The sequence below is a fragment of the Leptinotarsa decemlineata genome, unplaced genomic scaffold (assembly GCF_025532065.1).
Source record: "Leptinotarsa decemlineata unplaced genomic scaffold, Ldec_3_MD MMD2_P_RNA_scaffold_14, whole genome shotgun sequence".
NCBI classification, from domain to species: domain Eukaryota; kingdom Metazoa; phylum Arthropoda; class Insecta; order Coleoptera; family Chrysomelidae; genus Leptinotarsa; species Leptinotarsa decemlineata.
Window position 1 is genome coordinate 5,382,711 of NW_027412528.1, and position 72,089 is coordinate 5,454,799.

At 33.9% G+C, this 72,089-nt stretch overlaps 6 protein-coding genes across 7 annotated transcripts in view; all 6 read left to right on the forward strand.

Moving 5' to 3' along the window:
- Positions 1 to 22,501: 22,501 nt before the first annotated feature.
- On the forward strand, positions 22,502 to 24,994 carry LOC111508004 (piggyBac transposable element-derived protein 4). Of its 2 annotated transcripts, none has more exons than XM_023163417.2 (2): positions 22,502 to 22,968; positions 23,091 to 24,994. In XM_023163417.2, the coding sequence occupies exon 2, from the start codon at positions 23,597 to 23,599 to the stop codon at positions 24,881 to 24,883; it is 1,287 nt and encodes a 428-aa protein (XP_023019185.2). In that variant the 5' UTR covers positions 22,502 to 22,968; positions 23,091 to 23,596; the 3' UTR covers positions 24,884 to 24,994. The 2 variants fall into 2 exon arrangements, with proteins under 2 accessions (XP_023019185.2, XP_023019193.2); XM_023163425.2 differs by having other exon boundaries at positions 22,502 to 22,931.
- Positions 24,995 to 54,616: 29,622 nt separating this feature from the next.
- On the forward strand, positions 54,617 to 56,815 carry LOC141483035 (uncharacterized). The gene is made up of 2 exons (XM_074177207.1): positions 54,617 to 54,761; positions 55,938 to 56,815. Exons 1-2 carry the CDS (start codon positions 54,617 to 54,619, stop codon positions 56,387 to 56,389), a joined length of 597 nt encoding a protein of 198 aa, XP_074033308.1. The 3' UTR covers positions 56,390 to 56,815.
- Positions 56,816 to 59,152: 2,337 nt separating this feature from the next.
- On the forward strand, positions 59,153 to 60,862 carry LOC141483028 (uncharacterized). The gene is made up of 5 exons (XM_074177190.1): positions 59,153 to 59,276; positions 59,484 to 59,602; positions 59,691 to 59,819; positions 59,955 to 60,071; positions 60,156 to 60,862. The coding sequence occupies exons 2-5, from the start codon at positions 59,518 to 59,520 to the stop codon at positions 60,860 to 60,862; spliced, it is 1,038 nt and encodes a 345-aa protein (XP_074033291.1). The 5' UTR covers positions 59,153 to 59,276; positions 59,484 to 59,517.
- Positions 60,863 to 61,723: 861 nt separating this feature from the next.
- LOC141483032 (uncharacterized) lies at positions 61,724 to 63,811 on the forward strand. The gene is made up of 4 exons (XM_074177196.1): positions 61,724 to 62,002; positions 62,237 to 62,299; positions 62,497 to 62,619; positions 63,360 to 63,811. Exons 1-4 carry the CDS (start codon positions 61,726 to 61,728, stop codon positions 63,806 to 63,808), a joined length of 912 nt encoding a protein of 303 aa, XP_074033297.1. The 5' UTR covers positions 61,724 to 61,725; the 3' UTR covers positions 63,809 to 63,811.
- On the forward strand, positions 63,811 to 66,567 carry LOC141483009 (transposable element P transposase). Its single transcript, XM_074177119.1, has 2 exons — positions 63,811 to 64,531; positions 64,839 to 66,567. Exons 1-2 carry the CDS (start codon positions 63,826 to 63,828, stop codon positions 65,987 to 65,989), a joined length of 1,857 nt encoding a protein of 618 aa, XP_074033220.1. The 5' UTR covers positions 63,811 to 63,825; the 3' UTR covers positions 65,990 to 66,567.
- Positions 66,568 to 67,483: 916 nt separating this feature from the next.
- Positions 67,484 to 72,089, forward strand: part of LOC141482302 (uncharacterized) — a 4,878-nt gene continuing 272 nt past the window's right edge. The window contains exons 1-2 of the mRNA XM_074175345.1: positions 67,484 to 68,697; positions 69,008 to 69,219. Of these exons, the coding sequence (XP_074031446.1) occupies positions 68,385 to 68,697; positions 69,008 to 69,219 (525 nt within the window). The 5' untranslated portion in view covers positions 67,484 to 68,384. The remainder of the gene's footprint in view (positions 68,698 to 69,007; positions 69,220 to 72,089) is intronic.

Consider the following 72,089-nt stretch of genomic DNA (forward strand, 5'->3'; position numbering starts at 1 on the left):
TGCTTTACGAACAGCTGTTCATGAAATTACCGGATATAGTCCGTCTTATTTGAATTTCTGCAGAGAAATTCATATGTCGGGTAAAATATTCAGACAAGGCAATGGTTCACAGGATCAGCCGTTGGATTTTGCCCCAAGACATAATTGGGCAAACCATGTTCAGGAAATCCAAGATTTATGTGCTAAAGTTGAGACAAAACAGAAACAGTCGTACTCGGCCAGTGCACAAAGATACAACCTTCGTCACCGTCCTCTCTCCTTAACGGTTGGGCAAGTGGTTTGGAAAAGAAATAAAAAGTTGTCTGATGCTGCTGATTATTTCCAGGGGAAGCTGGCTTGCAAATTCACTAAATGTAGGGTAATAAAAAACTATCTACCAATGTATACGAACTAGCTGATTTCGAAACAGGTCGTTCGTTAGATTCGTGGCATATCAAAGATCTGAAGTTGGATTAAAAAAAAAAAAAATAAAAATGTCAGTTTGTTGAAATAGATATTGGTCCATTTTTTTTTGAGGAAGTGAGAGGAGTGTTACGTTATCCGTAAAATTTTAGAAAACTCCCAAAAGGTAGGCAACCAGGAATACATTTCAATTATCTTTCATATCGCATACGAGAGCTGCTGCCATCATCGATGAAACGAGGAAACCTTTTGTTTGTAGCAATAGGAACTATCGGGTACAAAAAAGGGATTGGGGAATTTCTTTTTTTTATTCAGAAAATGGCTCGAATGTCTTGAACGCTAAATTTTGTTGATTGAATATTTTACGCTTTAGGCGGTTTTAATTGATCGGTGTTCTTTTCGACAGTGATATTTGGTCGGATAATTCGTTGGATTATATTATCTACGGGGGATTTTAGATATCAGCCTTTTTTTTGTGGTAAAAGAAGTCAACGTCTCGCGATTATTAGGGAATCGGTAATCGGAGGTGAGTTCTTATAATTTCACACAGTTGAATAAGTTTTCTATGTTCCATACCTCATTTTCCTATAATAAGATCACTACAATCATAAATATGATTTTCTAGGCGTTTAACCCCATATATCGAAATCATCTCGAGGAAAATAAAAATTACTTTGAAGATAATATATGTCATTCGATGGTCGCAATACTGTAATATTCATGGTCGCCTTCTAAGGATATAATTAAAGGAATGAACACCCGTTCCACGAAGTGCAGTACTCCGTACAATCCAGTAATCTGGCTAAGTACCGCATAGCGGAATTTGTTTTTTTGGTCATTTATTTTGCATTCCGTAACTTCCACGGGCCAATATCTACGTTTAGTAATCATCAACTGGGAACTACACTCAGCGGATATTGTTTAAATGTTTTCTGTATATTAGTTATGTAAGTTTTGCGTAATGTCTTTAGGGGACTGGACGAAGACCTACCATACAGATCTCATCCACTCCTCTTCTTCCCTCTCATGAGAGTTTTCTAAGTGCACGAAACCCCTCCAACCATTTCAAACCTTGTTTTATTGATTATATATTTATAGATAGGCCAATATATAATATATTTCTATTGAATTGATACCGTAGTCTTTCTAATTATTGTTACCTGCCAAAGTTCATTATCAATTGGTTACCTTTTTTTTTTTAGAGTAGATCTTATAGATTCAATTTCTCTAATTTCATTATTTCGAGTCAGGGTTAAATATTTCAATCTATTGGCGCCCGTTAAAGTGACACCTAGTATTTCAGGAACTCACCCCTCTCTCCCTGTTCAGGCTAGGTGTGAGCATAACCCTTTGCTTCACCTTGTTTACGTAACCATTTGATATAGTTGTTTTTTGTACAGTTCAAAGCTCTTAAATTTATTACGTAACAACCAATTCATTTCTTCTGAGAGAAAAGTTCATTACTTCTGAACGGGTGGTGATATTACAGTTCTGCGAAATCGAGGGGCAAAAATAAATTTGCAATAAGACGCTCTTACCCCGGAATATTTCAATATACGATCATACACCTCTATCACATCTGAGAACGCACTTGCCCCAAATGATGGGGCAAGTGCGTTTTTAAACCCAATAAAATTGAAAAAATCACAAACATTTCAGATTTCAATAAACTACTTGGATATTCGCATTATTGAAGCTAAACATTTCAATGACTGCTCAGAAAATTTGTTGACTGGTTTTCCTATCAAATTCAACAAGCACGATTTTTCGAAGTGTCACTATTCAGTTTTGGGGGTGCACTTGCCCCAACTTACCTTATTTGTTTTTTTTTTTCATCTGGCGGCACTTTATTGTTGAAATCATAAAAAAATTATATATTTTGACTGTTAGCTGTGCGAATTTTCCAATTTTTGAGTTGTCATAACTTTGGTAATAATGAATATTTTTTCATGAAATTTTGGTCACATTTATTTAGAGGCACTCTGAATCCAGTGGCGTAGTGATTTTTTCAATAAAAAAATATCTAATAAAAAATCCCGATTTTTGACTAAGAAAAAATATCGTAGTTTTACCCTGAAACTTTAGTAAACATTTCAAATTTTGTCCCAAGGTAGACCTTTTAGTACTTGACATTTAAAAAAAAATATTGAAATCGATTTACAACTTCAAATTTTAGGGGGGTGTTTCCATTAAAAATAGGTCACACTGTATATGCACCCATAAACTAAACCAAAATGGACTTGAAAATCTTTTTTCTCAAATTAGAAGCCGTGGTCCAAATGAACATCCTAGTCCTTTAGAAGTAGTTTACCATATCAAAAAGATTATTCTGGGAAAAAATTCTAACATCCTCCAGGCTGCAGTAAATACTGAAAAACCGACAATAGAAGAATATATTACTCCAAAAGTCATGAAAAGGTGGAAATTGAAATGAACGCAGACACGATTTTAGAGCAGACACTAGGATCAAATTGCAGTCGCTTATTTTTAATCTAGTAGTTCTGATATTTCTACTGACATTTCTTCAACTTCAAATACAAATATTCCTGAAATAACAGAGGACTCTTTAGAATATGTTGCTGGATACTTTGCTAAAAATCATAAAAATGATCTACCTGGTTTTGGCGATTATACTTATAAAATAAAAGAAGATCATAATTATAATATACCTTCTTGGGTCCAGCAACTTTCAGAGATAATTAGTTAGCAACTTTCAGAGATAATTAGTTAGAAAAAATTAAAAAGTGGAACAAGCTTTTCGAAAAACATCATTTAAATGGATTTAAAAAAGGGCCAGGGGTTGTAAAAACTCTTGCAAAATGGGAAGAGTGCCCTTTAAATATTATTTTTGAATTTTGCAAATTGAGAACAATTTATCAGAATGAAATATAATAACTTAAAGGTCGACGAAAATAGGTCACTTAAAAGAAAAAAATTAAACAATTCTGATAATAGAAAAAAAAATCGAAAATTAAATAAAGTAATTCATTAGACCTTTAAATTAATTTTTCTACATTCCTTCAAAAAAAATTAATTCACATATATTTAGTGGATAAAGTAGTTCCTTTTTGCTGTAATGTAGTATTATAATATATTAAATTGTAGATTTATCAATTTCATCATTTATGGAACAAAATTTAAGTTAAATTATTCTATCTAAATTTCTCATTTTCTTAGTAAAAAATAAAAACCGTATCATGTATTTTCTGTCAGATAAATAAAAAAAGTTTCACCTATAAACCATTTATTACTTATATATATTTTTGATTAATAAGCGTTTATTATAAAAGATGGAACAAAAAGTTATAAAAATTTTTTTTAGATAATACTATTATCTGAAACAAAGTTCGTTACAAAAATTTTGTGGGAGTTACAGTTTTCACGAAAATAATAAAAAACCGATGAAACCTCTTACTTTTGAAAAGGAAAAAATAGCTCGCCCTATCATCCACGAAAGAAAAATGTTTACTTAGTATTAATCCATTTAAATCAACTATTTAATCCTATATAAAAATAATATTTTAATAAGGGCTTCACATGAAATTTGTTTATTTTAATATGAAAAGTGCAGTAACGAATCAATCCACAGTCACCACTGTTACGTCACGAGATCACATAACGTGTCTAACAAAATCACAAAAGTAAGCAATCCTGTATGTCCATAATCGTTGAGTGTGACCCACATATTCCATTGTATAAGATTGACTATAATTTTTTATAAATAATATATAATATTAGCAATTCGACACTTCACATCTGTTTTTCTGAAAGAGGGTAATGTATCTTGCGATTGAAAATACATTCAACAAATTGTATTTCATTGTGACCCACATATTCCATTACATGAGATTGACTTTGATGTTTCATAATATACGACACTTCCAATATTTCTCTGAGAGAGAAACATGTATATTGCAATTTGAAGACACATTCAACAAATTGTATTTCAGTATGATCCCCATATTCCATTTTAAAAGATCAAGTATTATATTTCATAACAAATATAAAATATTAGCAATAAGACACTTCACATCTGTTTCCTGGAAGAGAATCATGTATCTTGCGATTGAAAACACATTCAACAAATTGTATTTCAGTGTGACCCACATATTCCATTTTACAACATTGAATGTTATACATAACAAATATAAAATATTAGCAATACGACACTTCACATCTGTTTTCTGAAAGAGAATCATGTATCTTGCGATTAAAAACACGTTCAACAAATTGTATTTCAGTGTGATCCACATATTCCATTCCATAAGATCGACTTTCATGTTTCATAAAAAATATAAAATATTAGCAATAAGACACTTCACATCTGTTTCCTGAAAGAGAATCATGTATCTTGCGATTGAAAACACTTTCAACAAATTATATTTCAGTGTGACCCACATATTCCATTTTACAACATTGAATGTTATACATAAAAATTATAAAATATTAGCAATACGACACTTCACATCTGTTTTCTGAAAGAGAATCATGTATCTTGCGATTAAAAACACGTTCAACAAATTGTATTTCAGTGTGATCCACATATTCCATTGTATAAGATAGACTTTCATGTTTCATAAAAAATATAAAATATTAGCAATAAGACACTTCACATCTGTTTCCTGAAAGAGAATCATGTATCTTGCGATTGAAAACACATTCAACAAATTATATTTCGGTGTGACCCACATATTTCATTGTATATTATTGACTTTCATGTTTCATAAACAATATAAAATATTAGCAATGCGACACGTCACATCTGTTTTTCTGAAAGAGAATCGTGTATCTTGCGATTTGAAGACACATTCAACAAATTATATTTCAGTGTGACCCACATATTCCATTTTACAACATTGAATGTTATACATAACAATTATAAAATATTAGCAATACGACACTTCACATCTGTTTTCTGAAAGAGAATCATGTATCTTGCGATTAAAAACACGTTCAACAAATTGTATTTCAGTGTGATCCACATATTCCATTGTATAAGATCGACTTTCATGTTTCATAAAAAATATAAAATATTAGCAATAAGACACTTCACATCTGTTTCCTGAAAGAGAATCATGTATCTTGCGATTGAAAACACTTTCAACAAATTATATTTTAGTGTGACCCACATATTCCATTTTACAACATTGAATGTTATACATAACAAATATAAAATATTAGCAATACGACACTTCACATCTGTTTTCTGAAAGAGAATCATGTATCTTGCGATTAAAAATACGTTCAACAAATTGTATTTCAGTGTGATCCACATATTCCATTGTATAAGATAGACTTTCATGTTTCATAAAAAATATAAAATATTAGCAATAAGACACTTCACATCTGTTTCCTGAAAGAGAAGCATGTATCTTGCGATTGAAAACACATTCAACAAATTATATTTCGGTGTGACCCACATATTTCATTGTATAAGATTGACTTTCATGTTTCATAAACAATATAAAATATTAGCAATGCGACACGTCACATCTGTTTTTCTGAAAAAGAATCGTGTATCTTGCGATTTGAAGACACATTCAACAAATTATATTTCAGTGTGACCCACATATTCCATTTTACAAGATTGAATGTTATACATAACAAATATAAAATATTTGCAATACGACACTTCACATCTGTTTTCTGAAAGAGAATCGTGTATCTTGCGATTAAAAACACGTTCAACAAATTGTATTTCAGTGTGATCCACATATTCCATTATATAAGATTGACTTTCATTTTTCATAAACAATATAAAATATTAGAATTACAACACTTCACATCTGTTTTTCTGAAAGAGAATCGGGTATCTTGCGATTTGAAGACACATTCAACAAATTATATTTCAGTGTGACCCACATATTCCATTTTACAAGATTGAATGTTATACATAACAAATATAAAATATTAGCAATACGACACTTCACATCTGTTTTCTGAAAGAGAATCATGTATCTTGCGATTAAAAACACGTTCAACAAATTGTATTTCAGTGTGATCCACATATTCCATTGTATAAGATCGACTTTAATGTTTCATAAAAAATATAAAATATTAGCAATAAGACACTTCACATCTGTTTCCTGAAAGAGAATCATGTATCTTGCGATTGAAAACACTTTCAACAAATTATATTTTAGTGTGACCCACATATTCCATTTTACAACATTGAATGTTATACATAACAAATATAAAATATTAGCAATACGACACTTCACATTTGTTTTCTGAAAGAGAATCATGTATCTTGCGATTAAAAACATGTTCAACAAATTGTATTTCAGTGTGATCCACATATTCCATTGTATAAGATCGACTTTCATGTTTCATAAAAAATATATTAGCAATAAGACACTTCACATCTGTTTCCTGAAAGAGAATCATGTATCTTGCGATTGAAAACACTTTCAACAAATTATATTTTAGTGTGACCCACATATTCCATTTTACAACATTGAATGTTATACATAACAAATATAAAATATTAGCAATACGACACTTCACATTTGTTTTCTGAAAGAGAATCATGTATCTTGCGATTAAAAACATGTTCAACAAATTGTATTTCAGTGTGATCCACATATTCCATTGTATAAGATCGACTTTCATGTTTCATAAAAAATATAAAATATTAGCAATAAGACACTTCACATCTGTTTCCTGAAAGAGAATCATGTATCTTGAGATTGAAAACACTTTCAACAAATTATATTTCGGTGTGACCCACATATTCCATTGTATAAGATTGACATTCATGTTTCATAAACAATATAAAATATTAGCAATGCGACACGTCACATCTGTTTTTCTGAAAGAGAATCGTGTATCTTGCGATTTGAAGACACATTCAACAAATAATATTTCAGTGTGATCCACATATTCCATTTTACAAGATTGAATGTTATACATAACAAATATAAAATATTAGCAATACGACACTTCACATCTGTTTTCTGAAAGAGAATCGTGTATCTTGCGATTAAAAACACGTTCAACAAATTGTATTTCAGTGTGATCCACATATTCCATTATATAAGATTGACTTTCATTTTTCATAAACAATATAAAATATTAGAATTACAACACTTCACATCTGTTTTTCTGAAAGAGAATCGGGTATCTTGCGATTTGAAGACACATTCAACAAATTATATTTCAGTGTGACCCACATATTCCATTTTACAAGATTGAATGTTATACATAACAAATATAAAATATTAGCAATACGACACTTCACATCTATTTTCTGAAAGAGATGTTGTATTGTCCAATCCTGCATATTATATATTTGTTGAATCACAGATGTGATGGTGTATCTGTGGACTCACCTTTAGTTCAAGTGGATGTCAGTTGTCATATATATTCGGATGACGTGAGTGAGTTGTAAGCCAATGTTATGTTGAAATAATTATAAAAATAAAAAGATAGAAAAGTAAAGCCGAACTGATTTTTATAACAAGAAAAAGCTAGCATTTTTAAAATAGAACAAGAGAATCATGTATCTTGCGATTAAAAACACGTTCAACAAATTGTATTTCAGTGTGATCCACATATTCCATTTTACAACATTGAATGTTATACATAACAAATATAAAATATTAGCAATACGACACTTCACATCTGTTTTCTGAAAGAGAATCATGTATCTTGCGATTAAAAACACGTTCAACAAATTGTATTTCAGTGTGATCCACATATTCCATTGTATAAGATAGACCAGGGTTGTCCAACTGGCGGCCCGCGGGCCGCATCCGGCCCGCGAGGCTATTTGTTGTGGCCCACGTAAGATTTTCGAAAAGCATATATTTTCTTTAAATGCTGCCACTGTGAAAAAAGATTTTTTAATTTATATTTCATGGTTTAGCAGTGTTTTTACATCACAAGTACTGTACCGCGTGCCGCTTTGCGGACGTGTAACGAACACAATCGTCCTCCACCACTATGAGAACTGCACTGATTACTGCGCATCACAGTTCACGCAGGCTACACCTCCCACCTCCCACTGCTTACCATCCGTCGCCAGGCACCATCGTGCGACTGACACGTATTCTAGTCGGCTAATCTATTACGTTGCTAGTGAACAGTGCTTGATTAATTCTTTGTTTAGATTCCTCTTATACAATAATGAGTGTAAAACCAATAAAACGGAAAATTGATAGTGAGAACAGAATTTACAAAGAAAGTTGGGAGAGTGATTACTTGATTGCTAACAATAATGGAAAGTTGCAGTGCTTAGTGTGCATGAATGTAGTTTCAGTGCCTAAAGAATATAATGTGAGAAGACATTACACAACAGTGCATGAAAATAAGTATGCTACGTACACAAATGAAAGTCGGCGTGCCCTAGTTGCAGATTTGAAGAAAAAGCTTAAACAGCAAACTGGTATGTTCAGTAAAATATTACACTCTCAAACGCATTCTTTGCATGCATCTTATGCCGTGTCGCTTGAGCTGGCAAAGGCAAAAAAACCTTTCACTGATGGCAATTTGATGAAAAAATGTGCTGTTGAAATGGCCAAAGCTTTCGGTGATTCTAAAATGGCGGAGAAATTTGAATCAGTGCCACTTTCACATCAAACCATACAAAGAAGGATTGTTGCTATGGGTGAGCAAGTAGAAAAATCTATGCTTAGCCTGGTTAAGAAAAGTTCATATTTCTCACTTTGTTTGGATGAAAGCACTGATCAAACCGATATTAGTCAGCTGTTAATATTTGTGCGCACTACTTTTGATGATTTTACCAGTAAAGAGGAGTTATTTGATATTTGTCCTCTTTATGGAACAACAAAAGGAAAAGACATCTATGAGGCTGTGAAGAAAACAGTTGACAGAATTGGAGGCTTTGATAAATGTTCAGCCATAGCAACAGATGGGGCCCCATCAATGACAGGTAAAAAAATTGGATTAGTGGGTCTGCTTCGAGAGAATGGTGTCACTTGCCCAACAATTCATTGTATTATACATCAGGGAGCTTTATGTGGAAAATCAGTCAAGGAAGATCAAGTTTTCCAAACCGTGATTAAGATTATAAATATGATTAGAGGTGGAAATCGATCTCTTTTACACAGGCAACTTAAGCAGTTTTTAGTGGAAACAGAGGCTGAGTATGGAGACTTGCTAATGTACAACCATGTAAGGTGGCTGAGTGCAGGAAAGTGCATGGAACGATTTTTTGCCATAAGAAAGGAAATCCCTGCATTCCTCAACAAATACGTTTCATCTGACACAACTGAACTGGAAGAGAAGTTTAAGGATCCAGAATTCTTAAGACAGTTAGCATTTATAACAGATCTGACTAATCATCTTAACAAGTTAAACTTGAGTCTCCAAGGAAGAAACCAGACGGTTTCAGATTTGATCGGAATGATAAACGGATTCCGGAATAAGCTGAACGTGTTTAAACGTGCTTTGGAAAAGAACAACCTGACACACTTCCCTAGCTGTCTGCAAATAGCAGAAGAATTCAACGGTGAGGAAAATATTGAGTTTTCATCCTGCATTTCACAAATTGAACAAGTTATTGATGAATTCAATACAAGATTTGAAGAAATTGAAAGTCTTAAAAGCAGTGTACTACTTTATAATAACCCTCTTGGAGCAACCATTGATGATCAACCACCCAACTTACAGCTTGAGTTATGTGATCTTCAAGCAGACATGTACCTAATCACCAAACAAGAAAAGGGACCTGAATTTTTCAAATTACTGCCAAAGGAGAAATTCCCAAACCTGCGAGATTTTGGACTGAAAATGACGTCAATGTTCGGAAGCACATATACATGTGAAAGTGCCTTTTCCTCCATGAAATACATTAAAAACAAAAACAGAAGCAACCTAACCGATTTTTCCTTACTTCATCTTATGAGACTGTCTACAACTGAACTGGAGGTGGACATTTCCTCATTGGTGGATGAAGCCGATCGACCACAGTCCTCACACTAATTGATACATCTTTTTCGTTGCTTTTGCAATGTTTGTCTTCATTATTAAAAAGTGTTATCAATAAATTTTCCGTTTATCAAAAAATGTATTTGTTGAGCAATAAAAGAAATAATACTCTTTTTTGTTTTAATTATTTTTATACCTCACTTTATTTTGTTATTACTTGTTACAAAATTATTATATGGCCCGCGACAACATCAAAGGTTTTAGTTTTGGCCCTTGAGGCATTGCAAGTTGGACACCCCTGAGATAGACTTTCATGTTTCATAAAAAATATAAAATATTAGCAATAAGACACTTCACATCTGTTTCCTGAAAGAGAAGCATGTATCTTGCGATTGAAAACACATTCAACAAATTATATTTCGGTGTGACCCACATATTTCATTGTATAAGATTGACTTTCATGTTTCATAAACAATATAAAATATTAGCAATGCGACACGTCACATCTGTTTTTCTGAAAAAGAATCGTGTATCTTGCGATTTGAAGACACATTCAACAAATTATATTTCAGTGTGACCCACATATTCCATTTTACAAGATTGAATGTTATACATAACAAATATAAAATATTAGCAATACGACACTTCACATCTGTTTTCTGAAAGAGAATCGTGTATCTTGCGATTAAAAACACGTTCAACAAATTGTATTTCAGTGTGATCCACATATTCCATTATATAAGATTGACTTTCATTTTTCATAAACAATATAAAATATTAGAATTACAACACTTCACATCTGTTTTTCTGAAAGAGAATCGGGTATCTTGCGATTTGAAGACACATTCAACAAATTATATTTCAGTGTGACCCACATATTCCATTTTCCAAGATTGAATGTTATACATAACAAATATAAAATATTAGCAATACGACACTTCACATCTGTTTTCTGAAAGAGAATCATGTATCTTGCGATTAAAAACACGTTCAACAAATTGTATTTCAGTGTGATCCACATATTCCATTGTATAAGATCGACTTTAATGTTTCATAAAAAATATAAAATATTAGCAATAAGACACTTCACATCTGTTTCCTGAAAGAGAATCATGTATCTTGCGATTGAAAACACTTTCAACAAATTATATTTTAGTGTGACCCACATATTCCATTTTACAACATTGAATGTTATACATAACAAATATAAAATATTAGCAATACGACACTTCACATTTGTTTTCTGAAAGAGAATCATGTATCTTGCGATTAAAAACATGTTCAACAAATTGTATTTCAGTGTGATCCACATATTCCATTGTATAAGATCGACTTTCATGTTTCATAAAAAATATAAAATATTAGCAATAAGACACTTCACATCTGTTTCCTGAAAGAGAATCATGTATCTTGAGATTGAAAACACTTTCAACAAATTATATTTCGGTGTGACCCACATATTCCATTGTATAAGATTGACTTTCATGTTTCATAAACAATATAAAATATTAGCAATGCGACACGTCACATCTGTTTTTCTGAAAGAGAATCGTGTATCTTGCGATTTGAAGACACATTCAACAAATAATATTTCAGTGTGATCCACATATTCCATTTTACAAGATTGAATGTTATACATAACAAATATAAAATATTAGCAATACGACACTTCACATCTGTTTTCTGAAAGAGAATCGTGTATCTTGCGATTAAAAACACGTTCAACAAATTGTATTTCAGTGTGATCCACATATTAAATTATATAAGATTGACTTTCATTTTTCATAAACAATATAAAATATTAGAATTACAACACTTCACATCTGTTTTTCTGAAAGAGAATCGGGTATCTTGCGATTTGAAGACACATTCAACAAATTATATTTCAGTGTGACCCACATATTCCATTTTACAAGATTGAATGTTATACATAACAAATATAAAATATTAGCAATACGACACTTCACATCTGTTTTCTGAAAGAGATGTTGTATTGTCCAATCCTGCATATTATATATTTGTTAAATCACAGATGTGATGGTGTATCTGTGGACTCACCTTTAGTTCAAGTGGATGTCAGTTGTCATATATATTCGGATGACGTGAGTGAGTTGTAAGCCAATGTTATGTTGAAATAATTATAAAAATAAAAAGATAGAAAAGTAAAGCCGAACTGATTTTTATAACAAGAAAAAGCTAGCATTTTTAAAATACAACAAGAGAATCATGTATCTTGCGATTAAAAACACGTTCAACAAATTGTATTTCAGTGTGATCCACATATTCCATTATATAAGATTGACTTTCATGTTTCATAAACAATATAAAATATTAGCAATACGACACGTCACATCTGTTTTTCTGAAAGAGAATCGTGTATCTTGCTATTTGAAGACATATTCAACAAATTGTATTTCAGTGTGACCCACATATTCCATTTTACAAGATTGAATGTTATACATAACAAATATAAAATATTAGCAATACGACACTTCACATATTCCATTTTAAAAGATCGAGTATTATATTTCATAACAAATATAAAATATTAGCAATGAAACACTTCACATCTGTTTCCTGAAAGAGGATCATGTATCTTGCGATTGAAAACACTTTCAACAAATTATATTTCAGTGTTACCCACATATTCCATTGCATAATATTGACTTTCATGTTTCATAAAAAATATAAAATATCAGCAATACGACACTTCACATCTGTTTTTCTGAAAGAGAATCGTGTATCTTGCGGTTTGAAGACACATTTAACAAATTGTATTTCAGTATGACCCACATATTCCATTTTAAAAGATCGAGTATTATATTTCATAACAAATATAAAATATTAGCAATAAGACACATCACATCTGTTTCCTGAAAAAGAATCATGTATCTTGCGATTGAAAACACTTTCAACAAATTATATTTCAGTGTGACCCACATATTAAATTGCATAATATTGACTTTCATTTTTCATAAAAAATATAAAATATTAGCAATACGACACTTCACATCTGTTTTTCTGAAAGAGAATCGTGTATCTTCCGGTTTAAAAACACATTTCTAATATTTCTCTGAGAGAAACATGTATATTGCGATTTGAAGACACATTCAACAAATTGTATTTCGGTGTGACCCACATATTCCATTTTACAAGATTGAATGTTATACATAAAGCCGGGTCCAGACTATGTCACAAAACATGTTATTAACAAAGTTATACAACAAATGTGTTATACAACTTTGTTATATAACTTGTTATAAAATAGCAGAGACATCCAGACTATGTAACAAAATAAAACTAAACAAAAGTGCTCATCTGGAAGCAGTGGCATCTATATTATTGAAAATGACCTCAAACGTAGAGGATGTCACTTTGGCAGCAGCAGCTTGCGTGATTTTATGTAGGCGACGAGTGAAATCTAAACGGAGATTTTGGATACGGCCATCGTTGAGAGCTAGAGAAACATATAGTGGAACAACTCTTTTGAAGGATCTAGCAATGGATGACATAGACCCATTGACAGGGGACATTAAATGTGATGGTAGTTTTAAAAATTTCCTAAAGATGACAAGTTCTGATTTCGAATACCTGATAAATCAAATCGGCCATAAAGTAGGCAAAAAAGACACATTTCGAGATGCAATACCAGTAAAAGAAAGATTGGCGGTTACGTTGAGATTCTTAGCAAGTGGAGATTCCTACCAAAGTTTGAGCTATTTATTAAAATTTTCTAAGCAGAGTATTTCGAATATTGTACCAGAAGTGTGCGACGCTCTCATCGACTGTTTAAGCGACAAAATGAAAGTAAGTACATAGGATTTTTTAAACTTCTTTATTCATTCAATTGGAAATAGAACAGATCAGAACATTTATAAATTCAGAAGCATTTGTGGGAAGTTTAATTCCTTCTCACTCATGTCTTTTGCGCCTGCGTATGATTGAGTATCATTGTCAGTTTGAATTGGTGAAGTAGCGGATATATTTGTAGCGGACGTCATGGTAGATGACCCAGGTCTATTGTATGATTGGGTGTCAGTGCCTATTGTAATTGGTGAAAATGGAGTAGATGCAAGTGTATCGGACTCCAGAGTAGTAAATAGCTGAGGTGTATTCGAATGTATGTCTGCTATATCCGCTCGATAGAGAGCATTATTTATTTCATATTTCGCGAGGACTAGAATCGACTTGCTTTTGAGATTCCGCAAGATCCCGGCTACATATTCACCGTACACATCGAAGTCATCTCGTTTTTTCACGTTACTGGATATTTGTTTCATTACCGCGTAAGCTTCTTCAGATTTCGCATCTGAAATTCTTCTCTTGATACCTTTTGTGGTAGCAATGGTTTTTGTCACAGTTTTTTCTTGACTTTTTCTGTATCACGTTGCACTTCTGGATGTGACTCTGGTTGCCGTTCTTCCTACAAGATAAAAAAACTGTAAAGCATTTTTTTAGGTGCCTAAATATCAAGAAGAATGGCTACAGATTGCAAACGATTTCAACCAGATGTGGAATTACCCTCACTGTTGTGGTACTATGAATGGAAAACACATATGTTTACAAGCTCCACGGAACACTGGAAGCGACTATTTCAACTACAAGGGATTTTTCAGCATAGTGCTTTTAGCTATAGTTGACGCTACCTATTGTTTTACTTATGTAAATGTGGGTTGCCAAGGACGTTTGTCTGATGGCGGAGTATATGCTTACACAACATTTAAACAGCTACTTGAAACATCTTCCTTGAATCTCCCACCAATGAAAGTATTACCATCACCATCACCGTTCGTATTTCTAGGTGATGAAGCATTTGCTTTGCAAACGCATATTATGACACCCTTCCCAGGCACTCAACAGAAAGGTTCCCAGAGGCGAATTTACAATTACAGACATAGTAGACTTAGGCGTGTAGTCGAAAATTCATTTGGAATTTTATCTGTTGTATTCAGGGTGTTACGAAAACCAATGCTTCTTGAGCCCGAAAGAGCAGAAAAGATAGTTTTAGGATGCTGTTATCTCCACAATTTTCTTAGGAAAGGTCAGTCATCTTCATCCTGCTGTCCACCAGTCATCCACATATCCACATATTCCATTTTACAATATTGAATGTTATACATAACAAATATAAAGTCTTAGCAATACGACAGACGCTTTGAATGTTTCTCTGAGAAAGAAACATGTATATTGCGATTCGAAGACTCATTCAACAAATTGTATTTCAGTGTGATCCACATATTCCACTGTATGATCGACTTTCATGTTTCTTAAAAATATGAAATATTAGCAATAAGACACTTCACATCTGTTTCCTGAAAGAGAATATGTATCTTGCGATTGAAAACACATTCAACAAATTATATTTCAGTGTGACCCACATATTTCATTGTATAACATTGACTTTGATGTTTCATAAAAAATATAAAATATTAGAATTACAACACTTCACATCTGTTTTTCTGAAAGAGAATCGTGTATCTTGTTATTTGAAGACACATTCAACAAATTGTATTTCAGTGTGACATTATCCATTTTATAAGATCTAGTGTTCTATTTCATGACAAAAATAAAATAACAGCAATACATTTCACATCTTTTTTTCTGAAAGAGAATCATGTATCTAAATTGTATTCAAGTATTACTAACCTATTCCATTTCATAAGATCGAGGGTTATATTTCATAAATAATATAAAATAACAGCAATGCATTTCACATCTGTTCTTCTGAAAGAGAATCATGTACCTTACGGGTTTCAGAAACATTCAAAAAAGTGTATTTCAGTATGACCAACATATTTTTTATTTCATAAGATTTGAGTGATAGTGATAGAAAGCTACTGTTTCACACACAATTCGATTGCTGACTTTCGTAGAGTGCAGACGTGTCCCAGCGATTAAGTGCTTTTGCCGGTTTTCTTTGTGAATGTTGCAGTCGTGCAGTGGTGTGACGTTCCTCTTGCTTTGATAGTGTGTTCGTTGCTGTTGTTTGTGAGCAGACGACTATACTTCTGGTGAGTACGTTTGAATATTTCATTTTCGTTACTTTTCTGGTGCTCAAAACTTGTTTCTGGTTTCTAAAAAGTTAAGTTCGAGTCACGGCAGTATGGAGGAACTGCTATGCAGCTTGGCGGGGAAGGAGAAGGGCGAGATTGTTGGCTTTATAAGCCAACTAATTTCCGCTCTTGGCCTGACCCAGTCGGATCTGCTTGGCAGAGCTTCGCCAGGCCCTGGGGACGACTGTCAGTCTATAACAGCCTGTAACCAGGGAGTGGCTAACGCTCCGACTACCCGTGAAAGAACAGCCTCTGATCGCGATTTCAGCGATAGTGACAGCGTAACATCCTTCAGCTCTTCGGTCTCTAAGAAGAGGCGTTTCAATGATGGTTTTCCTCCGCTTCCATCCGTATCAAAACGTCGCATAGACGAGTGGATGCGGCAAGACAAAACAAAGTCAGGCAAACAGGTACTATCCAAAAAGGTTAAAAAGTTAAAAAAGAAGGCAGTTCTTGAGAATGTCAAGGACGAAGCTCGAAATTATTACTCCAAGTCTGAGACCTCTTTTCGACAAGTGGCCCAAAATCAGGCCAACGAGATGGCCGCACCTAGCGAAAGCGCTAATAACGGCTCAAATGAGATGGAAACAAAAACACGTGATATAAATGATAGTGCTTCCACTACAGCTCCTCGTCAGTCCATGACGAGGAGCCCACCCCCCCCCTCCACCCCTCTGAAACAAAATACTCAGGCAACGGTCTCAAAGGCCAAAATCCCGACCATTGTTGTTCGACAGAAGGACAAATGGGTTTCACTGTTAAAATTGACGGCCCAAGAGAATATTAAGTTCTCAAAAGCCGTCAATCTACATGATGGCATAAAAGTTCAGCCAGAGTCTCCTGACGACTACCGGCGACTGGCAAGACTTTTGGTGAAGGAGAAAATCCCTCACCATACATACTCGCTCCCTGAAGAACGGCAAATTCGAGCAGTTTTCAGGGGAGTCACAGAGCACCTGGCAGTCTACGATGTGCGTGAGGAGCTCGAAGCCAAGGGCTTTGACCTCACCAGCGTCACGCGCATGAAGCGCGCTGGCAAGCCTATGCCTCTGGTCATTGTTTTGGTAAACAGGGACCAGAAGCATATATTTGAGGTCAAAGACCTCTCAAGTGTGAAGGTTCAGGTCGAACCCCAACACGCAGAAACTTCGGTGGGCCAGTTCCACCGCTGTCAACGTTTTGGTCACTGCCAGCGCAATTGCTTAGCAGTGCCCATTCGCGTCAAGTGCGCTGGCAGGCACCTAAGTAGTGCCTGCAAAAAGGCCAGGACTGACCCTCTGAAGTGTAACAACTGCAAAGGGGTCCACATTGCAAATTACCGCGGCTGCCCTGCGTACCTCAAGGTACAACGAAAGAGGCAGACAACACCCAAAAAACCAGCCCCTTCAGGGAGACCTGCGGAGTCTGGACGCGTCCAGGAGGGGGTCAGCCCACCTCCCCTCGACCTGAACCCTCACCTCAGCCTCAGGGGGTTTCAGACATCTGTGCCGCACTGGACCAGATGAAAAAGCTGTTCGTCAAATTCCCCGTGCTACAGAAAATGTTCACGGTGAATACCGACGTGATAACCGGAACTGCCAATGTCTAGACAACCAACGTTTCCTAGATCTCTGAAGATAGTTTTGTGGAATGCTAATGGCATTCGTTCTAAAAAGCTGGACTTTGAAAACTTTTTAATTGAAAACAACATAGATGTGGCTCTAGTCCAAGAGACACATCTGAGGAACGAATCTATTGTCATTCCAAACTACAGATTCTTTCACAGAGAACGTGTTAGACGTGCTGGAGGGGAAGTTGGCATTTTTGTCAAACTATCCCTACAGTGTGTCCAATACGGCATTGACAGTGCTCGATTACAAGGTACTGAGGCCGTGGGGGTCGAAATTCAACTGAGCAGGGGTTGTCGCAGAATAATCTCATTTTACAACCCTCCAAACATTCATCTACTCCCAGAATCTCTGGATGAACTGCTGATGGGAAGCAACATTCCGACAACTGCTGCTGGCGACTTCAATGCCAAGCACAGACCTTGGAGCAGAGCCACAAATCGAAACGGCCAAGCGCTCCATGCGCATGTTGACAGGCATGAATACCTTATGCTGGGACCAGATGAGCCTACGTACTATCGCGGGCAGACTAGGCCTGACGTACTAGACATCGCGCTTCTCAGAAACGTCTCTCTGACTAGCGGAATTTACGACAATACCACCAAAAAAATCCAAACCTGAGGACCCTCGAGTAGTCGAAGCCTATCGTATTTTAAAAGATACATATGAATCAAAGATAAGGGACAAGAGTCAAGCTTTTGGAAATCATGTAGCTTCAAAACATCGTGAATATTCAAACCAGACAAAAGTATATGTTGAACATTATATAAATAACATACTGTTCGAAGCTGATTTGGGGAAATTTGAGTTTAGGTCAAGTTCAGCATCAACACCCATGTCTTCATATTCGGACAGTTCACAAAACACACAACTGCATTCTGTAATAACAGATCAATCACAAGCCAACGAAATAACAGTATTGGACAACAGTTCACAAAGTACTATAAACACAGGCCAACAATTACACATCCTGGATGATCCCCTAAGTGAACAAACTACAGGGTCTTTAGTGTATTACCTTGACAATTTTAAGTAACGTTTCTTTTCTGATATCTTTTTGTGTTTTCAGAAAATATTACTGAATACTTAAGTTACAAAATTGTTTATTTTTTCAATACAAGTCTTAAAATTAATGTGTATAACTTTATTAACTTACTTACCTTAGCGTAGTCATACAAAGCTTCATTTATCGCAGCACATACTTCAGATATAACATTACATAATGTGGATTTGGACATTTTAGTAAAATACATCAGGCTTTTATAGGAATCTCCATTTGCCAAAAATCTTAAAGTCACTGCTAGCCTGTCATACGCAGGAATCGAGTCTCTAAAATTCGTATTTGATTTCCGAATTTTGTCGCTGACCAGAGATAATAAATGGTTAAAATCCTCTGACGCCATTCTACAAAAATTGTGGAAGTGACCACTTTCTTCTTGTTCTTGCATATCAGTCAATGTTTCCCCGACATTATCCACTATCCTTCGTTGATTTAAATTTGTCACCCACTAACGTCTCTTCCTTCTTTTCTTCTTGAGTGTTTGAGACAGTATAATAAATGCAGCACTTGCAATTATAATATTGCTGTCTGAGTTGGACATAGTGAAGCACCACCACCCACAGAATTGACACAAATGAGGTATGAGCATTCGTTCGATCTAAACATTGTACAGAATTCTAGTTCTTGGTTCTCATTCTTGCTCGTTGATATTTTGATGTAAACAATGAAAGTACCTTTCGTAGATCAAGAAAGAATGCTCTTGTTCTAGCTCTACCTCTCTGTTCGTTTGGTTTAAACACACCTTCACTGCAACAAGATTATTCTTCGAATCGTAATATTTTTTGAGGCTATGTACAAAATGACATACAACCACTATGGACAAAACGACATGTGTCATTTTGTCCGTAGAGAAGGATTTTTTTTAAGTAAATCTACGTAAATCTTTTTAATTTACAGAATGGCAATATGCCCCGAAATTATAAGAGGACAAGTAATCGGCAATCATGGAGTCAAGAAGCGATGAAAAAAGCTATTGAAGCTGTTAAAGAGAAAAAAATAGGTTGGCTTCTGGCTTCTAAGACCTTCAAAGTGCCACAAGCTACACTGAGGCGGCATGCTTTGGAACAAAATAAAACAGTTGCACCTGCAGCAAAAGGTTTAGGCCAATTTCAGCTAACATTTCCTCTTGAAATTGAGAAACAATTGGTTGAGCACATCAAGCTACTTGAAACTCGCATGTTTGGATTAACGCGTACAATGGTCCAAGAACTGGCTGGTCGAATTGGCTGAAAAAAATGGCTTTTCACACAGTTTTAATAAAGATTAGGGTAAAGCTGGCCAGGAGTGGCTGGATTTATAAAACGCCATAAAGACGTATCTTTACGAAAACCGGAGCCTACCTCCGCAGCCAGAGCCCAAGCTTTTAATAGACCTCAAGTAAGAAAGTTTTTCAATAACTATCAAGAATACATAGACAAACACAAATTAAACGCAAACCGGATCTACAATGTGGACGAATCGGGGCTGTCTACTGTCCAAAGACCTCAAAAGATCCTGGCTACCGCTGGCAGGAAGCAAGTAGGTACCATTACAAGCGCGGAGCGGGGATCGAATGTGACAGTTGTGTGTTGCATGAACGCAGCTGGGTCGTATGTACCTCCTTTCATGATTTTCCCAAGGAAAAATATGAAAAACGAGCTCGTGGATGAAGCACCAACTGATACGGTAGGAGTAGCTCAAGAAAGCGGGTGGATGACCACTAAAATTTTCGTGAAGTGGCTCCAGCATTTTCAAAGCTTTGTAAAATCTAGTCATAATGATAAAGTCCTTCTTATTGTCGATGGCCATGCCAGCCATAAGTCAATCAAAGCTTTGAACTTTGCCAAGGAGAATGGAATCGAAATTGTTTGTCTTCCTCCACGCTGCACCCATCGTATGCAGCCTCTCGATGTGTGCTTTTATGGACCGCTCAAGACATATTTTAACTAAGAAATTTCTGTCTGGCTTAGAAATCATCCAGAAAGAGTGGTGACAGCTCTTCAGATCGGATATTTATTTAATCAAGCTTATGGAAAGACTGCTTCAGTTCAAAATGCATGCAATGGTTTCAAAAACACAGACATATTTCCAGATCACTTTTTTGAACCAGCTGAAACAACAAATATGCCAATAGCTTCCAATCCAGGATCAGAACCTTCCATCGATGCCAATAGAACCGGAGGCTGGCGAGATTATGGCCCAGGAACAGAATAAGGCCCCTGAATCTTCATCAAAGCCGTCCACTAGTTCTTGTAAACCATTTACTTCATCGGATTCTTCAGACGCAATAGCAGTCACTAATGATATTCATAACACACTGACTGGCCCGTTAGACATTTCCCAACCATCCACAAGTTCATTTGCATCGACAAGTTCTTTAGCTGTTCCAGTTAATGTCATTTCTCCAGTTCCCAGTGGTAAATTTGTAAGTGGACAGGGTAAACAAAAGCCAAAGAAATGAACGACAACATTCCTACTTACGTCATCACCAAATATGGCAGAATTAAAGTACAAACGAGAGATTGCAGCTGAAAAACCAACTCGTAAAAGGAAACAAGCAGTTACTAAGTCTCTTTACATTGATGATGACTCAAATGAAGAGCGCTCTGATCAAGAAGACGAAGAAGATGATTGTGCCTGTATTTACTGCAACGATCTCTACTCACGTTCAAAGCCTGGTGAGGGGTGGTTGAGGTGCAGGCGGTGCAGTCGTTGGGTTCACGCAGCCTGTGCTGATTTGCCAAAGTGTACCAAAAATTTTGTTTGCGAATTGTGCAATTAATTTTTATTGTTATATCTTATTTTATCATTTTTGTTATGTTGATGGCTGTGTATGTCATTTAGTCCATACGACTCGTGTCGTTTTGTCCATACGGTATGGACAAAACGGATTTTTCTTGATCTTCATTTAATACTAAATATTTTTGTAAGTGTTGATTTTTCTGACAAAATCTATATGATTCCTGTTAACCAATTAATATAAGCAAAGTTGTAAGAAAAAAATATGTTCCTATTATGAATGATATTAAAGTTATTGATGATTAATAAAACGATATGTCATTTTGGACGTACTTCCCCTACATCAATATAGCTCGACCAGAAGTTGTAAAATTATATAATGAATGTATGGGTGGAGTCAACAAACTAGACTTCCTCATCAGTATTTATAGAACATTTATAAGAAGTAAAAAGTGGACACTTAGAATGTTCACCCATGCGATAGATATAGCCTGTGCAAATTCCTGGTTAGAATACAAAGAGAAATCCAGAATAATGAATATTCCCAAGAACAAGGTAATGGATTTGATTAGTTTTAGAATGTACATTGCAGAAGCCTTCATATATTCAGGGATACCAATGTCCATCAAACAGTAATGTATCTTGTATACCACCAACCACTAAAAAATTGAAGATGGAGCAAAGGCCAATAAGAGATGTTCGTTTTGACGGTGTGGATCATTTGCCCATATTTGACCAGAGCAAGCAAGGCGCAAGGTGTAAAAATGGCACCTGTCTGAAAAAGACGCACATTAGTTGTAGTAAATGTAAAATTCATTTATGTATTGCTCGTGAACGCAATTGTTTCGTTGATTTTCATTCAAAATAGATATGTTCTTTAAGACTGACTTCTTGGGTATTTTTTTAGATCCGCGACTCTTTAGTCACCACGTTCGTTTTAACCCTTTGCCGTCAGGTGGTCCCGTCAAAGTACCACAAATATAAGATTTTTTCCTGATTGCCTACTAAGCGCTAGCTGGGACCACAGATGTTTATACGTTGTTAGATACTTCTGTCGTCGCTGATTTGATTTTAGTTAGTTTGAAGCGCCGTAAGTGTGAGGTACATTTGAATAGCTGACAAGGTCGCGCGTTACCTATGTAAACAAATATTTTGAAAACATTATTTTGTCTGCTTCTGATGTTTGTCAATTATATTGAGGTGCGTGTTATGTTTGTTTAGTATCATAAATTATAAGGTAAGGTCCCATTTGAGTGAAAAATTTAGTGGTTATATGATACAGGTTAGAAAACTACGTGGTCCCAAAAGGAACCACTAGGATTTTGTACATTATTTATTTATTCCATTTATTTTTTTCAGATTGAATCATGAACCTGAATAAAATAACTTCAGATGAGGTCTATGCTTTTTTGGACGAACTTCCTTCAGATATTGACTCATTTAGTTCAGAAGCTCCATCCGTAGATGATTTGGAGGAAATCGATATTGACGACCTGGAGGACTAAGGCACCAATGATCTTATTGAAAATATTGAGCCCACAAAAAATATTATCGATAATGAACCTATCCAGCATACAGTTATTGCAAGCAGTAAAATAAATTATGAATTTGATAGCGAAGATGAACTTCCTCTAATAAACTTTGCTACAAGACCTTTCGAATGGACTGAAGATGGAAATTGTGCTAATAAAGCACATTCGTTAAGGCAAGATGTGGGCCCAAGTGTTTCTGTTGATGCTGAGAGTCCTACCGATGTTTTCCTTCAATTGTTCACCCCGGACCTCATTGATATTCTGATATTTCAAACAAATTTGTATGGAACTCAGCGGTACGGCGAACGGTTTCTTCCAACAGACGCAGAAGAAATGAGATGTTTCCTGGGTATAAATCTTATGATGGGTCTTACGAAGAAATCGAGTTATAGAGATTATTGGTCCTCTTCAATACAGATGAGGGATCCATATATTTCTTCGAGCATGTCTCGTGATCGATTTGACTGGCTCTTGAGCAATATACACTTGAACGACAACACAGTTCAACCGAAAAAGGGTGAGGCTGGCTTTGATAAATTATATAAACTCAGACCGTTGATTGATATTCTTTCAAAAACTTATTTGGAGAGTTATAAACCCAACGAACACCAAAGTATAGATGAGTCAATGGTGAAATTCAAAGGCCGAATTGGGTTCCGGCAGTGTATGCCTATGAAACCGGTCAAAAGAGGATATAAAATCTGGATACGGGCAGATCAGTCGGGATTCGTATCGCAATTTCAAGTCTATACAGGGAAATATGATGGAGTTCAAGAGAGCTTAGGCTCAAGAGTGGTGAAAGATTTGACCCGTCCGCTTGTGGGCAAGTACCATAAGGTATATTTTGACAACTTCTTCACAACTATCCCTTTGTTACGTGATTTGTTGAAGGAAAATATTTATGCTTGTGGTACAATCAGGAAAAATCGAAAAGAAGAACCCAAAGACATAACAAATAATAAAGATAAAATGCTTAGAGGTACTAGTCTCTGGAAGATAAGTAAGGAAGGAATATTTTATCTAAAGTGGATGGATAATAAACCTGTATTATTTTCAAGTAATTATCATGGTCCTGATGATGTCCAAACTGTTTCTAGAAAACAAAAAGATGGTTCGTCTCAAAATATTGCATGTCTTCAGCTCGTGCACGATTATAATGCTCATATGGGGCACGTGGATCAATCTGATATGTTCTTATCTTTATATAAAGTGAATAGGAAATCAAGAAAATGGTGGCACCGATTGTTTTGGCACTTTTTAGACTTGAGCATCGTCAATAGCTTCATTATATTCAGAGACCGGTCACCCACAAAAAGTCTAAATTTGAAAGATTTCAGGCTAGCTGTAGCCGCAGGACTCATCGGTGCTGATCCAGCAATACCTAAAAAAGGCAGAAAAAGTTTGGAGGATGTTCCAAACCACTATAAGAGATCAGTTCCACCTGAAATAAAGTATGACAAATGTGCACATATGCCTATTCATGGTACAAAAGTCAGATGCGCACATTGTAGTTCACGTTCGGAGCCCCACCGAACAAGATGGCACTGCTCCAGTTGTAATGTCGGACTTTGTTTGACCGAAAAGTCTAACTGTTTTCTCAAATTCCACCAAAAATTTTGATTTTTTCAATTAGATTTTTTTCAAGTTTTGTGTTTGATTTTCCTTGTGGTCCTGATATGGAACCACATTTTTTTGTTAAATTTTGCAAAAGCGAAACAATAAATTTTTTTTAACATTTTTTGTTTGTTTTTCATAACACAAACAACAATTCAATTGATACAATAACGTGTATTTTAGAAAAAAAATAATGTCGGCTTGAAAGGGTTAACGAACATGAATTTTTTTAGAAAAATTTTGTTTTTATGACCAAATTTTTTCGTTTATAAATCTTTAAAAAAATCATATACCCTAACCTCAAAGTTTAAAATTTTTATCTTTGAAAACAAAAACTCATGACTGAAAGGGTTAAAACGTGTTAAACAAATTTTCAAATGCAATTTAAAAGATCAAGAAGCAAACAGAACTAAAGGTAACGGAAAGGCTAAAAAGAATAAAACAGAATTAAAGAAATCTGTTAAAACTACTCAAAAGAATAAGCCTTCGCGCAAAACTGTTGTCAGCAGTAGTAGCGACGATTCAAGTATAAATGTGGCGACTGTTTCAGATTCAACTGATAATATTTCTGAAACAGAAGAAGTGTGTCCAAGATTAAGAAATCGCAGCCTGACAAATGATAAAATAGAAGATGATAACCAGTGTAACGTCTGTGAGAAAAAGTATTCAGAAAATACTGAAGACTGGTATCAATACAAAATATGCACGAAATGGGCACGTGAAACCTATGGCATTAAAAGAATTTTCAATTTTTTTGTTCACTTTGTCACTAAGAATCTATTATTTTTCATGTTGAATACTTTTTAGGCCTAAACCAAACCTCAAAATCAATATTGACTGTTAAGATTATTTTTAAGATAGAAGATTTAACCTAATTTTTTTAGATAGGTTTTATGTACTGTCCCTTTCATAAATAATCACGTCCCTTTCAATACGGGCCATTCATGAAAGGGACAAAACACACATTTTTGAAGACTGCAAAAATAAATGACCCAGAACCAAGAATGAATAATTACTGTATTTTATTCCAATAGTAAACTAATGGAGGCTTCTCATTCAACTTCAACCTGTTCAAAATAATATCACTTATTTATTAGAGGCTCCACAATAAAAATGTCCCTTTCATGCCACCTCTCCCTACTATGATTTTTGTGTAATGATTTATGAAGAGACATTGCTGGCCATGTCAATTGTGTTATATATATTATGTATTATGATTTGCGTAACGATTTATAGGATGGTTATTTAATCACATTTGCAGTAATTGTGCTATGTGTTACTATTTATGTTTTGATATGTTTGATGATCGGAAACAGGTGAGCAGAGTCTCAAATACGATAATAGCACTGAAATCCAGTAATTTATGTTTGTGACATTGTCACGATTTTGCGATAAAGTTGTGTATTTGTGTATTGATATTGTTATGTCTAGGCGTTAATGATTTATTGGTATTATGTTCTCTGATGTTTACATCGATATTCTAAAATTTAGAAAAGTGTATTGGATGCTTGTAAATGATTGGTAAACCAGCCACATTATCCCTCCTATTGTTACAGGGGTGTGTTGAAGAGCAATGATTTTATATATTGGTATATTTTGAGTTATCAAAATTAAGTAAAATGGCTTACCTGTTATTTGTAGTAAAATGTATCGAAGGTAATGTTAATGTACACGTTTTTTATTTTAACAGATAATTGTCCCGAAAGTATACGTTTAGGTAATTACGATACACCTGCTGTCCTTTGTCTCAATTATTTTGCAATTGTAATTTTAGGTTTTATTTCTTATTTATTAAATGTTTAAAATGTATGTTGACTTGTCATTCACTTGGTTTATAACAAACATCTAGTTAACCAAAACAACTTCCTACCTGTTTGGGAACAGCCGCTCGATCCCGAACAGGAAGTCTATTATTGGGGCATACTTAAGGCGTTTCGGACTTACCCAAACATCTTCTCCGGTAAACAGCTCCCTTGCCGAGAGTATGAAGTACGGCTGGTTTGGGCCATTGCAAAAAATCAGGTAGACGAGGTGGCTCATTCTCTACCTATGGTAGGTGTCCAAAACACCAAGCCATTGGAAAGGCCGCTCACAACTTCAGATCTGATTTCTGAAAGAGAATCATGTATCTTGCTATTGAAAACACACTCAATGAATTATATTTCAGTGTGACCTACATATTCCATTGTATAAGATCGACTTTCATGTTTCATAAAAAATATTACATATTATTGAGAAAACTTGAAAAATATGGTATTAGAGGCATAGCATATGACCTAATACATTCTTTTTTGACAGACAGGCTGCAATATACAGGGTGTTTGGTAGCTGGGTGCAAACCTTTAAGGGGGTGATACACTATCCCATGTAGAACATATTCATACAAACATTTTTATTTTCTAGCGCGTTTTTGATTTTTAAGGGAACTTTTACGATTTTTAGTACAAAAACCCAAAATTGATCCATTAAATGCTAATAACTTCGAATCTTAACAGAAATGTCCGGTTTTTTCAATTTATTTCAGTAGTCTTATGTGTCCCCAATCGTACTAAAGTAGTTTGAAGCACCATTGTGTCCAAAAAAGTTATGTACAGAGCATTTAAACTTTACAAAAAAAGAAAGAAAATAAAAATTCTGACCTTTGATGCCAATTAAAAAAATAAATAAAATACATACAGGTGTTCAGACACCTTTAAAAACATGCTTAGTTATTGCTCTTTCGTTTGAGGTATCATTTACCCAGTTAAGTCTTAAACTTTTTTAATTAGGGTACCTGAACCAGTTAAAGGTCGTAAATATGGATATTTGAAAAATTAAAAAAGTAATTTGAATGAAATTCAGCTCAAAAACCTTTAAACGAAAATCCTAAAGCAATATGCGATATTATTTTTAGACTTACATGGAATAATAAGAAACTTAGCCCAACTTGAAAGAAGAGAACTGAACAAAGGCTGGTGCCGGTGGCATTTTACAACAAATAATTTGACCTGAAGCTAGTCATTAATTGGAATGCATTGTGTTGTTATGATTTAGACCTTATGCTAGGGCCATAAACTTGCTTTTGAGTTTATCAATTTTTAGGTACCTGAGTTGAGTAATCATCTTGGACCCGTCGCCGGGTCGGTTTGGTTGGCCAAACAAGTTCTCTAGTCACTGCTTTGCCCTTTCGAGTTGCGAGTAGACGTTGGTTTTGTGTTCCCCATTTTTGTAATTCACCGTGTTCAGTTGTAGCCTTTCGCTCCTGCAGGTGTTGTTTATTTTGGACTATCGAACTTTTTGTTGTGTGTGCTGCCATGGCTGAGTTTACGAGTCATGAACAAGCCGATATCATTTTTATGTATGGCAGAGCTGATGGTAACGCATCTCTGGCACGACGTTTCCCAGAGAGCACTGGATATTCCCAGAATATTCCCTAAATATGCGAAAAAGGACATATATATTCCGAATATTCCTCTAATATTCCATGAATATATACATGCCTGGAGCATATACACAGAATCTTCAAATGAGAATATTCTCAGAATATTACGAAAAGAATATGCTAAGGATATTATTCAATGAATATTCCCATATTATTATTCGTGGAATAATGTATATTTGTTACAGCATATTCATGCAATATCCACAGGATATTCCTCAAATGCTCAGATGGAGTAAAGAAATAAATCATTTCAATTTTCAGTAAGTAAAATAAGATACGTCTCAGACTTCTTGAGCTTAAAAAAAAACTGTGTTTTTATACCCACCGACCCACCTGCGCAAGAGTACCTTAAGTTTCGGGAAGTGAGAGAAGCAGGTCCATTACCAACAGTGTTGTCAATAAAACACAAAATACGCGAAATATACGCATTTTCCTTTTACACACCGGTTAAATTTCTTAGTGAATAAGTAGTTTTTCCGTTATCATTATGTTGAACTTTTGGTATAAAAATATGGTTGAAACAGATTAACCGGGATGGGTGTACCAGTCATATTAGTCAGACAATTCGATCATACATATTTCATTTTTGTATAATTAATTTTATGTATTTTTTTCAAATATTCTGATTTAATTTTCATTTAATAAATATGCATGCATGCATATGACAAATAGGTACAAGTAAGCTTGTTGTCCCAAAATCAAAAGTCTTTCAAGCGGGACAAAAAACAGTTTTTATGGTAAAATCAAACAATTTTTCCTGAAATTTCGAGTACACAGAAATCTTCAAATTCAAGTGTAGGTATATTTTTGGAACAAAAATTTAAGTTTTGCGCTTTTAGATCGTATTTTGCGAATTATTAATAGCAACCTCGTGCAAAATAACTTTATTGACTTGGCATCTTTGCTTATCAAATTCAGTCGGTAAAACAATGTACTTCTCGTACTTCATTTTGAGCTGTCTTGTTCTTTTGTTTGTGTTACTTTTTAAGATATCAGCATCATTTTGAATTTACGTTAATATTGTGGTGAAGTGTACACTACTGTGTAGTTTCCACATATACATAGACACGCGTAAGTAAAAATTCATGATTATACATGTTTTAATTTCCAACCGGTTTTTACCAATATGACATAATATGACTGTATGTATGACTAGAATAGAAATAAAACCAGATCATTTTTATACCAAAACCTTTTGAAACATTATTTGAATAATTTATAAAATTATATCTATTTCTATGAAATAACTCGAAATCCCGAGCTATTATTAAGTAAGGTTAGGAAATTTAGGTTATTTGAGTTTTTTCCAGAAAATAGTCAGTTTTACTGAATTGCAAAAGTGTGAATTCGATTTTTAGTGGATTATGTGAACCAATGATGACGGCGAATAATGATAATTTGGTTGAGACAGAGGATCAACATTGTGATAACGAGAGTATCAGTTTTACTGTAGAAAAAAATATGATTCTAGCAAGTACTAGTAAAAGTAGTAGTGAATGTAGTAGTGGTGAAGGCATTTGCGATATTGATAGTGATATGGATGACCAAAGTTTGTCGGATGATAATTTTACATATAGAGAATAATAAACATGAGGATTTTTCAGAAGCTAGTACTTTTAATACATTTTATAATTCGTTAAATACTGTAGAAAAGCTTCAGAACTGGTCAGTCAATAATAAAATAACTCTTAAAGCTTTGAATGAACTTTTGGGCATTTTATCAAATGCCGTACCTAATGATTTCCAGGGATTGTCCAAAGATGCAAGAACATTTTTAGCCACTCCCAAAAAAAACATCACTCGAAAAATAGATCCAGGGGAATATTATCACTTTGGATTGCAACAGGCCATTGAAGATCTTTATAAAAGGATTGATAGGGATCCACCAAATGCTATTGAGATTGGTAACAATATAGATGGTTTACCCATAGCAAAGAGTTCGAATAGTCAATTTTATCCAATATTGGGCTTAGAATCAAAACATATTTTTTTGATTGGATTATATCATGGTTATGAAAAACCCAAAAATTTCAATGACTTCCTTTCAGATTTAGTTGAAGACGCTATAAGGCTGACTAATAATGGTTTAGTTTTATTTGGTAAAAAATACAAATTCAAAATTACAAAATTTTTGTTTGATGCCGTAGCAAAGGCACCAAATATTAGCAATAAAAGGGCATTCAGGATATAGTTCTTGTACTAAATGTTATCAACACGGAGAAAGTATTTAAAACCGTATATGTTTTCCTCTTCTATCTTTTGAGAAAAGAACACATGAAAGTATTATCATACAGTCAGATTCTGACCATCATTCAGGTCGATCCATTTTATTAGATATTCCAAATATCAATATAATAGAAGATGTTCCTCTGGATTATATGCATTTAGTTCTCTTAGGAGTGATGAAAAAACTACTTTGTGCAGTCTGGTGCTATGGATCACCTCCTCATAAATTTTCAAGTAATGAGTTCACTAGAGTTTCAGAATTTTTAATTAATATGATTCCTTTTGTACCTTCTGATTTTGCTAGAAAGCCTAGATCTTTGAGGGAGGTAAAGAGGTGGAAAGCTACAGAGTTCCGCCAATTTTTACTATATACAGGGCCAGTTGCTTTGAAAAATATACTATCAAAAAAGAAATATCAGACTTTCCTGATATTATCAATGTCAATTAGAATTATTTTGAGTGAAAAATACTTAACAATGTATATCGATTATGCAGAGAAATTACTTGTATGTTTTGTAAAGAGTATTAAACAAATTTATGGAGCCCATTTATTAACTCACAATTTCCATAACTTATTACATTTAGTAGATGATGCTAGAAAATTTGGAATACTCGATAATTTTAGTAACTTTGAAAGTGAAAACTTTCTTCAGTATTTGGGAACATTGATTAGAAAGCATGATAAACCTTTACAGCAGGTGATTCGCCGTTACTTTGAATCATTTAACTGTGGGAGAAAAATAAATACCTCTCAGAAAATATCAGGTTTCAATTTGATAAAATCTCATTGTGATGGTCCATTAATAGAAGGATGTTCTGCCCCAGAATTCAAATCAGTTGCTTTTTCAGATTTTAGGCTTTCTTGCACTCTCAGAGATTCGTGTTGTGCTTTGAAAGATGGGACAGTGATAGAAATAAAAAAATTTGCCTTCTCCACAGTATTGAATAATTATGTTATGATTGGCCAAGCATACATAAATAAATCAGATTTCTTTGATTTACCACTAGCCTCGTCATTACTAAACATTTTCAGTGTTCACAGTTTAAGTGAAATGAAATATTGGTTGATAAATGATATATCCCATATGATGATATATCCCTTATGATGATATTTTTTGTTTTTTCCTTTAATTCATGCCCGACAGGAGTGAAGATGCTTCTGAGGGGTTTGGTTGCTTTAACAATTTCGGTTGTAATAGCAGAACAAGACCCGAATTCATCAAAAACACAAACTAAGATCAACGTCATAGAATACAGTTAATTTTCCTGACTACCCAAAGAAGGAAAGCGAGGAGATGTTGATCTTAGTTCCCATTGGCGGTGAATTTGGACCTTAATTACTGTTCATAGTTTGGGGGGAACTGACGGTGGACATTAGGTTTTTTTTAAATTTTTGTGTTTTACTAGCACTTAAATTGTCCATTTGTACTTTCAGTATTTATCTAATGATATAAATAAACAAAATTTTACACACCAAGAGTTCTATTAGTACTTGTTAAAGCTTTCTAACTTTATTTGTTGAGCATTGGCCAAAATAAATGGTTTTGCTATTTAGAAACTAAGACTTACATGATAAGTTATTCATTTTTAACTTGAAATGGTTAGTGAATGGGGGTATTACTATCAAATCATCAAAATCTGTGAGTTGATCAAGACAGAATGTGTGCGTGCGCGTGCGCTTGCGTGTGTGTGACTGAAGATCACACACAAATAATTGTGTCATTCATAATTCAATGTTCATTTATTATATAATTTTTCTTGAATTTCATGTTTCTAGGATGCCTTGGCTGATAGTGAAATTCACAGAATCAGATGAAATTGTGGCTGTACCTGAATGTTGGTACAATAAAACTAAAAAAACATTATTTTACCCTCCATTTCCAATAAGTCGAATGGAAAAGGCAATTAGACATGAAACAGAGCCTGGAGACGATTGGCGGGAGTACAGTGTGGCACTAATGAGAGAAAAGAAGTATGACACTTTCCGAATCGCTTGTGCGAAAGCCTCCAAATGTTGTGTCACCTCAGAACTATCTGAGGTCGATGTGGTATCAGAGAAAAGACAACCAAAGAAGAAAAGCTACTCCTCTGACAGTGAAACAGAATCAGATTTAGAGATTCCACAAATACGTAGATCTATCAGAAAGGGTGAGTTGTGATTTCTATAAATTTTGTTTTAAAATATTACAGCATATTATCCATTTGAATATGTTAGGTACTTTTACTAAAATTTTCTATACATAATAATTTTCTCAGAGAGTGATTTATGTATACAGACAACACATTTTATTTCAGGCACCAATCAGTCTGAAAAAAATGCTTGCCGAGAGAACCAGGTTGAATCAGGTAAGTGAGCAATTTTAACGATATCTCTTGTTTCATACATATTTGTGATGTCAAGAATACCAATTAGAATAACCTCAATAGACAAATTTTATAGAAATTTATAAACAAACTCATCAAATATTGCAAGACATACAATGTGTTTCTTAGATGCAGTCTTCGGGACTAGGTACCATTGAGTTTTCACAAACTAATTTTTTTTCAGTCTCAAATGTGATGCCGGTGAAAAATTATGAATCGTCAACTTGTTTACCTGAACAACTTGGAAATGATGACTTCAGTAAAAGTGAGTTAGTTGTATATATTCGTTTTTAATCATATCTTTCCTGCTCAGTATGATTTAAATGTCTCAATATTGCAAAATATAAAATTAATTTTTTTTTCAGATTCAGAAAATGATCTTGGAGAAAGTACAATTTCAACAGGTACCTTTATTTCATATTCTACTATTCACATATCACTATTCTCTCATCATTCTTTTCTAGATGACAATAAATTTAAGAAAACTTGCATAGGAATGTTGGTGAAAACAAATAAAATGTTGCGAGATTTAGAGGCAAAATTAGAAGAAATATCCAGAAAAGTGGATAATATTTCAATATATATATATTAAGGAAAAACCACAATCATTGGAGAAAAATCAAGAGGAAAATGAAATTATAGATATCTTTACAGATTTCCCGATTAAAAATGAAAATATGTTAGACCACATAGAAAAGATATTGATAAGTGAGGCAGCATATAAAAATCTAGTAAGTATATCAGCTGAAATTGTTAACAATATATTATCTAAAATGTCTTTTAAGGAAAGTTTGTTTTTCATGAATCATTTCTGAATAACTTCATTATCATTTTTCAGGTTAATATTCTCTGTCGAATCGGGGGCAAAGATTTTAAAGAATGTTCGCGTCGATTCCTCAAAAAAATATTGGATGATAAATTTGCCGAAGAGTATAGTTTACATGGACACAAACATAAAAAAATTTTCAAAAACACAAAAATTTGTGCTTGCGTTTTGGGTAAGATTTATCGCTATAATAGTAAACAATAAGCTCAAGTGTACTTTTAACGAAGTCAAGTAAATTAACTCGTCAGTTGATTTTCTATGAAATTGACAGTTGCAATATAAACATTTCACAATTTTTATCACTTATTATTACGATTAAAGATATATAATTTATATACGATTCATTGGTGTCTATAAAAACATTTATCAGTAAATAAAGTAATATATTCTTTACATTTGTAGATGCTATACAACGGTGCCATAAAAATACAACTTTAAAGGACATTGAGGTGGTTGTTTCTGCGTACTTGGCAAAATCCACAGAAAGACTGAAAAGGCAACAGTGAGTTATTTTTAGTAATAATTATTGACAAAAATAACTGAAAATATCTTGAAAACTAAAAAGATAATTCACATCTACTAATCACCATTTGTAGAAAACAATTAGCAAAAGTGAACCTTTGTTTGATAGAGAATTAAAATACTTCTTTTATATAAAATTTCTCAACCGCAATGTTTTACCAAATGATTACATTTATTTTTTTGAACTTTCAGTACCAGTCATTGTTAAATTTCAAGATAAATGTTTGATTTGAAAATTATTAAGTTTTACTTTTGTTTTTTCATAACCAGTTTCAAGTCGATGACTCAGTTGTTGATTGACAATACAATCAGTACATTGTTTTAAGTAGATTTTACTCCCCTTCATTATTTGAACAATTATCTTCAAACATATTTTTTCTTTCTAGGGATGCCCCTGTGAGTGAAGATATCCCGGTAGAATGAGAAATTCTATCGTGTTTTAGTTGATAAAGTTCACAGTTGTTTTTTTTTAAATATATACATTTGAATGCAATTTGTGTATTAATTTATGGTCGAGAGAGGTGGTAGTTAATTAAAATTTTTATATTATTCAAGTAAATAATCAAAAGCTTTAGGCTATTTCAACTATATTCGACAGTGATAAGTCATCGTCAGTTCATATAGTTAGAAATGAGCAAAATGGGCCTAAGAGATGAAGAGAAAACATCAAAAAGAACTATTTACTGAATTGATGAGAATGATGGCTATGATATTTTTGACATTTTTAATGTTTATTAGCTCTTCATCAACACATTTATAAAAACACAATAATCATTGAATCTGTATTATTATCAGTATCAATTAAACAAACAGGTAAAGTAGGTATGAAGATACCAGAATAGAGATTATACGGGGATCATTCAAAAAATATACTTGGAAGAATATTCATTGAATATTCTCCATTCATATCCCCAGTACGTTTCTGGAATATTCTGTGAATATTCCATGAATATTTGCTGTGTAATATTCTAAGATAATTATTCATTCACATTTCAAGAATATCCCTGGAATATTTTGATTATTCTATGAATATTCCTGAAATATTACATTAGAATATTCTATGAATATTTCCCCTTTCATAATCCAAGTATATCCGTGGAATATATAGAATATTCAATGAATATTCCTGGAATATTTCTGAGAAATATTCTGAGTTTTTCTACGTTTTTCCCCCTTTGCACATTCGTGAAATATTCCACAAAAGACGTATATATTGCCGGCATATTCATGGGCTATTGCAATATCTCTAAAAGAATGTCCTGGGAATATTCAGGGAATATCTAGTGCTGTCTGGGTTGTACCAAGAACGTTACCCGAACTCCAGGTAAATTAATTTCTAATTGTAGCGGTAGTTAAATTTTGCCATTTTCACCTTCAAAAGACGTTAAAAATGAGTTATTTTATTGCAGGGTGCCTAACGTCCGTATGTTTTCCAACACATATCGTAGGCTGTCTGAATCTGGTATTCATCATGCTGAACCTGCAGTAAATCCAGGAAGACATAATGTCAATGTTGAGGAGCAAATTCTCGCAGCCTTCGAAGCGGATCCTACCAGCAGCATCAGAGTTGTAGCGAGAGATTTAAACCTTTCGATATGGAAATTGTGGAGTACGATGCACAACGAAAAGAAATATCCGTTTTACGGCACGGGTGTGCATGGCTTGGAGGAAACGGATCCGGCGAGACGGATACGGTTCTGCCGTTTTTTGCTAAACGCAGATATTGACGACGCGTGGTTCTTAAAGTCCATCCTCTGGACCGACGAATCGAAGTTCTCCAGGGAAGGAATTACTAACTTCCACAACCTTCATGAATGGGCTGATAAGGACAGCAATCCAAATTGGAAAAAATGACTATAGTAATAAATGACTTAGTAATAAATGATTTTCGTTCTCTTTTAAGGAAATTTCTGTTACTTGGTTGGGTTTCTTTTTTATTTGGTTAACCAACTGTCATGTGGTTTTTGTTTTATTAGTTGAATTGGCTATCCTCAGATCCATTGTTTTATTCTATTTTCTTGCAACTGTTGCCTGTATCTTTTTGTTAGTTGCTGGCTGATATCTATATATGATCCGTCAACGTTAGCTAATTGAGAATATACTGTAACCAACTCTTTTAGTTCGATAATTTCATCCGATACTACGATTTTGTTATAAATTGACCCCGATTTAATGATTCTCATAGGAAAATATAATTCGATATAGTACAAGATAGTTCTGAAAAAAATATCGTATGCAGCATTGGGACTTATTTCAGTTGAAAGATCGTGCTAATCTTCAATCTCCAAGAATGTTTTAAAGTTGGAGATATTGTCTTCTGAAAAATCTCTCTGGTATTTAAAAATATCAATCTTGTTCTTGCGAGCATGACATTTACCGATCTGAATTGGTATCTCAATGAACTGTGCGTAATGATCTGACAAACCTAAATGTATTACTGCTGTACTATAGTCATTATTACTGCTGTACTATAGTAATAAATGATTTTTATTATTATTATTTCATTACCCATGTTCAACACGTGTTTAATTACCTAAATTAACTAATTTCATTGCATTTTTGTTTCAGATTTCTTTCCAAAGACAATTTTCAATAAATGTGTGGGCTGGGGTCTTCGGACGCACATTGGTTGGCCCACACATTTTGCCTCACAATTTGAATGGACAAAATTACCTCGAATTCATGATAAACGGCTTGCCAATGTTACTCTATGATGCCGAAGTGCCAATATTGGACACGGACAGGCCGATCACATTTCAGCAAGATGGATGCCCAGCACATTGGGCTGTAAGCGTCCGCGAACACCTGAACCGCTGTTTTCCTGGCAACTGGATCGGGAGAGACGGACCCATCCCCTGCCCTGCCAGATCGCCCGAGCTGACTCCGTTGGATTTTTTTGTGTGGGGTCGGGTGAAAGAACTCGTATACACAACAGAAATCACCACTAGAGAAGAATTACTTCAGCGAATAGAGGCAGCGTTTGAAATTATGAAACAGGAAATGCAAATGATAGTAACCACAACTGAAGTACGAAATCGTTGTAGAAAGTGTATACGCAATGGTGGAGGACATTTTGAACACCAACAATAAATTTTTACAGTACAAAACATTTTTTTCTTTAATTCCACAAAAATCCATATTTACGACCTTTAACTGGTTCAGGTACCCTAATTAAAAAAGTTTAAAGGTAAATGATACCTCAAACGAAAGAGCAATAACTAAGCATGTTTTTAAAGGTGTCTGAACACCTGTATGTATTTTATTTATTTTTTTAATTGGCATCAAAGGTCAGAATTTTTATTTTCTTTCTTTTTGTAAAGTTTAAATGCTCTGTACATAACTTTTTTGGACACAATGGTGCTGCAAACTACTTTTGTACGATTGGGGACACATAAGACTACTAAAATAAATTTAAAAAACCGGACATTTCGGTTGAGATTCGAGATTATTAGCATTTAATTGACCAATTTTGGGTTTTTGTACTAAAAATCGTAAAAGTTCCCTTAAAAATCAAAAACGCGCTAGAAAATAAAAATGTTTGTATGAATATGTTCTACATGGGCTAGTGTATCACCCCCTTAAAGGTTTGCACCCAGCTACCAAACACCCTGTATATTATATAACAATGTAAAATCTGATACTGAAATTGTTAGGCATGGAGTACCTCAGGGATCCGTACTTTGTCCCCTTTTATTTATTGTATACATAAATGATCTTCATACATATATTGATACAGCAGATGTTTTTTATATGCCGATGATGCAACTTTTGTCATAAGTAACCAACAAGTGGGAAAACTAGATCAGTTGTCATGTGAAACACTGGCAAAATGCGAAACATACTTTAGCGCTTATGTTCTATGCTTAAACGCAAATAAGACTCAGGAAATAACCATTGCAAATAGATCCCAAATGTCTGACGGTGACAAAGAGGTGTGTCTACTAGGATTCCACCTTGACAACAAATTAAATTGGAATGAACATACGACATCATTATGTAAAAAGCTCTCAAGGTGTCGCTACGCATTGAGAGGACTAAGGAGTTTAGTTTCGAACGATGTGCTGCGAACTGCATATTTTGGCATGGCTCATTGCCACATAAACTATGGAATACTGATATGGGATGCTTCCTCACATGCAAGTGAAGTATTCATTATCCAAAAAAAGATAATGAGAAATTTAGAAAAAGTAGATTCCAGAACCCATGCTAAACCAATCTTCATAAAATGGGTCATACTTACATTACCTTCCATGTATATACTAGAAGCAGTATTGTTTGTACATAAAAATGAAAATAAATATAATAGTGGCTCCAGCATTCACAATTATGATACAAAACACAAAGATATCATCAGGCTACCGAAGATGCATTATCAAAACACAGCCAAACAAACGGAGTTTCTTCCCATAAAAATATATAATAATTTGCCTAGTGAGTGGAAAGACTTTCATATCAAAGAATTGAAGTTCAAAGTAAAAATTCACTTGTTAACCAAGGCTTCTATAAGATTGATGAGGTATTCAATTGTCGGTGGACCTAATATATGTACCTATGTGTGTATGTGTGTATATATGTGTATATTGTGAGTCATAACTATTGTGAGATTTTTTATGTACTCTATGTATATTTTTTATATTTTCAGTATGACGTACCTAAGCAAATTTTGTTATTGCAGATATTTTCTAATGTAACAGAAATTGTAATTTGAGGTCAATAAAATTTCTTTCTTTCTTTCTTTCTTATAAAATATTAGTAATACGACACTTCACACCTGTTTTCTGAAAGAGAATAATGTATCTTGCGATTGAAAACACATTCAACAAATTGTATTTCAGTGTGACCCACATATTCCATTGTATAAGATAGACTTTCATCTTTCATAAAAAATATAAAATATTAGCAATACGACACTTCACATCTGTTTTCTGAAAGAGAATCATGTATCTTGCGATTGAAATCACGTTCAACGAATTGTATTTCAGTGTGATCCACATATTCCATTGTATAAGATCGACTTTCATGTTTCATAAAAAATATAAAATATTAGCAATAAGACACTTCACATCTGTTTCCTGAAAGAGAATCATGTATCTTGCGATTGAAAACACGTTCAACAAATTGTATTTCAAGGTGATCCACATATTGCATTGTATAAGATTGACTCTCATGTTTCATAAAAAATATAAAATATTAGCAATACGACACTTCACATCTGTTTTTCTGAAAGAGAATCATGTATCTTGCTATTGAAAACACATTCAATAAATTGTATTTCAGTGTGACTTACATATTCCATTGTATAAGATTTCATGTTTCATAAAAAATATAAAATATTAGCAATACAACACTTCACATCTGTTTTTCTGAAAGAAAACCATGAATCTTGCGATGTGAAAACACATTAAACAAATTGTTATATATAGCCTTTTCAATTGATTTTTAAAGACATTAAATGATACATTAAACAGATCTAAGTTATTATGATATTGATTTGAAAACTTCAAAATGCGAGGCATCGGGTGGTTCAAAGCATAATTGTATGGAAAAAATGTATATGAAAAATTAGGGTTCGTTTCCAGACTCTACTTAGAATACTACTCCATTTTTAGGTATCCCTTTCCCTCTTTCATAAAACCGTCGGCTTTTCAAACGAACCAAACTCGGTGAGATTTTGATCCAATAACTTGAACATATTTCTATGTGGTTGTCATCTTTACATACAAGTTTAAATACATTTCCGATGTTCCAACACTGTTTCTCTTTTTTCTTCATTCGTGAAAATTATTTTTCGCCAAAAATTAAATGACTAGTACAATAACAAAATGTTATCGAGTGTAACAAATTGAAAGTATCCAATATGGCGGAAAGAACAGGTGTCCTGTCAAGTGCTCTCAGAGAAATTGAAAGTTACATATGTAAACATTGCTCTAAAAAAGTTGTTAATAAAATTAAGTGCAAAAAGTGTGAAGAATATTTCCATCCAGCATGTTTCAAGCAGTCTGGGGAACAAAAAAAGGCTGACTGTAAACATGAAACTGACCAACCTAGTGAATTGGCTCATCTATCTGAAGAAGCTTATCTTAAAGAAGAAAATAAATTACTAAGACAAATCATACTAGATAAAGACAATCATTACCGACAAAGAATAGGTGATAAGTCTGCTACAGGAGAAAATTGCCTTCATGGAAGAAAAACTTGCCATAAATCAAATAAAACATCAAACCCCAGGCTCCACAAAAAGCAGTAGATATGCGGATGAAACAAAAACAAACAAGTCACTCAAAAAAAGTGAGTATACAAAACAACACCTTGAAATTGATGATAAGTCTAAAATGGGGGAAAACACCAACATACAGGATGGCACACCTAAAAACAAAACACCCAAAGATAAAATCCCAATATTGGAACTGGGAAAAGAAAAGGAAAATATAAATCCAACATTGGAACTGGAAAACAAACAAAGAAAGATAATGACTAAGATTATTAATTTAAATAATGATGATGGGAACGCAGAGGAAGGCTTTGAAGAGGCTAAAACAAAAACAAAAAAAATTAATATAAAAAAAATAAATAAAATAAATGTTGGCTGTGGTAATGGAGACAGTAATTTTCACGGAAAACAGGATAAACCGAAAAAAATTTGGTTATTTGTGACAAGAGTTCCAGATGATATTGAGGAAGAAAACATTAAAAACTTCATTGAAACAAATTTAAAGCTAGAACAGGACTCGAGTCTACTAGAAGTTGAAGTTAAAAAGCTATCAACATTCAATACAAGACGCAACAATCAATCGTTCATGGTTGGTGCAGATCCTCTTTTGAAAGAAAAACTCTATGATCCGTGTTTCTGGCCGAGATATATAGGATTTGAACGTTTTGACTTCAGAAGGGGCAGACATTTCCTTAGCAATGAAGAAGTGGTGGTAGCAGAAAAAAGGCCATTGTCTTTTTTAGATCGCAAACCAAAATAGTGGACACAAAATACTATATCCTTCTTTCAAACATTAGTGGACTAACACAATATAAAATTGACAAACTAATATCGGACTATTGCAATATGGACCTGAAATTTATCTGCATAACTGAGACCTGGTTGACAAACAGCGACATTTTGAGTTTTAACTTTCCTTATTATCAGCTGGTAAATGTATTTGGTAGATCCAGATACAATCGAGGTGGAGTTGCCATTAGGGCCAAAAATGATATTAATGTAGAGTCACTTTCTTTTCAAGAGTATTGCATTGAAAAAGATATTGAAATTTGTGGTTTCAAATGGATCAGGAAAACACAAATATTCATAATTATTTCTTGTTATAGGTCACCTAAAGGCCACTTTGATACATTTTTTGAAAACCTCATAATGATTGTGGAAACTGTATGTAAGAACAGGAGTTGCGTATTTTTGTGTGGTGACTTCAATATAAATTCTATGACGACACATCAGTCTCTAAAATTTACTCATCTTTTAGAATCATATGGGTTACTCCCAACCAATCACACTCCCACACGTGTCACTTCCACCTGTGAAAGTATACTAGATCAAATATATACAAATGTTGAATACTGTGAGGGTAAGGTTGATATTAATACAGAATCAGACCATGATAATTTTCTACTTGCAGTACCTTCAGATAATGAACCTTCTGTTAATACAACAATTTATGCTAGGGAAACGAGTGAGGTAAATATTAATAATTTTATAACCTTATTAAAGAAGGAAAACTGGGAAGAGGTTTACTTGGTAAACAATACTGATTCAAAATTTAACGCCTTTCTTGACACATTGATTTACAACTTTGAAGCCACGTGTCCCATTAAAAACAAAAAAATTAAAAAAACCACTGGAAATGAATGGGTAACAAATGAAATAAAAAAATCATCTAAAGATTTAAAACAATTACATTACCTAAGAAAACAATTTCCAATACTTGATCTTGAGTATAAATTTGCCAAAAAACAACATAAAAACCTCTTGTTAAGTACGAAAAGTCAATTTTACATCAATAAAATTCAAAATTCATCAAACAAAAGTAAGTCTACTTGGCAGATTATAAATGAGCTCAATGGAAAAAATAAACCCCAAAAACACATCGCAATAAAATTACATAATGAAATTATTGAAGAACCATCAATTTTATCAAATATATTTAATGATTATTTTGTAAACATACCTAAGGAAACAATAGGAAATATACAACACCTAAATCATCGAATTAAATATCCACAAAATAATTTTCAAACAGAGAGTATGTTTGTTCAATATGTTTCTGAGATAGATGTTCTCAACGTTATAAAATATAAAATTAAAAATAAGCCCTCCTGTGGTTATGATGGAATTTCAGCTGTAATATTAAAAAAAATTGCAGAATACATAGTTAAACCTCTAACTCATGTGATTAATAAGTCTCTTGAGGACGGGATATTCCCAACAAAATTGAAAACTTCATTAGTGTCTCCTATTTTAAAGAAAGGTAATCCATCTGACATATCTAATTATAGACCAATCACTATTCCATCAGTAATATCAAAAGTAATTGAATATGTGGTTCTAAATCAACTGGTATCGTTTTTAGAGAGGAACAAAGTTATTATGGATAATCATCATGGTTTTCGTAGCCAATACTCTACTACAACAGCAATTATCTCCTTCTATGAGAAAGTATTAATAGCTACTGAGAAGGGTGAAAATCCAACAGGAATATTTTGTGATTTAAGTCGAGCTTTTGATTGTGTTCAACACGAAACTCTGCTTGATAAGTTACATAAATTTGGTATAAGAGGTAAAATTTATGACTGGTTTAGCTCGTATCTGAAAGGACGGAAACAAATTGTAAAAATCTCTCATTGTGGTAAAACATCTCGGTCATCTCCTCAAAGAAATGACATTGGGGTACCTCAATAGTATTGGCCATTCTGGGGCCAATACTATTCGTCTTATATATTAATGAGCTACCTCTGATCTTAACTGATGCATTCACTACATTGTATGCAGATGCCTCAACGCTACTTTTTACAGGAGAGAACTCTGAAATTCTGAAAACAAAAATTAACACCACAATGCTCAACTTTTCAGTCTGGTCTTCTGATATGTCTCTTCTTTTTAATACAAACAAAACAAATAATGTAACTTTTCATACTCATCAAAACAAAAACGTACTGCCATTAAATATCAACATTAATAACACATGCATTTATAGTACTGAAAGTGTTAAATTTCTTGGAATTTTTTTGGACGAAGACTTATCATTTCGAACTCACTGTCTACAGCTTTCTAAGACACTGAACTCAAAATGTTACCAAATCAGAAATCTTAGATATACATTGAACTTGAATCATCTCCGTTCATTCTATTTTGCAGAAGTTCAATCAAGAATAAACTATGGTATTGCAGTCTGGGGTGGATCAGCATATGCACAAAATGTTTTTCTGGCTCAAAAGCGCATTGTTAGATGTATTGCTAGAGTCTCATTTAACCATAGTTGTCGTGACCTTTTCAAAAACATGAGGATTTTAACAGTTAGTGGTATTTTCATTTTAGAACTTTTGAAGAATATACACAAAGCTCGTGACGACCATATGCGTTTAGATGAACTACACAATTATGATACTAGACAGAAAGGCAAATATTGCGTTCCCTTCAGACGCTTAAATATTAGCTTAAATTCACCTACTGTACTTGGCTTAAGACTCTATAATCGACTTCCACAAAGATATAGATCCTTTTCAAACCGGAAATTTCTTATTGAAGTGAAAAAGATACTAATTGATCTGTGTCCCTACTCTCTAGAAGATTATTATGAATTAATTTTTTAAAGAACAACCTGTAAACATGTATTATTTCACTATCCTATGTTAATTGTATTTTGTCTGCAATTCTTGTTATGCATGTACATAATTTATTTTATTTTATCATTTTACTCACTGTACTTTGTTGTATGTCTATATGTTTTTTGACTTGTCCTATAGTTGTATTTGCTCGAATGGATAAATAAAGAATTGAATTGAATTGAGTTAAATTTAGAAACATCAAAGTCAAAGCCTATCAAGATAAGAATTAATATTTTTTTCAATATATCCAATTTTTCGAAAAATAATTTAACTTATGATTCATCATTGAAAATGTGAAATCTGGTCCTATCCAAAACAGAAAGAATCCAATGTAGCGGCCATAAGAAAAAATAAAGTTGATGATGGTGGCCGGAAGACGAAACTTCGGATAGCAAATCTGAAAACACCATTATGTAGCATGGAAAAAGTGGCAATGTAGAAGTGCAATTTTTCTGTATTTTTCTGGATATCTCCAGATATACTCGGAATGTCAGAACTTTCCCGACGGCATATTGTTAGTCAGGTAAATGCGCAACTTTGTCCCAATTTATTTATCTTCGTATCTCTGATAGTTTCCGAGATCCAATGGTGAGGATCGAATTTGAAAGACCCAGTATAAAAACATTTTCAAACACATCATAGCGCCTCTGTCTCATCATCAATGCTCCACTCAAAACTGGACTTTTCCCTTCAAATCTCAAAGTTGCACTAATACAACCATGTTACAAAAAAGGAAATCCCAAATCATTCAAAAACTACAAACCAATCAGCCTTCTTAGCTCATGTTCAAAATTTTTTCAACTACGAGTATGTGTGTGCGACAAAAAATATTTTTTTAACGTTCTATTGGTTAACCCATTTATGCCCAACGGGTCGAAAACGACCCAGTCCTTAAATTAGGTTATCAGTTATACACGTGCATGTTTAAGGTATTGCCTACTTTTGCATTCAGTAGACAAAATAATAAACATCTTAAGTATAATATTGCAGAACGTGCTGAGGGTTAGGTTTTTTGGTATTCGTCATAAGTTTAGTCGACAAAATAGTGCAGTGTGACATGGATAACAAATGGTACTGGTAAGTTGCTTATTTGAGTATCGATTTTATTGTTTTTCAAATTATTTATTATACTCGTTTCACATTGTACGAAGTAATATTTGTTTTGTGGTTAGGTTAGCTCGTTTGAAAAATAAATGCATATAAAATTGCTTGGGTCGTTATTGACCCGTTGGGCAGATATGTGATATACATTTTCCTATTTTAGGAAGAAACCACTGACGGCTGAGTTGTTAGATGAAATAGAACAACTTTCCGAAGGTGATCCTGTTCCAGATACAATCTATATAACTCCTCCAGATGATAATGGATTTGACAGTAATGAAGACTCAGGGGATGAAGACTGTAATGACCCTAACAGACTAAATTCAATGCAGTTTCAAGCGCAAGCGGAAACCAATATAGAAGAAGAAAATGGTAACGGTGATGAAGACAGTAACGTAAGAGAACCTGAAGGAAGGCAGAAAAAGTCACGAAAAAATCGACAATGGGTCAAAGGGGACTTGAATGGAAATAAAACAAAACAAACAAATATCGAACTTTTACCTGTGTTGACATTAGGCGATACATCTGAGCCTCTGGAATTTATAGAGCTTTTCTTGAATCCGGAAATATTGGAATTTCTTGTAAAAAATAGCGTCCTATATGCAGGCAGCAAAAATTGTATATTGGAAATCGGCAACGACGAGATGCTTGTTTTTATTGCAATCCTTTATGTAAGTGGTTACGTTCCCGTTCCCAGACGTCGCATGTTTTGGGAAGGACGAGATGACACCAGAAATGTTTTGGTTTATAATTCTATTAGAAGAAATCGATTTGAAGAAATATTTAGATTTTTACACGCAGCCGATAATAACAACTTAGCACAGAATGACAAAATGGCTAAGTTACGTCCTTTGATTGAAAAAATGAACCAAAATTTTATCAAATATGCTCCTGTAAGTTCTTGTATGTCTATCGACGAATCCATGATCCCGTATTTTGGCCGGAACGGGTGTAAACAATTCATTAGAGGAAAGCCAATCCGTTTCGGTTACAAAGCATGGGTTTTGGCAACTCCATCAGGATATTGTGTCAATTTCGATTTCTCAACAGACTGGCGAAAAACTTGGACTAGGTGAATCTGTGGTAACAAATTTTGCCAAATTATTGCAGAGTCATTTTCCTGATTTGGAATTTTCATTATTTTTTGATAATTTCTTCACAAGTGCCACTCTTATCAGCAAATTGGGAGAAATGGGTTTTGCCGCAACGGGTACAGTGCGAGAAAACCGTACCGATAAATGCCCCCTTCAAAATTCTTCACTAATGAAAAAAAGGGCTAGGGGTGTATTTGACAATGCCGTTGACAAAGATGAGAATATTGTTTGTGTCCGTTGGAAAGACAACAATGTTGTCACAATGCTGTCGAATGAATATGGCGTAGCACCGATCCGTCAAGCTGTTAGATATTCAGCAAAAGAGAAACAGAAAGTTGAAATACCTCAGCCAAACGTGATACATTGTTACAACAGGTTTATGGGTGGTGTGGACCAAATGGACAACAATGTTGCAAACTATCGCATAGGATTTCGAGGCAAGAAGTGGTATATTCCCATTTTATTCTGGATGTTTGATGTGTCCATAAATAATGCATGGATACTGGCTCGGAAATTTGGAAAAAAAATTGATAATCTGGAATTCCGAAGATCTATTGTATTATCTATACTGCAAAAGTATGGAAAACCTCCCTTATCAACCGGCCCAAAGCCTATTCTTGTTAGTCCAGCAGCTCGGAGGCATGGGCAACATCTTATTTTGAGTGGACAGACAAGACGAAGATGTGCTCATTGTAAAAACAAAACCACTAAAGCTTGTGACCGGTGTGAAGTTGCGCTACATGATAAATGTTTTTTAGATTTTCATAGAAAATAAAAGTGTTTGGATGATATTTTATTTGTTTGTTTTCATCTGAAAGTTTTCAATTTTATAGACATGCAAAACACAAAGTTCTGCTTGTTTTTATGTGTGCATTGCATATAGGATACTTATTTGCCCAAGTGGGTCAAAAACGACCCATATCAAAACACTAAATTTCCTCACTGAAATTCGTTTTTCGATAGTTACTTCTTCAATTGAATGCCATTTAACCATAATATGTGAGATTTGTAAAGATTAGAAGAAATAAATAGTTCTGGGCATAAATGGGTTAAAAGGGGCATAATTAATATAAATGTTGAAATCCTGAGAAATGTATTTTGTAGTGGGTGGCCAAACCCAATATTCTAAAATTGGTTGAACTAAAGAATGATATCAAAAATCTGTTTCCTTGTGTGGTGAAAGTTGGGATTTTTTTTATTGGACATGCCTACCTTTGTAGTGAAATAAATGAATATATTTTGTACAATGGCGCTTCAATGTGTAAATGGCACCTCTTTTTTTCAACTTCATATCTCCCGCAACCTTTTGTATCTGTTTGGAGGTAGCTATAGTGTCACCTTACCAAGTCAACTTTAATGTTCAATTTCATTCAAAAAAGTCAAAATTTTTGACGTTTTGATAAAAAATATGTTCAGTCTTATATTTTTATGCAGGGTGTTTCCTAACTACGGTACGAAATTTCAGAGGGTAATTCGTTAGGTCGTTTCAAGAAAAACATTTTCTATGAACATTTGTCCGGAGTTGCTTCGTTTCTGAGATACAGGCTTTGAAGTTAAAAAACGTTATTTATAAGGCCATTTCAGCGTTAATAAGATAATTCATTACGGAATCAGTGTTAATTAACCCATCAAAGCCTGGCGTTACAGTATGGTAACGGAGAATACAGATATTTCCAAGATCATTTATTTTTCAAGTTTCGCCCCTTAAAGTCAGATGGCACTGTAGGTGTCCTCTCAACATATGATCAAACATATTGAACAGGTTAGTTTCACAATTGTGTTTGCGTTGTTTGTGTATACGGACGTTTTTTGTGATAGAAAAGTTTCTTTTACCATAATGGACGACATAAAATTTGATTAAGTACGTTTTTTTACTTGATATTCATATAATATCATAACTAAGTCTATATTTTTTTATATATTGATAAGAGAATACACATGTGTATACTTTTTAATATCTTGTAGTAAATTTTTGTCGCTAGTGGGATGTTTTGTATGGTGTTACCGTACGGTAACGCCAGATCAATATAATGTCAACTTTTGACCAAAACGTTATTATTGAAAATTTTGTTTCAGGCATGGATTCACGTTGCAAGAAGCCTTAGAAATAGCATACTCTGAAGATATTGAAGCTATTTATATTGAACCACCTGAACCAAACGTGTTAACGGATGAAGACTCCGGTGATGAGGATTGTGGAGGTACCATTGATAATCTATCGGGTAGACAGCTGCGAGCACGAGCTGAAGTGAAGTTTGCAAATAAAAATAATGTAGAAGAGGACATTATTCACGTTGAAAAATGTACAAAACCAAAGCCCTCGGAACCTAAAACAAAAAGCAATTGGGTACACGGTGATCTTATATCACAAACGAGAGACTTTCCTGCTCCTAATTTTGGAAAATATAAGGAACTGTCTCCACGTCAACTTTTAGAGCTCTTTTTGGACTATGAAATACTGAGATTTCTGATTGAAGAGTCGTCTAAGTATGCACTATTCAAAAATATGCCAGATCCAAAAATTTCCATAGGAGAAATGAAATGTTTTCTATCAATACTTCTGATAGGTGGATGCTCGGTACTTCCAAAAAAGGTTTTATTGGGAATCGCAGGCTGACGTCAACAATTCCATGGTTAGCGGAGCTATGAGGAGAGATCGTTTTGTGCAAATTATGCGCTGTATACATTGTGCCGACAATTCTAAAGCTGATCCTAATGATAAAGTGTGGAAACTTCGCCCCTTCATAAATAAACTGAAGTCAAATTTTATTCAACATTATCAACCAGAAAAGATTATGAGCTACGATGAAAGCATGATTCGTTACTATGGACGACATCCATGTAAACAGTTTATTCGGGGAAAGCCCATACGCTTTGGATATAAAATGTGGGCCCTGAATACAACTTCTGGTTATTTAGTAAACTTTGAACTATACCAGGGAAAAAGCGAACGTAGATCAGAGAATTATGAAAAAGAATTCGGTAAGGCTGCCGCCCCTTTTGTCTCTATGTTAGATGACTTAGGAAATGAAAAAGAAGGACCCTATCACCTCTACTTCGACAATCTATTTACCGGCATAAATCTTCTTCAACATTCAAAAGATAGAGGTTACCAGGGTACTGGTACCTTTAGAGAAAACCGAATTCTAAAAGACTGTCCGATAACAGACAAAAAAACTTTTTCCAAAAAAGTAAGGGGTTCATATGAAGGAGCTATCGAGAAAAACACTGGAATTATGGTAGTAATAATATGGTGACGGTTGCATCGACTTACCATGGTATTTTACCAGTGTCGTTACCATACGGTAACGGTTTTTTTCAACAAAACTTTGGTATTTTTTGCAAAAATTTTTCAAATGTTACCTATGAAAGAGCCATTACAGCCTTAATCTTATGAAAATGTCCTAAAAATTAAAAGTAAAAAACTTCGGTCTTGAAGGGTTAACAACTCTGACTTTTACTGATATGACAATACTATTACTGTCAGCTGGTATCCAGCTGGTCAGCTGGTATATAATAAATAAATAGGGTAAAATGGACAATCCTGATGTACTAATATATAATGTGAGGTTATATTGCATAGTAATAACAATTTTGTTCTTTCACACATTTTTTACATTGATAAAAACTTTATTTCAAATTTTTTTTGTCAACAAAATCAGAAATCATTTGTTTTGGCTGTCTGCATGTAAATTGCCTCAATGATTTTTTGAAGTGGTAAAATATATTAATGTTTTTTATTGTATTGGGTAGAGTATTGAATAATTTTACAGCCAGGTAAGTATATGTATGCTGCAAAAGTGATTTTTGTGTTAATGGAATTACATGATGACTTTTTTTCGGGTGTTGAAAGTGTGTGACGGTAAAAGATAACTTTTCTTCTTGTGGTACGTTAAGATTACATTGAAATAAAAGAGTTGATGAATGTCAAAAACACCGGCTTCACAAAGTAAATTGTCTCTAGGAAACCGTGAACTTTTCGCATGTATCAGTTTTAGAAATTTGTTTTGTAGTACTTCAAGAGGACGAAAGTGTGTTCGAAACGCCCCGCCCCAGCATGCTATCCCATAGCGTAAATGACTTTCTATTAGTGCGAGGTAAAGAATATTCAGGTGGTGGGTGGAGAATATTTCTCCTAAAATTTTGAATTTGTGTAGAATACTTCGCAGCTTTTTGCAAATGAAGTTTATGTGCTCATTCTATTCAAGATGTGAATCAATAATTACTCCTAAATACTTCACCTTATTTTCAAGACGAATCAATTGTTGATTGCCTAGGTCTTTACAGGAAAAGGGTGGTTTGTTCGTGCTATTGCAGCTTAGTGGCATATACTGGGTTTTCTCCAAATCTATGGTTAATAGCTTATATTCAAGCCAGTTTTTTATTGTATCGAAATCTGATTCTACAGTATATTTTAATTCTTGCCAATTATTTGCCTTATAGAATATTGTTGTGTCGTCTGCAAATCCTAAAATGTTTCCTTTGCTTTCTACAAAGAATAAGTAATTTATGTACAGATTGAATAGAGTATGTCCAAAAACCATACCCTGAGGTATCCCAGTATCGATATACTTCTCACTGGGGGAGGGGAATACCCCTTATACCATTATCTTCAATTGTTTGCAGAAGCAATGTGTGGTTGACGGTGTCAAAGGCTTTCGATAGGTATATGAAAACGCAGAGACTCGGCTTATTTTCACTAAGCGCTGAAGATATTTCAGATGTTAAGGATAATATTGCATCTTGGGTAGATATATTTACTCTAAATCCAAACTGATGATCAGATATTGAATTGTATTTTGAGACATATGTGCGTAAGAACTTTTTTTAAACGACCTAACGACCGTCTGAAGTTTCTTACCGTAGTTAAGAAACACCCTGTATATTCACATTATATCAAAAGAACAATTTCTTGTAAATAACACTTTTTAATTGTTATTATAGGTTATTATTATATTGTTATTATAAAATATTTAGTCCAAAGGCTTTGCGGAAGAATTTTTTATACAATAACCATTTTTCCGCTGATCAAGTAACTGCAAGAACCTTGCCAGTAGATGCTGTTCCGGAAAAGTTTGTTTCAGAAAGTAGTTGTGTGGAAATAGCCCGCCTTCATTAGATGTGGCTTCGTGTTCAAAATTTTATGTAGTCATTAACAGAAGTCTTTTTGAAAACAATATCATTGAGAGTAGCTCCACTAGCAGTGATTTCCAAAGATTTCAAAATCTACCCATTGATGAATGTAAATTAAAAAAAAACCTTCACTTGAGAGCGAAAATGCCAAATTGAAGTTAATGCTATCCAGATCAAGAATGAAAATAAATAATTTGAAAACCCAGTTGAACGAATTGAAGAAAAAAATCATGAAAGTTCAATTATCTACTAAGGTTTTATTCAAAGATGCTCCAACAAATTAATCCAAGACATTATTGAATATGCAAGTGAGACATAAATTTTGTTCACCATGGACATTATTGGAAAAAAATATCAATATCCTTATATTATAAGAGCCCTTCAGCATACAACTTTATGAGACAAAAAGCGATAATCCTTCCAGCAATTTGCACAATAAAAGAATGGTTGGGAAATTTCAGATGTGAATCAGGATTCAACAGAAAGGTTTTCACACAATTGTCTTTGAAAGCGGGAACTATGAAACCGTCAGAAAAAGTATGTTTGCTAATTTTTGACGAAATGGCTCTAAAAAAGAAAGTAGATTACAATGAGAAAACATATTTAATCAAAGGTAGATTTAGAAAATGAACTGGGAAGTAGACATGTACCGGCAAATTTCGCTCTAGTTATCATGATTCGTGGAATTTATTCAAATTGGAAAATGCCCCTTGCATATTTTGTAACTCATGATGGAGTAAATGCAAAAGATCTCCAGGGAATAATCCCAACTTGCTTGAATAAACTCGTATGTGCAAACCTAAATCCAATAGGGCTGGTATGTGATTTATCAAAAGTAAATCAACGGTTTCATAAAAATTTGAATGTATCACATACAAGACCTTATTTTATACAGGATGCCCTACATTTGTTAAAGTGCTTGAGAAATAATTTTTTGAATGAGTATTTCATTTTTGAAGATAAACAAACATTTAACATTTTCTGATGTCAAGAAGGTTTACGAAATCGATAAAAGTAGCAAAACTGGCAGATGCCTTTTGAAACTAACTGATAAACATTTTTCTCCAAATGCATTCGAGAAAATGAATGTTAGATTGGCTGCTCAACTTCTGAGTCATAGTGTGTCAGCTGCCATCAAAGTTGCAGAGAAGTGGGGAACTTGTTTCCTCAACTGCAGAAAACACAGCATTTTTCATAAATACTATCAACAATTTGTTGGATACGCTGAATAGTATTCATTTTAAAAGTTGTAATCCATATGTTTTTCGAAAAACAAAGGAAATGAATATTTCGAAATTTATTAATAGATTATGTTGATTCCAGAAATGAAGAAAATATTCTTTAGACAATAGACTCAGATGATTCATTATGTGAAAGTTCAAATGGGAATCAATCTAAACAACATTGTGCTTTCTTTGAAGAATTTAATTTAGAAAATTGTTCAACAGTATATTTTGCTGTACTTGGTAAGAAAATTTATGAAAAAATTTAACTGTCATTAATGTCAACAATGCCTTGAAGGAGATGAAGACGTTGACAATGTTGACAAGTTATTAATTTTTTACAAAAGTTGTAATTTACAACAAGAAAATTCACTCAAGACACCAATAAATTTGGTGCAAAACTTTGCTATAATTTGTTTGACAGTCTTCAGTGAAACCATCACAAATTTTTTATCGACAAAAATTATTCAAAATTTAAAATCTATCATTTATGGTAGTTTGAAACAAAAACATCCAAGTTGGATGCACATGAGTGAGTGTTTTCGTGAACATAGAGAATATAATATCGTCGGATGACAGGAAAAACTCACTAAGTACAGAAACTATCATAATCGACATATACTCACTAAGTACATTATCTTTTCACAAGGTTTCCCTGGAAACATTCATTATCTACGACAACCGCGTCACAACAGTTATCAGAATTGTAAGAATTCATCAATTGCATAGTTGCATGTGATCCCGGCAAGAAAAAGTCACTGAAGTAACTCAGTGAGTTTAGCCGCCAACGTTCGCCTTACATCGTCTAATGTTTTGAGTTTTGACACTTAGTGAACATAACCTTGTTATGGAAATATTCGTTTGAAGTTTCACGGTGTTCTAAGGTTATTCTATGGACGTTATTCGGTGTGAATAAGTGAAAATTATAAAATAAAAATAACAAAAATGTGATCTAGGGCCAAGAAAATTATGAATATGATACACGAAGAACAGATTATGAACAGTATATCTTTGGACTGGAATGAAGAACTAGACCTCAGCCATGTAAGTTTTACTCATTAAAACAACATTAACAGCGGAATCAACTAAGCTTTGATTTATTCATAGAATTACTTAGGTTACAATAATTTTACTGTAGTATTTCAGTCAACTACAATTACTGCTGAAGAGGATCAATTTTTTTTGAAAAACTCGGATTTGAGTCTGTAATAAAAAATGATGGGGACAAACAACCTCTACAAGGGGCAACTTCTGATCCACAAATACAAAATACTAATGCCGAGGTAAGTAGATGTTTTGACATTTTAAAATGGTAATGAAAATATAAATTTTTTAATTCGGCAGTTTAATTTTTTTTTAGATGAAGAGGAATGAAAATAAGCTCGTAGATTATGGTTTAGACACAGATGATGATTTTTCTGAGGTTTCAGACAATGATCCCACCTTCCATTGGTCATCATCTGATGATATTACTGGTTTCTCATATTACAAAATCGAAAGTAATAACAAACAGTTGACAAGAAAGAGAAAAAATAATTCTACTGAATGGAAGGTAAACATTACCAAATCTCAAAGATCTCAGTGTCTACCTTACAAAAATAAGACAAAATAATGTCCAGCTAAGAATCCTAAAGCTGTTGACTGTACAAAATGTAAATTCAAATGTAATGTTAATTTCACAAAAGAAGAAAGAATCACAATTTGTAGAACTTATTGAGGTTTTAAAAATTACAGTGGGCAAAAGGATTATATTCTGAAGCTTGTTCAAGTAGAAGAACCGAAACGTCGGAAGGTTCTTAAAACGAGTAAGGCACTACTCACACGGGGATATTCAAGTCGCGAAACGACTAAGATACGCAGCGACTCGGAGACCCAGCAAGTGTTTTTATACGTTGCTGCTCAGATGGGGAAATTCCAGTATCGAAGACTTGGCAACGTCGCGACGCAGAAACACGGCGACTCGGCTTGCCAGTCTCCTAATCCCTCAGTTGTGTGATCGCGATGAACGAGCAAGCGTTCAACGTAAAGTTTGTCGGCGAAGTGGAGAAGTTTCCTGTGCTTTATAATTATAGACTGAAAGAATATTCCAGAAAAGATGTTATGGAAAAGGCGTGGAATGAAGTAGCCAAGAATGTTAATCTATCAAGTAAGTTCCACCTTTTTGTTAAAATGAATACATGTATTTTATGAACCCATAGAACAATATAGGTATATTATTTTAGGTACTTTAAAGAATACAATGAAATTCCTCTCATGAAATGAGATGAAGAGTAAAATGATGCACATTCAAACAATTAAAAATTTCCATTGCTATAGGAGGGAAGCACGTGGCGTTAGAAAATAGTTTGCTAAATAGTTCCTCACATCATAAGCAGTGGACCGAGAATGCAGTATGATGTCTCTCCTTGAAGGGACAAGAGTAGTAGAAGTGGTGAAGTTTTATTGTGGTTCATCACTATGATATTGAATACCTTCACATCTACGAATGAAATTATGCAGAATGCAAACTGATTTAATTATGTCAACGACTCTCTGCGTGGTTCGGGAACGAATAGAACTGCTCAAGACTTGAAATTTTTTTGTCATCATTCCAAAAACGCATTCCACATTCAGTCTGTAGTTAAAAATTATTTTTGTGTTATCAAGAGTTCTTTGAGGGTAGGGCCGCATCAGGTACCTTGCTAATGGAAATGCTTCATCACCAACAAAGTAGTACGGGAAGTCACACTCATTTTCATCATCAGGTAGTCTTGAAGGTGATGGCAAGTGTGATAGGCCACGTGTAATCCACTGTTTAGTAACTGATGCACGAAATATTCCTCCATCGCTGTTTCTGCCTGCATAACCAGTTTCAATGGTGGTTAAAAAACCATCGGCATCACTACATGCCAGTAGTACAATGGAATGATACTGTTTATAGTTGAAATTGGTAGAACCTGTCCCAGGTAATTTTTCGATGCGGATGTGCTTCCCATCCACTGCTCCCAAGCAATTAGGTAAATTCCACAGTGTGTAGAAACGTTGAGCAATTGTTTTCCATTGCTCTTCGTTTGGAATTGGCATGTAGGTGTGATTCAATACTTGCCAAATGAGTTGGGTAGTTTCACGTACGATGTATATAAGGGTGCTCTGTCCTCGCGCAAAGTACAATGCCAGCGATGTAAAAGTACACCCTGTAGCCAGATACCTGCAAGAGATCGATAATAATGTTCATGTATCTGTAGTTACATAAGATAAAATAATACTTTCAGCATGTTATTCTTATTGGTTATTTATGTTCTAATATTTTTCAGCAGTCCTCATTTTTTAAATTTTTGTTCAGTTGCAGAGTGCAAGGAGAAGTGGAAAAACCTGCGATCAGTTTTTGTACGCCGCTTGAAGCCACCACCGTCAGGTTCAGGAAACACGACAAAACCGTACTATTTGTCAGAGGCGATGCAGTTTACACTTCCCTATATACAAACAGTGGGGAAGCCTGAAGGAAATTTGCCTGAAGTACCCACTGTACCACCATCTAGATCTGACGTATCTCAACAGTTGTCTGAATACCCATCTCAGCAACACCATTTGCCTGAAGAGGAAGAAGATTCACACTCACCACCTCCACCCCCACCCCCTCTTTCCTACAATCGGTGTGCTTCTCCTCCACTAATTAAACCTCATTGTACACCTTCAACGACTGACTCTGTGAGCACTCCGGCGTTTAAAAATAAACGTAAACAACAGACGCTCACAGATGTTGACAAGTCATTCAAAGATTATATGGACGCCTAAAGGCGAAAACTTGACAATCACGCAAGACATTCTGATGCAAAAAAATTATTTCTTGATAGCTTACTTCCCGAAATCGAGCCACTGACAGAAACCCAAATTGATGAGCTGAGGTCAACACAGGACCAGTCTCTAATGGGTTTTTCTTCACCCTATTCATATTCTTCCTCTCCATGTTCCTCGGTACCCATGCACACTTTGCAAACGATACAAACAGCAACGATGGAGGAGATAGGACTGGCTACTTCCCAACAATACTATGACGTAGTCCGCGAGGTATTAGACCCTTCAAATTGATATGTTTATATTTCCCAAAAATTGCAAGAGAAAATAATAAAAACATGTACATTGTTAAATAATAACTATAATACGATGTAGCTATTGAATAAATAACATTCCTCGTACTTTGTCACTTTCACTTACCTCAATGTAATAAGAACTTGTTCCTCAGGGCTCACACATTCTCGCATGTTTGTGTTGGTATAATGAATAGCTGGAGCAATAAGCTGCATCAGTTTTTGGTAAGTCTTCTTTCTCATTCTGTACAATGCGAGGAACTTCGAATCTGATTCCTGTAATTTTTTTGCAGCAACGAATAATCGGCAATTCATGTTCTTCTCTATGTAGGGGTGTAACCACATCTTTCTCACTTTCCTTTTTCTATATCGGTTGTAATAATGGATAATGATGTCCTCATCACTACTTGAATCACTAGTCATACTATAAAGCAAGAACAATACCACGACAACAAAACACCTCTTCGGCAGCTTGAAGGGAACTAAATACTAGCCCGAGTCGCGACTGTGTGAGGATGACAGGCAACTTGAGTCTCCCAGTATCGGAGTATCCAGGTCTCTCAGTATCCAAATCTCTGAGTATCGCAGATTTCAGTATCCCCGTGTGAGTAGTGCCTAAAACGCCTCGCAGTGTGTCAAAAACCTATTTCTTGATAAATAGCAGTGGCAAGCACAGGGTATGTGCTCCGTTTTTCCAGAAAACATTATGTATTTCAAATGGCCCCATTAATACAGCGATCAAAAATAGTTCTGTTGGCTGCTTCTCAGGAGAAGATAAATGAGGGCAGCACATTCAGAGTTTTCCAGTAATGGAATCCCATTACGTACGCCAATCTTCTAAGAAATTGTATTTAGATAGTAACTTGTCGATTTCGAAAATGTATGCATTGTATAAACACGATTTTAGCCAATCGAATAATGTTGAGACAGTGAGTGAAAAAACTTACCGTCGCATATTTTGCAATAATTATAATTTCTCATTTTTTGAACCAAAAAAATAACTTTGTGCTACATTTACCAGATACGAGCAAGCCTCTACTACTGATAAAGCTAAGTTGGAAAGTGAATATACCTTCCACTTAATTAGAAAAAACCAATGCAATGAAGCCAAAGAGACTGATAAAATGAGATGCAAAGATGACCCATCTTTTATTACTTGTACTTTTGATTTACAAAGTGTCCTGCAATTGCCGTATTCAGGTGTGTCTTTATTTCATCATTCAAGAAAAATTTGTATATACAATTATATTATGTATTTATGTTGGATATGGAGAATCCGCTTACTGTTATACGTGGAAAGAATTACATGGCAAAAGGGGTAGTAACGAAATAGGATCCATTTTGTATCATTTTTTGAAATCTCTTCCTTCTACAGTCTCAGAAATCTCACTTTTCTCTGACACAAAACACACAAAACATAAATGATTTGAAGACAATAGAGCTTAAATTTTTAGAAACGGGGCACTCATACATGGAGTGTGATTCCATGCATTCGGCCATTGAATCAGCTAAGAAGTATGAATCAGCTGTCTCAATGAAGGATTGGATAGACATTTTTACATCTGCTCGAAGTTCAAGACAACAGAAACATAAAACCAAACGGCCTTACCAGATTCATGTCCTCAAATTCAATGATTTTTTATGATTTGCATGACCTGGCCTCAGCTACTATTAAAAACCGAAACAAAGATGAAAATGGTGATACGGTTTCGTGGCTTAAAATTAAAAGTATGAAAGTTGATAAAGACCACCCTGAAACACTATTTTAAAGGAATGGCCATACATCAGATTATAAAAAGATTTCTGTCGCTGGTAAGGGGCGCCCCGTCCTGTAGAACTGAAACCCGCTTATAAGACTTTACGCCCTGTTTCTGAACAGAAAAAGGCTGACATAGTCAAGCTAGTAAACGCTGGACATAAACCAGAAGAAGTGGCCATGTGGTATAGAAATGTACCCACTAATAAAACTGTTACTGCAGACCGCTTACCAGAACCAAACTATGATGAGGAAAGCGAAGAAGATGAGTGATTAACGGTTTGCTCTATTATAAACATAAATGATTTATTTACGTTAAGTTATTTGTCACCACTCTTATTGATAGTAAAAACTAATAAATATGTTTCATTTGAAAAAATAATTTTCATTTTTTTCCTACATATCGCTCCGTTGATAGAAAAGTGACATAATGGAAAAATTGGAATTTTCGAGTTAGTATAATGAAAAGGTCACTAAAACCTAGTATATTTATGTGGAAAAGTGACACACTTATAGTTTCTCCAACTTACCACTAGAAAGCAATAGTGTCACCTAACCTCCCCGACCAACTTGGCCAAGAATGTTTATAGAAAAACGACAGTTGCGATTTAGATACGGTGGTGGAGTGTTGCTAGTGGTGAATTGTTTTATAGAAAAACGTGCTATATCAAGTTGTGTCATCTCTCCTTGTGAAATAAGTTTTTACTTGTTGATTTCATTTATGGAAAAACGTCGTATTTGGAATTGTGTCATCTTTCCTTCAGAGATGAGTTAATACTAATTGGTTTCATTTGTAGAAGAAAGTCTTATTTCAAGTTATCTCATTTTTCCTGTGAAGGTAAGTGTATTTCAGTTTCATCTCATCTACAGAAAAGTGGCTTTCTTCAAGTTGTGACATTATTCTTTGTATTAAACTATAAAATATTTGAATTGTGACTGTTTTTTAACCTCACATTTGGGGATGTGTCACTTTTCTACAAATATCAGGAAATTGTTTTTCGAATTATGACATTTACATACTAATTAGTTTTTGTTTTGTTTGAAGCTATGCAACATTTCAAAATCTTTTAATCATCAAGATGCCTTGCCAAAGAGGGAAACTTATTACGAAACTAGCCTTACAGCAGCCTACAAAAGAATGGAAAATACTTGAGACTGTGAAAGGTCAGCAAACTAATCCAGTTTTTCATACTATATTCAGTAAATGTTTTTTAACTATTTAATAAATTAATATTGCATTGAATTGTTGCAGATTGCGCTACCGAGAGTATCGATAACGGTTCACAATCTGTAATTAATGCTGAGGGCACTTTCATTGATAAGAGTACTATTGCTTCTGAAATTGACCGTAATGTGGTTGATTATATTATTTCTGGAAGTGGTAAATATCTACACAAACATTCTATTAATTTTATATTTCATGAAAGTCTTTTATAAGCAACGAGAGTCAGTTTTTTATATGTAATCCATATTATCGAATTTGTCGGATTTATTTGAATTCCCTGTGTTGTTCCAGATCATGCTTATACTAGTTTGTATGAATTACAGCCCTTGGACAATACCACCAACGAAATTAGTAACGCTATCGATGAAGTTGACAGTATTATGGATAACGACATGACACCCGCAATTGGTAATTGGGACTTTCTTTAGTTTAGTGATTCTGTCGTAATGCATATTGTGCTTCACTACTCATCAGGCTTTATTACTGTTTCAGAGAGCACGGTCAGTTCCAACGGTTCTGATGAAAATGAAGATAGGGACAGTTCAGCTGTGCAAGGCATTTTCGATTCTGATGATACAGATGTTGATCCGAACTACTCATCCGAAACAAAAAGCGAGAGTTCATCACAGAGCGAGTCAGTGAGCGCCGATTCATTAGCTATAGGATCCTTGGGTTCCCAGCAGGCCACAAGATATTCAGGAAATCTTCAAGAAATTGAAAATGGAAGCACAACAAAGGTTAAGAGAATTAAGAAACGTAAGCGCAATGAGCCCCAGTGGAAAAAAACTGCTGCCAAATCAGCCAGAAATTCCGGAGTCGAGTATGTGTCATCCTCAAAATCCAAAAAAGTGATCCGAGCAAGAGAGATGAAGCCTCCCTGCAAAGAAAGCTGCAGACTCAATTGCAGAACAAAGATTACTGAAGAGAGTCACAAAAACATTTTTGCTAACTATTGGGCTCTTGGTGATTCACAACGACAACGAGACTATTTATCATCCTGCATGAAGCCTGTTAAACCTAAATACCAATACCAGCGGAGTAACTCTAATCGACATGACAATAATTCATTTCATTTTTCAGTTAATGGAAATATTGTTAGAGTTTGTAAATCATTTTTCAGATCTACTCTGGATATAACAGATAGGCCGATAAGAACTGTATTGAACAAACAGGCTACATGTGGAGGAATGGTGGCATAGGATCTCCGAGGATAGCATGGTAAACATCCTAAACTGGAAGCGAGCATAAAAGAGGGAATCCGACACCATATCGACTCCATACCAAGAATCGAAAGTCACTACGTGAGAGCTCGTTCTACTCGTGAATACATCGAGGTGGTAAGTCCTTAGGTGATCTACACAGGGATTACGCTAAGGTATGTGCAGAAAATAACTCACCTGCTGGGAAGTACTTGATTTATCATCAAATATTCACCCGTCATCAATATTTCCTTTTTTACGCCTAAAAAAGACCAATGTGGAGTTTGTGTTTCCTACACCAATGCTTCTGTTGAAGAGAAAGAGCATTTAACAAATGATTATGAAACCCATTTATCAGAAAAAGATCTGTCCCGGATTGAAAAATCTGAAGACAAACATAAAATTGATAAAAATTATGTAGTAGCCTGTTTTGACCTCCAGGCAGTGCTACCATGCCCCAAAGGAGACACATCAACATTCTACTATACTTCAAAACTTAATGTTTTCAATTTTACAGTTGTAATGTATGTGGCTGCTACGCCACTGATATAGGGCTAAGGGCGCATGCCCGGAGAACAGTCTCCAGGTTAGGAAACGCTGGGGGCAGTCCACAGAATACTGATTGTAAACAATAGAAAAGTAACACACGCTTTCCCGCCAAAATGTAAATATTAGGGAAACATCCGACAGGGGGTGCTGATGAGTGTAATTATATTCTCAGGTACCTAGAGATGGTAGCACTGAAAGACTAATTATCTGGGTAAATATATTTCTGTCATTACTCATTTTATTTTCAGTACATGTTGATCACAAGTTATAAACTTATTTAATACCAATTGTTTTGTGCAAGTTGTATTTAAAAAATGGATGAGAACTATGTTCCCCCAACAAAGCGTAGGAGTTGTTGCGTCGCAGGCTGTACTAATAGGGATAGTAAAAGACATCGTTTTCCCAAAAATCAACCGGATGTTTTCAATACTTGGATCGAGCGAATTAAACCTTATAATTACGAAAATCTTTCTCTAGACAAAATCTACAACTCCTATCATGTTTGTCATGAACATTTTCCCCCGGAGTGTATGGTGCCAGGAACCAAAAGAGGACTTAAATTTGGTGGTGTTCCATCCCTCAGAATACCAGGTAATAAGTTGGATTAATGTACCTTCACTTCATTTTATTCCTCTGCATTTACAAAAAATACAGTGTATATATAGTAGCTGTAAAACTATTCTTACATAATATATGATTAATGATATATTATTTAATTATATTATTATTTCATATATTATATTATTTAATAAACTTATTTTATTTTTACTTCACATTTGATATTATTATTATTATTATTATCACTTACCTACAATCTTGTTGAAGGTTTCAAAGGAAAACCAGATCACCAGGAATTGAGTGCAAGCGAGCCAGTAGGAATTGACCCAGGTAAAAATATAATATACCTCATTTTGTACCATATTGTGTATATCTATAATATTTTCAATATCTATATTCTCTCATTGGTTGCTCCGTTTATATATTCAACCAGAAGAATGAAGATGTTTATTCAGAATTTAATACAGTTAATGTATTATTTTTTTTTATATTAGACATTATTTAATATTTCAATGGAATTTCTTCAGATTATTCCTCAACAAATGAAGAACTTATATACTCAGGACCATCAACTTCAAGTTTTCAGGAGTTACAAGATGAAATTACTAGACCATCTTCCCCATTATGCAAACCTGTTGCTCTTCCAAGAGGTGAGAAAATTAATATTTTTATATAACAGAACAATTTTTATCAATCTCAAAAAATACTACTTCAATGAGAATTTGAAAAAATTTCAACTAATCATTGTAATGAATATCTCATTTAGAAATTACATTTCAAAATTAATATATTTTAGGCAGTACAAACATTACCTACATTCAGGTAGGTACATTCTAACATTCAATTCATTCCAGATATGTTATAAAAAACTAATGTTCATGTTTAGAGTAACTAAGGGCTTAGAAAGAGTATTCTGAGGCCCTTATTTCAACTTTTATCACTTGGACAATTGCACTGCAGTCTCCACTGAACTTTATCTCTAACGGACAATTAGTTAAGAATTGGATATGTTATATGAAGCTCTGAGTATAATTATATTTCCACTTATTTGAGTTATGATGTGGTTGTTATAATAAAGTTAATCAAGACGATATATCAAATTATGCTCTCATGAAGAGTTTTATACAATATGTAGCAAGCAACTAGGTATTTCGTCGTTTGTACAGGAACACAATAGGTTAATAACGGAAATGTTAGGATAGACTTATATAGAATTTGTTAATATTATAATCGAGATAAACAATATATAGCACTAACAAATTACGATTAGGTACATTTAGCTGGTGTTCTCATACTCAAATCTATTACTTTTACAATCATAATTTTTAATATATATTTTTTAAGATCCACATAAATTATTTTTTTCATTGTCATGTGAAATTTATTTTAGGTATTAGCAAAAGAAAATATATTTTGAGAGAAGTGAATGTAACCCGGGCTATCCAACTAACCCCAAAAGCAAAGACTTTGTATAAAAAAGTAAAAACGTGGAGCACACAAATGAATCGAATGCAGAAACAAATAATAAGCTTCAAGGAACGTCTTGCAAATGCCACTAAGATTGCCAATTCACCAAATTTTGAGAGTCTTCTCAAATATGTGAACCATCCAACATATACTTTTATTGAAAGTCTAATCCGCAATCAGATGAAAAGGGCAAAGGCAAGAAGATATACAATAGAAGACAAAGTATTGGCATTAAGTCTCTATAAGGCAAGTGGGAAAGGATACAGATTGTTATGCAAAATATTTGCTTTACCATCTCCTCGAACCTTGACAAATCTTTTGAGAAAATACCTTTCAAACCAGGCATTAATCAGCAAATATTTGACTCTTTAAAGAAAGCAGTTGAAAGAATGAAGGATGCTAGAGAAAAAGTTTGTCTTTTAATGTTCGATGAGATGTCGATTGATACCAACTTATTCTACCAAAGGCAGGATGATGAAATTATGGGGTTTCAAGACTATGGAACAGAAAGACACCCAGTTTTAGCAAATCATGCTAATGTTTTCATGCTCAAAGGGGTGTATAAACAGTGGAAGCAGCCGGTAGTGTTTACTTTCAGCAATGGACCAATTGAAGTCTTACAACTGAAGAAACTGATCAAAGACATCATTAAAGAATGTTTTATCATAGGGCTGAATGTTATAGCTACGGTATGTGACCAAGGCACCACCAATGCGTCTGCAATCAATATGCTTCTTCAAGAAACAAAAGAAGTTTTTTTGAGAAGTAATACAGAGAATCTTTATTTTGGTTTTTTGGTTGACAACCATGAAGTTGTACCATTATACGATGTGCCTCATCTCTTGAAAGGACTGAGAAACAATTTAATAAACAAAAATTTACATTATACACAAAATGGGATTGAAAAAGTGGCAAAATGGAATCACATCGAAAAATTTTATCAACTCGATTCGTCAGAACCATCTTTAAGAATGTGCTACAAATTAACAGATGCTCATATTTATAAATCAAAGATGAATAAAATGAAAGTTAAAACCTGTACTCAAGTTTTCAGCTACACTATCGGATCTTTAATGAAAAGGATTGCACATTGGGGTAAGATATATTTGTTATTTTTATTTGTAATTGTGCTTATTTAATAAATACTGATTGATCATTGCATTTTATATTAACAACCTTAATCATTTTCATAAGGAGTACTCAAAGGTGATAACATTTTGTTGTAAAGTTATTTCTTTTCTTATCCAAATGAGGCACATATTGTGTTTTTTGTGATCAACTGTTAGTTTATTTGGCTTTCGAAGTTATTTATGTAGCAATAATGTCAATAAATCCTCCTATTTTTAGTAGATTTTACTTTTTTCTTTTATGATCTTGATTCCATTTTATATTTCTGTTTCAGATATCAAAGACAACCATAGTTTACCTGCTGAAGCAGAGCACACTGCCGATTTAATTTTATTTTTGGATGAGCTGTTTGACAGTCTTAATGTCTCAAGAAAATCCAAACCAGAGGCAAAAAGATTAAAATGTGCACTTACTAGTAATTCAGGACATTCCAAGTTTTGGAAAGAAGCTTTGCCACTTATAACACGTATGAGATATTTTTCTTTACAGAAAAATAAATTTATACTTCCTCCTACTTTGAAAAATCTACATTTTACTTTGCGTGGATTTTTGTATTTAAAAAATATTCCCCTAACTAAATTCGATTTCAAATATATATTAACGGCAGCATTCAATCAAGATGCACTTGAAAATTTTTTTAGTTACATTAGAAGTCATGGAGTTAGAAATACAAAACCTGATGTTTCTCATTTCATCAGTTCATTCAAAACTTTATTAGCAAATAATTTCATGTCTGCTCACTCGCCAGGATCAAACTGTGAAAGAGATATGTCAACAAGAGCTCTCGATGATTTAAGAAGTTTTTTGTGCGGAGAATATGTTGCTGGGGTTCATCCTTTAGATTATTCTACTTTGTTAGTACCTGGCATACCAGACAATTTACATATTGGTAAAACAAAATTGGCAAGATGTACATTGAAGTACATGAGTGGGTCAATAGGTAGAATTCTTTTAAAATCCAAAATTATTAATAATTGTGATGATTGTAAAAGAAATATTTTATTTAGGTATAACTCAGAGTCGGATGACGATTTTATAGATGCTCGACAGTATGAACGAGGTCATTTGATTCGACCGGGGCAGTGTTTGAATTTCTTAGTTAGCCAGTCTCTTAATTATCTTTTCTACATTATTCCTCGATTAGGAACTGCAAAAAATATTTCAATATGTTTGGAGAACATTTTAACAAATAAATTGTATTTTCAGCCTCTTAATTGTCCTCAACATGATACAGGCAAAAAACTTTATCAAATTATAATTCGCTGTAGTTTATTTTGGTGGACTAAAAGTGTTAATAAAATTGCAAAGGGAATTGACACAAAATTTTCTAAATTTCTATCCAAAAACCCTCCCAAAGCATATATAGATCCGATTAAAGTGCATGATCGAAGAACATTTGAAAAAAATAAGAAAAGAAAAAATTGAAACTATAGATTATATAAAATCTTAAACAAATCTATTTTAGGTAGTAATTTGGAATAACAAACTAGTAACTATTATCTACACCATATTATAAGATAGTTAATATAGACCAATATATATACTTTCAATGGATAGTCATTATTGGATTGGAAAATTGGTTTCACATTGAACTCCTTATAATTATCAAAATATCACAGAGGTTATACTTGACATGTATAATTTTTACTATTAAAGTTTTGAATAATTTATTACCTGAATACTTTCATAAGTTTATTATCTTTAAATATCATATTTATCAAACAAGAGGAAGTACAATCTTACTAAGCCAATGAAATCATTATTATATAAGGGCTTGAAAGGATACAATGGATTACCTAATCACATAAAAGATGTGCAAACAAAGAATTTAAAACTAGTCTTGTAATTTACATTAGGTTTACGGACGTATTTATATATTGATGATGTCTTTATAAGTTATCTATTGACATATATGTATATATTACTAATGTCTTCATTTGTATTATTTTTTAAATTGTATGTATATTAGGATTATTCCCATTCAATAAATATTCATTTAATCATTTTTTTATATTATTTACAAGTGCAAACATTAGAAGCTCGTGAGACCAATATAGTGAGCGAGATACTGACAGCTATAAAGGCTGCACCATTTGAAAATTTTCTTCAATTATAAATGTAATCGAAATTTTATTTCAGGTGGTTTTTACTTAACAAATTTGAAAATTAACCCCACTTAATTGCTATTTGAGCTGTTTTTTTAAATACAAACAATTCATAAGTAAAATTTCAATTACATCTATTATGAGAGGGAACTTTCATATGATGTTGACTTTATGTGCATACATTTAAAATTTTACTATTCAAATTGGAGCGAACTTTTAAAAAGCCCGCCCTCAAATACTCGGGATTACAGTTTTCTTTATGTAGTTCGGGTAACATCCGCTACGGACCTGTGGGGCATTAGTATTTTGTATCTACAAGTATACAGTTGCCTATCTAAACTTGTTTCTGTAGTCTGTGGCAGGGTTGCCAATCTGCCAGTAATTCCTGGATTTGTAAGTAATTTTACCCTTCTGCAGTGTTTTGTGAGTAATAGCGAATTTCCAGCACAGCTTACTTACTATACAGCTAAAACACTCTCTTGGCGGGAACGGTTTGCGTCGATCCCCTCGCGCAGGCTTTATGCCCCGCCTCTTAGGGGAAAAGACGTCTATGGCGTGCAGTCGGGAGATCAGTATTACTTATTATACGTTTAGCCGTCATAGGCGGGTGTATAATTTTGTGCATTTTGTTTGTGATTCTTTTGAACATAGTGTTTTATTTTTGAATTTTTAACTGTAGTAAAATGAGTGACAAAAAACCATCAGGACATCATCATGTTTGTGCAGTGCGAAACTGTTATATTAAAGGTTATAACTCGAAGAAGAAATTCTATCGTTTTCCTTAGGATGCGAATCGGTAAGTTCTTACATTATATTTTTTTGCATATTTAAGTAAATAAAAAGTAAACTTTTGATTATACCGTGTTGTCGTAAAATTGTTTGGGAATATATAAGATAAATTACCGTCAAAGCTGGTCAAAGCGTCAACTTCCAAAACCTTAAATATCACCCAGCTCTCGAAATAAGTACCTGCCTCTTCTTAAAATAGATCCACGTTCAAGTGGTCGAAAGATGCCCTTATATCCAAGAAAAAGTGGTGTGCATTTCTTATGCGGGGACACATTATGCAGTATGTATATTTTTTCTGGGGAATTTACAGTATGCAAAAGCGTAGTGTTCTTTTAATGGGGTATTTTTTTTTGTTTTTTTTTTTCGGGGGGTTTTTGTATGATATTTTTTCTATGGTGTTTTTCCTTGTTTTTCCTACATTACTATTTTTATATATATATCAACGACTATTAATTGTAATGAAGCAAATAGGAATACAGGTTGTCCCTGACAAGAATGAACTCTACAGGGATCTCGTAAACCATTAGGGCTACAAAGTTGTTTAAGTTAGGAAAAAGTTGGGCCCCACTAAACCCTACAGTATGATTTCGAATACTTCCGAAAATATTTTGGGAAAAACCGAATATTTGATGATGACTGCGGAGGAAGAAAACGTTGGGTTAAAAAGTGGCTATGAAACGTGAAATTTATTTTGTTTTATTGTTTTAAATTATCAGAAAAATATAATAATGAAATTGGAATTTTCGGTTTTTCCCAAATATCTTCGGAAGTAATGAGAATTTTCCAAATTTTAAAACATCATCCGGCAGGGTTCAGTGAGGCGCAACTTTTCCTAATTTGAACATCTCTTTAGCTCTAATCGTTTATGAGATCCCTGTAGAGTTCATTCTTATCTGGGACACCCTAAATAGAGGTGTTGTTTAAAAATGTTTTTATTTATTTACAGAGCCAGAATATGGGCAATGAAAGCCAATCGCGAGGACCTGTTCGGAAAACTAATCGACTTACATCGAAGTTACTCGATATGTGAAATCCATTTTGAAGAGAGGATGTTCACTAGTCACTTTCATACACGATTAGTAACCACTGCAATTCCTACCCTATTCCCGTCTCTCGAGGGTACTTCCAGAACTGATCATTCGTATAGTGCACCGCCCTTGCAACTTCCTGCAAAAATACTACTTCTAGATGACAATGTTATAGTTCCAGGCGGGGTTCCACCTCCACTATTTGATTCAGGTATTAAAAATAGTTTCTTAATTTAAAATAAAGCTTAATGTTTTGTATACAGGGCGAAACGAAGGGTGAACCAAAAATAACTGTACAGTGCTTTCATTTTAATTGTCCCACTATTAAAAGACTAAAACCTTTTGATTTTTTAACCTTTTAAAATGAGCTAAAAATCGCATGATATCTGTACATGTCAAGTTTTGTTAAAGTTTTTGTTCCGCCCAGTATAAAAAAATCTACGAAATAAATTGTTCCTTGCTTAAGAGTACATATTCCCCTAAGTTGTTTTTTATTTGTTAAATAAAATGTATTTTTGCAGCTAACCAGACAAATGTAGTTGAAACCGAACTAAAAACCGAGGTTCAACATGAAATCGCCGTGAGTCCAATCACAGTTACTCCTCCTTTGACATCTCCAAATTCTAGCCAAACGTCAGCCAATTTATCCTTCGATACCCCAAGGAAGGTTAAATACAGACAGCACATCAAGTCCATAACTGCCGAAAACAAATATTTACGAGAAAGAGTTCTGGTACTTGAGAGTCAAAAAATTAACGACTTAGACAATATATCTTTGGAGGAATATATGTCCCTAACATTCAAATTTTGCAATCCAGACACTGCAAAATGTTTTTTTTTTTTTTTTTTTTTTTTTTTTTTTTCTGATTGATTCGGCCGTTACTTGATGAAGATCCATAGTAATTTCACAAACTACACTTAAACGATTTGATCTCCACTAACTTTATTGAAAATAATCATAACATGTTTCGCTAAAACATTAGCTTTTTCAAATGATTAATACATCCAAGCATCCTTACATTCATATTTATATACTACAGGTAACCACAATCGAGACTACCTGTAAGAAATTACCTGAATCTCTACATCACATACCTGCTCGATTATGCTTACCTAAAGCAAATTGCCTACCATCTACATCAATAATAATTCTTTATGGGTTTTTAAGAAAACAAGTTCAATAATGGTGATCTATTCAAATCTAATTGGTCATTCATTAGAATATTTGAATTTTTAAGTTTATTAATTTCCATTGCTTCTAAATGATTCAGTTTGAAACCTTTATTTTCAATGTGCAAAATTTCGAATTCTTCATTAAAGATGTGATTTTCTTCTAGAAGATGATTTGAATACGTTGAATTTGTTTTCTTGTTTACATAGCTCTTATGATGTTCCTGGATTCGATTCCTAAATGTCCTGCCAGTTTGACCAATATATACCTTAGGGCACGTTCCACACTTTAATTTATATACCCCTGATAATAAAGATAAGACATCTAAATTCGAGAAATCAGGGGTATATAAATTAAAGTGTGGAACGTGCCCTAAGGTATATATTGGTCAAACTGGCAGGACATTTAGGAATCGAATCCAGGAACATCATAAGAGCTATGTAAACAAGAAAACAAATTCAACGTATTCAAATCATCTTCTAGAAGAAAATCACATCTTTAATGAAGAATTCGAAATTTTGCACATTGAAAATAAAGGTTTCAAACTGAATCATTTAGAAGCAATGGAAATTAATAAACTTAAAAATTCAAATATTCTAATGAATGACCAATTAGATTTGAATAGATCACCATTATTGAACTTGTTTTCTTAAAAACCCATAAAGAATTATTATTGATGTAGATGGTAGGCAATTTGCTTTAGGTAAGCATAATCGAGCAGGTATGTGATGTAGAGATTCAGGTAATTTCTTACAGGTAGTCTCGATTGTGGTTACCTGTAGTATATAAATATGAATGTAAGGATGCTTGGATGTATTAATCATTTGAAAAAGCTAATGTTTTAGCGAAACATGTTATGATTATTTTCAATAAAGTTAGTGGAGATCAAATCGTTTAAGTGTAGTTTGTGAAACTGCAAAATGTGTTAATATGCAAGTATCACAGGCGAATAAACATCCAAAGGGTAGACGTTATAGCAAAGAGTTAAAAATTGAATGTCTGTCAATATATTTTGCTGGTCCCCGAGTGTATAAAAAATACTTGATGGCTAAATATAGCCTTCCCTCGCCTAACACTTTGCTAAAAGAAATCAGAGCAGTTAGGATAGGACCAGGGTTAGATAATCCCGAGTTCTTCATTTTATTAAAAAAAAAGATTGACAGTTTTCAGGCCCAAAGCAAATATTGCTTATTGTGCTTCGATGAAATGTCCATAAAAGCCAATTTATTTTATGAGCGTAATCAAGATTATATCATTGGGCTAGCAATGGGTGATACAGGGGAGAAAATTTTCAAACCAACTTTAACTGCCAGTGTATTTATGGTCAGAGGAATTTATTCCAAATGGAAACAGCCAATAGCATATTTTTTATGTCATACTTCTTGTCCTGCTAACCTATTACATAACCTATTAAATGAAGCTGTGCAAAAATTAAAAAATGTGGGATTAAATGTTTGTGCAGTTACTTGTGATATGGGGTCCAACAATATCAAATTGTCAAATATTTTAAAAATATCTCCAGAAAATATTGGTTTTTATTTAGAAAACCAGTATCTCTTTTTCATCTTTGATGTGCCACATATTATGAAAGCTATGAGAAATATGTTGATGGCATATGACTTCTATGTTAATGGTAAAAAAATTTCGTGGCAATATATTAAAGACTTCTATGAGTTAGATAAAAAATTACCTGTTAAAGCAGCACCTAAATTAACCGATTCTCATATTTATCCCACTAGTTTCCAAAAAATGAAGGTAAAACTTGCCACCCAAGTATTTAGTTACTCAGTTCATGTAGGTATGAGTTTTTATATTAGATTTGGTTCCCTTCCCGCAGAAGCTACTGAAACTGTTCAATTTGTTAATAGAGTAGATCAACTATTTGATATTTTAAATTCCTCACAAATCTTTAACCCAAAAAAATATAATGCTGCTTTTAAAGCAAACTCATTTCAATTAGAGTTTCTAATGGATTGTTTGTCGTTCTTTAAAAGTCTTGAAATTCGAGACAAAAATAATATGAGCATTACCAAAAAAATTAAATTCATCAAAAGCCTTATAATTTCAATCAACAGTATTATTCAGTTATTTTACTATCTTCGGGAAAATGCAGGATTTGATTATATACTTACACGAAGATTAAACCAAGACTGTCTGGAGAACCATTTCGGTAAAATCAGAAGTGAAAATGGGAACTGCATTAACCCAACAGCAATACAGTTCCACAGAAGATTTAGAAAGTTGCAATGCGTCAACTTGCTTAATTCAGGTACAGAAAACTGTGAGGCAGATTCTGATCAGATGCTTTTAAGGCTTTCTGACTGCAAACACGATTTTGTATCTCAGGAAACGGATAAAGTACCCGAACAAACAGACGCAATAAATAGCATGCATTATTCAAATAATGAAATGTTGCAAAAAAAATTTATACG

Coding starts and splice junctions, on each gene's coding strand:
- LOC111508004 (XM_023163417.2), top strand. CDS start 23,597: ATGAGATGTTTCCTGGGTATAAATCTTATGATGGGTCTTACGAAGAAA.
- LOC141483035 (XM_074177207.1), top strand. CDS start 54,617: ATGAACGAGCAAGCGTTCAACGTAAAGTTTGTCGGCGAAGTGGAGAAG. Junction 54,762..55,937: donor CAAGAATGTTAATCTATCAA/GTAAGTTCCACC, acceptor ATTTTTGTTCAG/TTGCAGAGTGCAAGGAGAAG.
- LOC141483028 (XM_074177190.1), top strand. CDS start 59,518: ATGCCTTGCCAAAGAGGGAAACTTATTACGAAACTAGCCTTACAGCAG. Junction 59,603..59,690: donor AATACTTGAGACTGTGAAAG/GTCAGCAAACTA, acceptor GAATTGTTGCAG/ATTGCGCTACCGAGAGTATC. Junction 60,072..60,155: donor CGACATGACACCCGCAATTG/GTAATTGGGACT, acceptor TTACTGTTTCAG/AGAGCACGGTCAGTTCCAAC.
- LOC141483032 (XM_074177196.1), top strand. CDS start 61,726: ATGGATGAGAACTATGTTCCCCCAACAAAGCGTAGGAGTTGTTGCGTC. Junction 62,300..62,496: donor GCCAGTAGGAATTGACCCAG/GTAAAAATATAA, acceptor GAATTTCTTCAG/ATTATTCCTCAACAAATGAA. Junction 62,620..63,359: donor ACCTGTTGCTCTTCCAAGAG/GTGAGAAAATTA, acceptor AATTTATTTTAG/GTATTAGCAAAAGAAAATAT.
- LOC141483009 (XM_074177119.1), top strand. CDS start 63,826: ATGAAGGATGCTAGAGAAAAAGTTTGTCTTTTAATGTTCGATGAGATG. Junction 64,532..64,838: donor GAAAAGGATTGCACATTGGG/GTAAGATATATT, acceptor TTTCTGTTTCAG/ATATCAAAGACAACCATAGT.